Here is a 72089-nt window from a genome sequence, read left to right on the forward strand (position 1 = left end):
CATTAAAATATTCAGGCACTATCCATGTACTTATCTGAACACCCAGACACTACCTGTTCCTCAACCAAAAACACCTAGGGAGCAGCCATGTACTAACCCAATCACTAAAACACTACTCATGCACTCATCCAATCTTCCCAGTGCTATGTATGCACTTAAACAATCATGTATGCACTATGCTTGCACACTATAAATCACCTATATACTAAGCATGCACTCCTGCAATCGTCCAGGCACTAGAGTTGCACTAATGTAATCATCCATCCACAATCTATGCATGTATTGAATTATGGATGCATTACGTGCTTATCTAATCATTCAGTCCCTACTCATGCACTCATCCAATCACCCAAATAGTAGTGATATACTCATGCAAATATGCAGGTAGTAACTATGCAGATATGGGATGACCCATGGAGTTCTCACATACTCAGGGAATCATGCAGGCACTACCTGCATCCGCAGAGAATAATGTAGGCACTACCTATGGACTAATTTAGTCATCCAGGGAGTATTCATGTATTCAACCACAAACATGTATTTACAAGTTTTAGTAAGGACTATGTAGTATTTTAGAATCATGTGTTGAATTATATATGCAAGCTGTCAGACACTGTTTGCATGTACTCAGAATAATCAGTGAGCAATATCCTCTGATAGAGATTAATGTGCAGATTTTTATATGCACTGTTTCCCAGAATTTGAATGAGATACATTTAAGTAGAAAAATACAGACATACTAAATACAGCACTGACACAGTAGTAGAGAGGTACACAAATAGCTCTTATGTGGTCTTTTTGGATTTCCAGTGTTGAGGCACTGTATGTACTGCTACACTTTGGTTGATGTTCATTTTTAAATTTACTACAGAAGGGATAAACTGGTCTTTCACCATGTATAAGTGAGAAATGAGATATGGTACAGCTGTGTTGTAGGAGAGGGTGCTATAATGTTAAAATGTAACTTATTATAACGTTTTGTGTTTTGCTTTGGGTTTGGTATATTGAAGTGTGTGCATGTAGTTATATAGCTAGGTTCATCTGTAGCTTTAAAACTGCAACATAACATAAAAACAGTTTTTAAATTATGTATAAGTCAGTAGGAAAGTGGTTGGTTCATTGGCTAGACCCCACTAGAGTAAATATTAAAATATACTTTTTTTGTTTTACAGAACAATATCTACATATCTACAGACAGTAAGAATGCCTACAACAGTACGGAGGAAAAAACAATGTAAGCAACTTCAGTACCTCTGCATAACTGAGACACAAAAGGGGAAACATGCAGAAAAAGCTGTGGGAGAAAAAAGAGCTACTGGTAAGAGAAGTCACATCTTAAAAATATATGTGGACACCTGCAAAGATTAAAAAATAATGAAAATAAAACAATCTCGAAGAAAAGATTAGTCAACAGAACTTAGTGGAAAATTGATACATACTTTTACTATATAGCCTTTTTAAATGAAAAAAGCTATCTCCAGGATAGCACATTATTTGACACTATTGATAAAAGAGGACAATATTATGAAATGAAAAATGGTACTCCTACAGTGATAGAGGTGACGGTGTCTAGAAATGTCGAACAAGTTATTGCAGAAGAGGTACAGGGAAGGCGTATTCAGGCCCTGTATACAAATGGAATTATAGTAGTGTTTGCAGTATTCAACAGTAATCCATTGATATACTATGAACATTCCAACATTTCTTTCCAAGGTGAAGTTTAAAACACCAAATAAGTACTTTACAAGGATTGGATCTTTGCAAGGTTAGAAAGCATACAGATTTGGAGGAACACTCATTACCTTGATTACCAAAGAAAGTGTGCCAAGCACCTTTCATCATTTCAGGATGTAAGCTGTGCACCTCTCAACAATGTGATGTTTAGTTAGGAGGTTGCACTATGTGAAAATTCCTTTATGTGTGAGAGAAATGAATAGGGCACTTTTGTATGGTACTGTGGCAGAGGTAGAAAAGGTTTGTGATGATGTGCAGTTTTGTTTCTTTTGTCCAGAACTGGACTCTACTTAAAATGAAGAATTGATAACAGGACACAGGTATTATAGTTGATAGCTTTGAAGAAGAGATCACAATATGCTCAATAAAACCAGAGTATGTTTGTATATGTTGTCGACACACACATTACAAGATTCGAACACGGACTGTTGACTTGTATTTTTAAAATGAAAAAGGAAATAATGATAACTCAGAAAAGTGTGCTGTGTACTTATTTGTAGAGGATTGCTTTGTCTTGTCCACAAGTTAAATGTAAATACTGTTATAATAAATTAGATGATAATAAAATGCCTGTTAGAGCTGTGCATAACAAGTTAGTACTGGCTACCATTCCAGAACCACTTCAAGGTTTAAGTGTTTATGAGTTAATTGCTTTGGAGCAGGCTGTCGCTGTCACCCAGGGGTCGCAGGAAGCAACAATAATACATGATAACCTCTTTTTAACTATCAAGTCTCACTTCCAGAAGGCAGGTAGGACTAATAATTGCAGCGCCTCTAACACGACTGCAAAGTGGTATAACGCACAGTGCAGGTCGGCAAGGTTGGCCCTGGGTAGTGCCATTAAGTCTAGGGACCTGGTGTTAATTCGTAGTTCCAGAAGCAACTATAAAAACTGTATAGTTGCAGCAAAAAAGGAGTGGGACGAGAGGCACTGGAGAGACTTGTTGGAAGCCTGTGGCTCCAAGGACTCCAGGCTTTTCTGGAGTATTGTTAGATGGGGGAGAGGTGGTGTCCCCGATTGCCCTGTCAACAATGTCCCGGAGGAGGATTGGGTTAAATACTTTAAACCTCAATATGCAGACCCTAACCCAGGTAGGGAGATGGAAGGGTTTGAGGATGTTTACCCGAATGAGCCGTTTTTTACCCCCAAGGAGGTTTTGTTGGCTCTAAGTGTAGTATCGTCGGGTAGAGCCCCTGGGATGGATGGGGTACCGGCTGATCTCTTTATTCATGACAAGGATAGATGGGGTAAATACATCCTTCTCCTTGCTAATGCAGTTGCCCAAGGAGCACCGGTACCGCTGAGATGGAGGGGTGCTATCATCATTCCCATATTCAAGAAGGGCGACAGGGGATTGCCTGGGAATTATCGGCCTATCAGTTTGATAGCAACAATACAAAAGGTCGTGGGGAGGATGGTTGTAAACAAACTCATGGAATGGGTGGACGAGCATAATGCATTATCACCCTACCAAGCAGGGTTCCGGAGGGCTACTAGCACGATAGACCAAGTGTTCAGATTTACTATGGTCCAATGGCGGACTGTGGCGCTGGGCGGAGGCAGCTTGTACGCTGCTTTTGTAGACTTGCGGGCTGCCTTTGACCTGGTGCCTAGGTCCAAGTTGTGGTTTGAATTAAGTAGCCTGGGTCTGCCTGATGACTTGTTGACCATGGTCATGCGGTTACATGCGGCTAATTTCGCTAAGATACAGTGGGGTACACAGGGCGAGACTACTGATGATTTCCCTGTGGAACGGGGCGTGCGACAGGGTTGTGCGATGGCCCCGTTGCTTTTTTCTTTATTCATTAATGGGGTAGTAGCCAGAATGCTGGCTTCGAGTGTGGACGCTCCTTCGTTGGCGGGCATCAAGATTCCGATCCTGATGTTCGCTGACGATACGTTGATCCTGTCCAAGACCCCTAGTGGCCTGCAAAGTGCTCTCTGTATTTTTGACGACTTCTGTAGGGATTATGGTCTAGAAGTAAATGTGGTAAAGACCAAACTTATGTTTTTTAATCCGCATCGCAGTGTCAGACCCAGGTTGTTTTTGAGTCAACGCCCTCTGGATGTAGTTAGAGCCTTTACCTATCTGGGCATCCATATAACCGATGATCTAAGATGGGCTCAGCATATTGAATTGGCTGCCTTAAAGCATAGGCAAGTGTCTGGAATCCTTGGGCTTGAGCACAGGAAATCACGGTCGAAACCCATTGCACCAGTTTTGAAGGTGTATGAAGCAAAATCTTTGGGGTCTGCACTGTACGGTGCAGAATTGTGGGGATTTGGCAACCTTAACTCGATACAGATCTCTGAGAATAAGTTTTTTAGGTCACTAGTCGGTCTCCCTAAAAGTAAACCTCTGATCCCAATGAGATATGATCTGGGGAGGGAGGCAGTAGGGGATTTGGCAAGATTACGCCCGATCTTGTATTGGAGGCGGCTCTGGACCACACCAGAACTCAAGCATTTTGCCGAGGGCTTCGCAGCAGTGATCAAGGCCGATGTTTACCACAAGATCCAATGGCTGACCAAACTTAGAGTACTGTTATGTTCGCTTGGGTTAAAGATGCTGTGGGAATCCCCACATGAAGCTGTCTTCCCTAGTAAGCATGCAATCAAGGAATTGTATTCGTCCTACGTGTCCGAACAGGCATGGAGAAAATCTGATGCAGGCTCCATGTCTGGCCATTTTTTGGAGGTCAAGTCCGTTCCTTTACTAGAATTATTTTGGGACACTATAACCAACCCAAGGGACAGGAAACTTTTCTTCCAATTGAGGATAGGCGCCCTCCCCCTAAGGTCTTTAACCGGGAGGTGGAGGGGGTCTACTGACACTTCCTGTCCCGCTTGTGGAACAACAAAGGAGTCTATTGGGCACTTCTTGTTTTCCTGCAAGGCCTACACTGCCCCCCGGCGCATTTGGTTAGCACCGGCTTGCAGAAACTTAAGCATTTTCAAGGGTTCCGTAGCTATGAGAATCATTTCCTCTAGTTCCTGTCTCCAAATGACTGTTGCAACTGCTAAATTCTTGGGTTGGGCATGGTCTATTAGACAAAGCACCATTGCCTAGGAATCTACCGCCTAGATGAATGTTACACTGGGTTTGTGCTAACTTTATTTTATTATATACATCTTTTTTATTCCTTTAAACTGATTGTCTTTTTAATGATGTATGATATTAACAATTATTGTATGTACTGCTTTTATGAGAAATCCTCGAATAAAGCTTTTCGATTCGAGTTAATTGTTATCCAAAGTATACTTCCATTTCAAGCTATAGTCCACATGGAGCCAAAGACAGACACGTTTCCACCAACAGAGCTGCAAAAAGGTCTAAAAGGTAGAGGATTACTAGTGTTTTCTCAAAATCTTCAGCAGGATGGTCAAGAATTTTAAATGGTAATGCTAGGGCTACTAGAGGAAGAGGATGTGAATATCAATGAATTATTTGGTTTGTTATAAATGGAATCATAATTGTGAACATTGTGAAGTCACCTCTAGCACTGAAATTAATTTGGAACGATTCCTCGACTTGACGTTACCAGATTGTAAAGCAGTGGCATTTGAAAATGTAACCAAAAAACGCCCATCAAGATATGACCTTTCCTAACTACAGATTAGAACTTAGGTGTGCGTGTCTTAGTACAAATATATGGGAAATGAATCATAGTGATGCTAAAATGATGCTACTAAATTAGAAACAGAAATTACAACTTTTGTAGCTGGACAAATTTCCATTTCAAAAAGAAGTTTCACAACTAATGCAAACATATTTCATGAAGGATTTAACATAACCTCTACACATTACACAATATATTAAAGATGTCAAAGAGGATGAACAGAGTGCAATGACATAGAAATGTAATTCAAATCAAGTCTACATAAAAAGTTAACAATCTTATATCTGCTATTTCTACAACCGAAGTTCTAAGCACAATTTTGGATAACAAAATGTGGTATTGTCTTGAAATGTGTATGAATTATGAGTTTCTGAGACATTATTCAGCCTATCAGGGGTATTGTCTACAGCAAGTTCCTAGAAATGAAAGACTCTTTTTAACTGGAGGAAATTAATTTATGAAAAATTACAGGACTTCATTCTGTTACTACAGATAAAAGCTAAACGGAGGTACTATAATACCAGCAGCCTTAAGTTGCATCTAAGAAGTCTCTTCACCATTGTTGCCTAATGTTCAAAATGAAATCCTAATACATTTTTCTTTGTTTATGTTTTTTCACAGTGCTTGAACTGCTGCAATAAAAAGAATAAAAATTAACAAGTATGGTTTTTCACATTCTGCAAAATTACATCCACAGACTATTGCCACCTGTTACGATGGAGTTATAGTTCATGTAGAAGGTAGCAAAATACTTTAGTTCTGGTGAGATTTCACTGCATCTTCTCTCCACTTCAGCTGGAACTTTGTATTCAGGAGCAGGGGCAGGGGGTCTGGAGTCTGATGATCCCTCTCCTTTTTTTTCTTTGTGGAATTTTAAGTTGCTCCTTTTGGTATGTTTTCAAGTGGTACAACATGCTTGTTGTACCACATGAAAAGTTTTTGTTGTGACATGAGATAGTGTCTTCTCACGTATGCTGCACCTCGCCAATTTAGTTGTGGTCTTTGATTTACCAGATTTAACAGTGAAAAAATCCCAAGACATACTTTGTTTGTTCATTGCGGGTTCTTCATCAGAAGACTGTTCACATGCAGCTGAGTCCTGCTGGTGTTCAACAACTTCAACCAGTCATAGGTCTTCTTTTGGTTCTTCTGATTCTGTTCTATTTTTGTAGAAATAGTGAAAAGAAAACCAGCACAATTTTCAAAATGAGTTTGGGTGACAATGGGTAGTTTGATGGGTATTTGGTTGTTATGCTCTATTCATGATTTCTGATGTTAAATATTATTTTTTGAAACTATTGTTTTTTTTCCAAATGTGTTGTTAAAATAAAGTAAAACCAATATGTTGCTAAACAGTAAGACTCAAATGTTGTGTAAAATATGTCTATATTATCCTTTCAACACTTTGTCATTTCTATTTGTGACTTCTGACGTCATTGTGACCTCAGGTGTTGCGATGAAGAAGGAAAATTGATTTTTTCTTTGTAGTTTTTTTGACAAATGAATAGACAGGCGAAGTTCAATCAGTATCTTACTAAACAGCTACTGAAACTTTATCTAAGATATGTCTATATATGTGTTTTGCAATTTCTCAAACACACGTGGTATTTACGGTCTGTCCTTGGCAATCGCGACATCATTGTAAAAATCTTAAATATCTTGAAAAAAGATGATTAATGTACTTTTTAAATAAATGGATGACAAATGCAACAATAACAGGTGCAAAAACACTGCCACACCCACTAGCCTACCTACACATAACTCACATCTCATGTATACAGTCTCTTATATACCCAGTCACTCTCCTATACAACGCTTACACACCCACTCACTTGCCCATACAGGCACTTGCGTAGCAAGTTACCTTCGTATATATGTTTAACACTCAGTAACTTTTAGAAAACACTTACAATCACTGGATGATGTCATCAGTGATGCCATTTCAGATGTCATGAGTGATGTCATCAGTGATATCACTGACCATGTCATGAAAGATGTAATATGTGATGTCATAAACAGGGCATTTCGGGGTGTGAGCTATAGTTAGCTCAGCTAACTATAACTGCTGAATTTCTCTGGTTTTGTATGAGTGACATGTCAGCCTAAGTATAACATTCCTGTAACCTATGGTTTTTTCAGTGTATATATATATATATAAATATTACCTACTGGCGGTCGCCAGTAGGTAGTTATAGTTAGGACCTATTATCCATAGGAAATCCGCAACATTCTATTTGGCGGCGGTTGACGAATCTTCGCGAAATTTTCAAAACTGGTGGGGTGCTCCAGTCCTCTCCTGTCCTGAAAGTCTCGGGGTGATTCGTCAAGCGGGGGCTGAGAAAAAAGGGGGGTCCCAAAACGTGCTTTCCCCATGCAATTTTCCATAGGAACCTTTAATCGCAGCTACAGCCCGAACTGATGAACGGAATTACACCAAATTTGGCAAAAAGGTAGCCCTTGGTTCAGAGTCGTGCCTTTTGGTTAAATGGTGTAAATCCGTTCAGTAGTTCCTGAGAAAATCAAAAGTAAAATCACATATATATCTGGGCGGAGCCTAACCACACATCTCATCGTGAGATCTGATTGGCTGTCAGCACTTCATCCAAGAACTGTTGCCAGCCATCTTGGGACCAATATACATGATAGCACCTCATTAAAAAGCATTGCAGTTAATAGAAGGTTTTAAGACTTTAGTTACATTAAAAATCATTTGTTGATGGTACCATGCTCATTTTAGGAATTGTGGTGTGTTCTAAGGTGATTTTATCATGTGAAAAAGCCTTCTGCTGGGATATCATGACTCATGTTTGAGAGAAAACTATTTTCTCATGCTTTTCCCACAGAGTTTTGGAAGGTGATCTATAAGCTAAACTGAGAGCATATTTTCTGTAAATTCACATTATCTTTTTCAGTCATGTGAGAATGAAGTCTGACATTCTCAGTAAAACATGTACATCCAACAAGGGCAGAGACTGTTAGTTGATTCCTTTGTGTTCTACTGCAGCTTCCCAGTGTGTTCTACAGAACAACTAGAGCACTAACAGTCCTACTTATGACAAATGTATTGCACACCTGAAGCCATCTTGATTGGAATAAAGTGGTAACTCTTAAAACATTTAATTTAAAAAGGAACAAAATGAGGGGGTTCATTTTGCCATAGAAAGTATGATTAGTGCTTCAGAAAGAAAAATGAGGGCACATTTTGAGTGACTTCTCAAATCCTCTTCTATTTCATTAAAAAAGTCTGACATGCAGACTGAAACATGCACTTTCAATACCAGCAGCAGACTTCCCTGGCAAGCAGTTGCTTTACTACAGTGATCTAATGAGCAACTAGAGTGCTAACATTCTGAATTTATGGCAAATGTGTGACACATCTGAATGCCTTCTTGATGGAATCAAAGTAAAAAACTGAAAGTATTTCCTACTGAGGAGACTGTAGTAAATGAGGAAATTAGGAAACTTCATAACAAATAAGTCTCCCAAGATGGCCACCAGAGACAAGAGAGCCCAAATGTAGCACACATATCACCCAGATGTAGCTCAAGTATAGCCCAATGACAGAATGTCCCAGAGTGTTCTAAAGAACAACTAGAGCGCTAACAGTATTACTTATGACAAAAGCATGGCACACCTGAAGCCATCTTGATTAGGCCTGGGCTAAATTTCCGTTCCGCTCGCGGAAATTGCGATAATTTGACATTTTCGCGTTCCGCGGAGAGCGCGAAAATGTCAAAATTTCCGCATTCCGCAGCTTAGCGATAATTTGTTTCTTGCTCGCGCTGTAAAATAATACATTCTCGCGCGTGCGCGATCGCCTTACCTGAATCCCCGCGTTCGCCGACAAGTTTTCCTGATCCGGTCGCGTTCTCCACGAGATGTTGCATTGTTGGTAGCCATTTGCGCTGTCTCGCAACAGTTCGCGCCCGCAGTAATGTCATTGGTCGCGCGATCACATCTTTCTTCTTGCGATCACGCACCGCGAGAAGAGTGAAAACAAGATGGCCACGCCTGCGAGCAACCGCATGGGTAAGTTGGCGAGCCGCAACCACGCAGAAAATACCGCGAACGGGCGGGAAAAAAAACTTCTGCATCTTCGCGATATTTCCGCGTGTTTGCGGAGATTTTTGACATTTTCGCGATAATTTGGGAAAGTCACTTTTGCAAATTCCGCCCACCCCTAATCTTGATTGGAATAAAGTGGTAACACTTAAAACACGTAATTTGCAAAGGAACAAAATGAGGGGGTTCATTTTGCAATAGAAATTATGATTAGTGCTGCAGAAAGAAAAATTAGGGCACATTTTGACTTCTCAAATCCTCTTCTATTTCATTAACCCCTTCGCTGCCAGGCCTTTTCCCCCTCCTGTGCCAAGCCTTTTTTTGGCTATTTGGGGTAGTGTGCGATGAGGCCCCTGTAACTTTTGAACCACATAAGGTATCCCCACCAAATTTGCGTCCTTTTCTTCTAACATCATGGGGATTCTAAAGGTACTCAGGGTTTGTGGATTCCCCTGGAGGGGTCACAGAAATGAGCCAAAACACAGCAAAATGTAGTTTTTTGGGGGAAAAATTGGAAAAACGGGCTGCAAATCAAAAAAGGGTTTGTGGGGCTGAAATCACCATTTTCCCAGCTTTTAGGGAATGACAGACTTCTGACAGAAAACAAACATTTTTTACACAGTTTTGGCATTTTTCTGGGACATAGCCTATTTTTGCTATTTTTTGTGTTTTCAACCTCCTTCCAGTTAATGGTAGAAATGGGTGTGAATGTAATAATGGATCCTGGAAAGCTATACATTTTAGAAAAGTAGACAAAATTCTGAATTCAGCAAGGGGTCATTCGTGTAGATCCATCCAGGTTTCTTTATAGAAAGTAACGGTTAAATATAGGAAAAATTGAAAATTAGTTGAAAAAAACAGCCTTTTGTGTCAACGTTTTCACCTGTAACTTCTTCTAATTATGACAGCTGTTTGAAAGCAATATACCGTTACATCTGCTGGACCTTACTGGTTGTAGGGATATATAGGACTTGTAGGTTCACCAAGAAACCGAAGAACCCAGAGTCAAACACTGAGCAGCAATTTGCAATGGTTTTTTATTATGTTCCGGGTATATAGCAATTATTGTGGGAAAATGTATAAATGGAAAAATCGGTATGAGAGACACCTATGTATTTCTAAAATGGGAACAAATTATAGAGTTTAGAAACAGTACATATTTGCACATTTTCCACATTGGGAATACTCATATTATCAGTCATTTTTCAAAATGACTTCTTTTTTACACAAAGTCTTTCATTTGGAAGGCAGAAATGTATCAAAATCAATAGGTAATAACAGGTGCTTTACAAATCTGAATTACCCCAAGTCTCCCAATAAAAATGGTACCTCACTTGTGTGGGTAGGCATAGTGCCCACGACAGGAAATGGCTCAAAACCCAACGTGAACACACCACATTTTCACAAGGAAAATGTACCCTTTTTTTGCGAAGTGTCTAGCTGTAGTTTTTGAACACTAGCTCTGCCGGCACCTAGTGAAATGTTGCAAACCTATACATTTTTGAAAACTAGACACCCAGGGGAATCCAGGATGGGGTGACTTGACTGCCTCCCACCAAGTTCTGTTACCCAAAATCCCTTGCAAACCTAAAGAACTGTAAAAAAACACACATTTTCCCCATATTTCTGTGGTGGAAAGTTCTGGAATCTGCGTGGATCTACAAATTTCCACCCACCCCGCGTTCCCCAAAGTCTTTCAAGAAAAATGGTACCTCACTTGTGTGGGTCGGCCTAGTGCCCGCGACAGGAAATGGCACAAAATGCAACATGGTCACACCTCAATTTCGCAGTGAAAAATTACCCTTTTTTGGCAAAGTGCCTAGCTCTAGTTTTTGAACTCTAGCTCTGCGGCCACCTTGGGAAACCTAGCAAACCTATACATTTTTTAAAACTAGACACCCAGGGGAATCCAGGATGGGGTAACATGACTGCCTCCCACCAGGGTCTGTTACACAGAATCCCTTGCAAACCTAAAAAATTGTCAAAAAAACATATTTTCTCCACATTTCTGTGGTGGAAAATTCCGGAATCTGCGTGGAGCCACAAATTTCCATCCACCCCGCGTTCCCCAAAGTCTTACGAGAAAACTGGTATCTCACTTGTGCAGGTCGGCATAGTGCCCGCGACAGGAAACGGCGCAAAACGCAACGTGGTCACACCTCAATATCGCATTGAAAAATGACCCTTTTTTGGCAAAGTGCCTAGCTCTAGTTTTTGAACCCTTGTTCTGCGGGCACCTTGGGAAACCTAGCAAACCTATACATTTTTGAAAACTAGACACCCGGGGGAATCCAGGATGGGCTGACTTGACTGTCTGCCACCTGGGTCTGTTACCCAGAATCCCTTGCAAACCTAAGAAATTGTAAAAAAAAACACATTTTCCCCACATTTCTGTGGTGGAAAGTTCCAGACTCTGCGTGGATCCACAAATTTCCACCCACCCCGCGTTCCCCAAAGTCTTACGAGAAAAACGGTACCTCACTTGTGCGGGTCGGCCTAGTGCCCGCGACAGGAAACGGCGCAAAACGCAACGTGGTCACACCTCAATTTCGCAGTGAAAAATGACCCCAGAATCCCGTGCAAACCTAAAAAATCTGCGTGGATCCACAAATTTCCACCCACCCCGCGTTCCCCAATGTCTTACGAGAAAAATGGTACCTCACTTGTGGGGGTCGGCCTAGTGCCCGTGGCAGGAAACGGCGCAAAGCGCAAGGTGGTCACACCTCAATTTCGCAGTGAAAAATGACCCTTTTTTGGCAAAATGTCTAGCTGTAGTTTTTGAACCCTAGCTCTGCGGGCACCTTGGGAAACCTAGCAAACCTATACATTTTTTAAAACTAGACACCCAGGGGAATCCAGGATGGGGTGACTTGACTGCCTCCCACCAGGGTCTGTTACCCAGAATCCCGTGCAAACCTAAAAAATTGTCAAAAAAAACATATTTTCCAAACATTTCTGTGGTGGAAAGTTCCGGAATCTGCATGGATCCACAAATTTCCACCAACCCCGCGTTCCCCAAAGTCTTACAAGAAAAACAGTACCTCACTTGTGCGGGTTGGCCTAGTGCCCGCGACAGGAAACGGCGCAAAACGCAACGTGGTCACACCTCAATATTGCAGTGAAAAATGACCCTTGTTTGGCAAAGTGCCTAGCTCTAGTTTTTGAACCCTAGCTCGGATGGGGTGACTTGACTGCCTCCCACCAGGGTCTGTTACCCAGAATCCCTTGCAAATCTAAAAAATTGTCCAAAAAAACACATTTCCCCCACATTTCTGTGGTGGAATGTTCCGGAATCTGCGTGGATCCACAAATTTCCACCCACCCCGCGTTCCCCAAAGTCCTACAAGAAAAACGGTACCTCATTTGTGCGGGTCGGCCTAGTGCCCGCGACAGGAAATGGCGCAAAACGCAACTTGGTCACACCTCAATTTTGCAGTGAAAAATGACCCTTTTTTGGCCCAGTGCCTAGCTCTAGTTTTTGAACCCTAGCTCTGCGGGCACCTTGGGAAACCTAGCAAACCTATACATTTTTGAAAACTAGACACCCAGGGGAATCCAGGATGGGGTGACTTGACTGCCTCCCACCAGGGTCTGTTACCCAGAATCCCTTGCAAATCTAAAAAATTGTCCAAAAAAACACATTTCCCCCACATTTCTGTGGTGGAAAGTTCCGGAATCTGCGTGGATCCACAAATTTCTACCCACCCCGCGTTCCCCAAAGTCTTATGAGAAAAACAGTACCTCACTTGTGCGGGTCGGCCTAGTGCCCATGACAGGAAACGCCGCAAAACGCAACGTGGTAACACCTCAATTTCGCAGTGAAAAATTACCCTTTTTTGGCAAAGTGCCTAGCTCTAGTTTTTGAACCCTAGCTCTGCGGGCACCTCGGGAAACCTAGCAAACCTATACATTTTTGAACAATAGACACCCAGGGGAATCCAGGATGGGGTGACTTGACTGCCTGCCACCAGGGTCTGTTACTCAGAATTCCATGCAAACCTAAAACATTTCCCAAAAAAACACATTTTCCCCACATTTCTGTGGTGGAAAGTTCCGGAATCTGTGTGGATCCACAAACTTCCACACACCCCGCGTTCCCCAGAGTCTTAAGAGAAAAATGGTATCTCACTTTTGTGGGTCGGCCTAGTGCCCGTGACAGGAAATGGCGCAAAACGCAACGTGGTCACACATCAATATCGCCGTGAAAAATGACCCTTTTCGGCAAAGTACCTAGCTCTAGTTTTTGAACCCTTGTTCTGTGGGCAGCTTGGGAAACCTAACAAACCTATACATTTTTGAAAACTAGACTCCCGGGGGAATCCAGGATGGGGTGACTTGACTGTCTCCCACCAGGGTCTGTTACCCAGAATCCCTTGCAAACCTAAAAAATTGTCAAAAAAAATACATTTTCGCCACATTTCTGTGGTGGAAAGTTCCGGATTCTGCGTGGATACACAGATTTCCACCCACCCCGCGTTCCCCGAAGTCTTACGAGAAAAACGTTACCTCACTTGTGCGGGTTGGCCTAGTGCCCGCGACAGGAAACGGCACAAAACGCAACGTGGTCACACCTCAATTTTGCAGTGAAAAATGACCCTTTTTTGGTAAAGTGCCTAGCTCTAGTTTTTGAACCCTAGCTCTGCGGGCACCTTGGGAAACCTAGCAAACCTATACATTTTTGAACAATAGACACCCAGGGGAATCCAGGATGGGGTGACTTGACTGCCTGCCACCAGGGTCTGTTACTCAGAATTCCATGCAAACCTGAAACATTTCCCAAAAAAACACATTTTCCCCACATTTCTGTGGTGGAAAGTTCCGGAATCTGTGTGGATCCACAAACGTCCACACACCCCGTGTTCCCCAAAGTCTTACGAGAAAAATGGTATCTCACTTTTGTGGGTCGGCCTAGTGCCCGTGACAGGAAATGGCGCAAAACGCAACGTGGTCACACATCAATATCGCTGTGAAAAATGACCCTTTTCGGCAAAGTACCTAGCTCTAGTTTTTGAACCCTTGTTCTGTGGGCAGCTTGGGAAACCTAACAAACCTATACATTTTTGAAAACTAGACTCCCGGGGGAATCCAGGATGGTGTGACTTGACTGTCTCCCACCAGGGTCTGTTACCCAGAATCCCTTGCAAACCTAAAAAATTGTCAAAAAAACCACATTTTCGCCACATTTCTGTGGTGGAAAGTTCCGGATTCTGCGTGGATACACAGATTTCCACCCACCCCGCGTTCCCCGAAGTCTTACGAGAAAAACGTTACCTCACTTGTGCGGGTTGGCCTAGTGCCCGCGACAGGAAACGGCACAAAACGCAACGTGGTCACACCTCAATTTTGCAGTGAAAAATGACCCTTTTTTGGTAAAGTGCCTAGCTCTAGTTTTTGAACCCTAGCTCTGCGGGCACCTTGGGAAACCTAGCAAACCTATACATTTTTGAACAATAGACACCCAGGGGAATCCAGGATGGGGTGACTTGACTGCCTGCCACCAGGGTCTGTTACTCAGAATTCCATGCAAACCTGAAACATTTCCCAAAAAAACACATTTTCCCCACATTTCTGTGGTGGAAAGTTCCGGAATCTGTGTGGATCCACAAACGTCCACACACCCCGTGTTCCCCAAAGTCTTACGAGAAAAATGGTATCTCACTTTTGTGGGTCGGCCTAGTGCCCGTGACAGGAAATGGCGCAAAACGCAACGTGGTCACACATCAATATCGCCGTGAAAAATGACCCTTTTCGGCAAAGTACCTAGCTCTAGTTTTTGAACCCTTGTTCTGTGGGCAGCTTGGGAAACCTAACAAACCTATACATTTTTGAAAACTAGACACCCGGGGGAATCCAGGATGGGGTGACTTGACTGTCTCCCACCAGGGTCTGTTACCCAGAATCCCTTGCAAACCTAAAAAATTGTCAAAAAAAACACATTTTCGCCACATTTCTGTGGTGGAAAGTTCCGGAATCTGCGTGGATACACAGATTTCCACCCACCCCGCGTTCCCCGAAGTCTTACGAGAAAAACGTTACCTCACTTGTGCGGGTCGGCCTAGTGCCCGCGACAGGAAACGGCACAAAACGCAACGTGGTCACACCTCAATTTTGCAGTGAAAAATGACCCTTTTTTGGCAAAGTGCCTAGCTCTAGTTTTTGAACCCTAGCTCTGCGGGCACCTTGGGAAACCTAGCAAACCTATACATTTTTGAACAATAGACACCCAGGGGAATCCAGGATGGGGTGACTTGACTGCCTGCCACCAGGGTCTGTTACTCAGAATTCCATGCAAACCTGAAACATTTCCCAAAAAAACACATTTTCCCCACATTTCTGTGGTGGAAAGTTCCGGAATCTGTGTGGATCCACAAACGTCCACACACCCCGTGTTCCCCAAAGTCTTACGAGAAAAATGGTACCTCACTTGTGGGGGTCGGACTAGTGCCCGCGGCAGGAAACGGCGCAAAACGCAAGGTGGTCACACCTCAATTCCGCAGTGAAAAATGACCCTTTTTTGGCAAAATGTCCAGCTGTAGTTTTTGAACCCTAGGTCTGCGGGCACCTTGGGAAACTTAGCAAACCTATACATTTTTTAAAACCAGACACCCAGGGGAATCCAGGATGGGGGGACTTGACTGCCTCCCACCAGGGTCTGTTACCCAGAATCCCGTGCAAACCAAAAAATTGTCCAAAAAAACACATTTTCCCCACATTTCTGTGGTGGAAAGTTCTGGAATCTGCATGGATCCACAAATTTCCACCCACCCCGCGTTCCCCAAAGTCTTACGAGAAAAACAGTACCTCACTTGTGCAGGTTGGCCTTGTGCCCGCGACAGGAAACGGCACAAAACGCAACGTGGTCACACCTCAATTTTGCAGTGAAAGATGACCCTTGTTTGCGAAAGTGCCTAGCTCTAGTTTTTGAACCCTAGCTCGGATGGGGTGACTTGACTGCCTCCCACCAGGGTGTGTTACCCAGAATCCCTTGCAAACCTAAAAAATTGTCAAAAAAAACACATTTCCCCCTCATTTCTGTGGTGGAAAGTTCCGGAATCTGCGTGGATCCACAAATTTCCACCCACCCCGAGTTCCCCAAAGTCTTACGAGAAAAACGTTACCTCATTTGTGTGGGTCGGCCTAGTGCCCGCGACAGGAAACGGCGCAAAATGCAACGTGGTCACACCTCAATTTCGCAGTGAAAAACGACCCTTTTTTGGCAAAGTGCCTAGCTCTAGTTTTTGAACCCTAGCTCTGCGGGCACCTTGGGAAACCTAGCAAACCTATACATTTTTGAAAACTAGACACCCAGGGGAATCCAGGATGGGGTGACTTGACTGCCTCCCACCAGGGTCTGTTACCCAGAATCCCTTGCAAACCTAAAAAATTGTCAAACAAAAAACACATTTTCCCCACATTTGTGTGCTGGAAGGTTCCCGAAATCTGCGTGGATCCACAAATTTCAACCCACCCCGCATTCCCCAAAGTCTTACGAGAAAAACAGTACCTCACTTTTGCGGGTTGGCCTAGTGCCCGCGACAGGAAACGGCGCAAAACGCAACATGGTCACACCTCAATATTGCAGTGAAAAATGACCCTTGTTTGGCAAAGTGCCTAGCTCTAGTTTTTGAACCCTAGCTCGGATGGCGTGACTTGACTGCCTCCCACCAGGGTCTGTTACCCAGAATCCCTTGCAAATCTAAAAAATTGTCAAAAAAAACAAATTTCCCCCACATTTCTGTGGTGGAATGTTCCGGAATCTGCGTGGATCCACAAATTTCCACCCACCCCGCATTCCCAAAAGTATTACGAGAAAAACGGTACCTCATTTGTGCGGGTCGGCCTATTGCCCGCGACAGGAAACGGCGCAAAACGCAACTTGGTCACACCTCAATTCCGCAGTGAAAAATGACCCTTTTTTGGCAAAATGTCCAGCTGTAGTTTTTGAACCCTAGGTCTGCGGGCACCTTGGGAAACTTAGCAAACCTATACATTTTTTAAAACCAGACACCCAGGGGAATCCAGGATGGGGGGACTTGACTGCCTCCCACCAGGGTCTGTTACCCAGAATCCCGTGCAAACCAAAAAATTGTCCAAAAAACACATTTTCCCAACATTTCTGTGGTGGAAAGTTCTGGAATCTGCATGGATCCACAAATTTCCACCCACCCCGCGTTCCCCAAAGTCTTACGAGAAAAACAGTACCTCACTTGTGCAGGTTGGCCTTGTGCCCGCGACAGGAAACGGCACAAAACGCAACGTGGTCACACCTCAATTTTGCAGTGAAAAATTACCCTTGTTTGGCAAAGTGCCTAGCTCTAGTTTTTGAACCCTAGCTCGGATGGCGTGACTTGACTGCCTCCCACCAGGGTCTGTTACCCAGAATCCCTTGCAAATCTAAAAAATTGTCAAAAAAAACAAATTTCCCCCACATTTCTGTGGTGGAATGTTCCGGAATCTGCGTGGATCCACAAATTTCCACCCACCCCGCGTTCCCAAAAGTATTACGAGAAAAACGGTACCTCATTTGTGCGGGTCGGCCTATTGCCCGCGACAGGAAACGGCGCAAAACGCAACTTGGTCACACCTCAATTTCGCAGTGAAAAATGACCCTTTTTTGGCAAAGTGCCTAGCTCTAGTTTTTGAACCCTAGCTCTGCGAGCACCTTGGGAAACCTAGCAAACCTATACATTTTTGAAAACTAGACACCCAGGGGAATCCAGGATGGGGTGACTTGACTGCCTCCCACCAGGGTCTGTTGCCCAGAATCCCTTGCAAACCTAAAAAATTGTAAAACAAAAAACATTTTCACCACATTTCTGTGGTGGAAAGTTCCGGAATCTGCGTGGATCCACAAATTTCTACCCACCCCGCGTTCACCAAAGTCTTATGAGAAAAACGGTACCTCACTTGTGCGGGTCGGCCTAGTGCCCGTGACAGGAAACGCCGCAAAACGCAACGTCGTCACACCTCAATTTCGCAGTGAAAAATGACCCTTTTTTGGCAAAGTGCCTAGCTCTAGTTTTTGAACCCTAGCTCTGCGGGCACCTTGGGAAACCTAGCAAACCTATACATTTTTGAAAACTAGACACCCAGGGGAATCCAGGATGGGGTGACTTGACTGCCTGCCACCAGGGTCTGTTACTCAGAATTCCATGCAAACCTAAAACATTTCCCAAAAAAACACATTTTCCCCACATTTCTGTGGTGGAAAGTTCCGGAATCTGTGTGGATCCACAAATTTCCACCCACCCCGCGTTCCCCAAAGTATTAAGAGAAAAATGGTACCTCACTTTTGTGGGTCGGCCTAGTGCCCGCGAGAGGAAACGGCGCAAAACGCAACGTGGTCACACCTCAATATCACAGTGAAAAATGACCCTTTTTCGGCAAAGTACCTAGCTCTAGTTTGTGAACCCTTGTTCTGCGGGCATCTTGGGAAACCTAGCAAACCTATACATTTTTGAAAACTAGACACCCGGGGGAATCCAGGATGGGGTGACTTGACTGTCTCCCACCAGGGTCTGTTACCCAGAATCCCTTGCAAACCTAAAAAATTGTCAAAAAAAACACATTTTCGCCACATTTCTGTGGTGGAAAGTTCCGGAATCTGCGTGGATACACAAATTTCCACCCACCCCGCGTTCCCCAAAGTCTTACGAGAAAAACGCTACCTCACTTGTGCGGGTCGGCTTAGTGCCCGCGACAGGAAACGGCACAAAACGCAACGTGGTCACACCTCAATTTTGCTGTGAAAAATGACCCTTTTTTGGCAAAGTGCCTAGCTCTAGTTTTTGAACCCTAGCTCTGCGGGCACCTTTGGAAACCTTTCAAACCTATACATTTTTTAAAACTAGACACCCAGGGGAATCCAGGATGGGGTGACTTGACTGCCTCCCACCAGGGTCTGTTGCCCAGAATCCCTTGCAAACCTAAAGAATTGTCCCAAAAAACATTTTTTCCCCACATTTCTGTGGTGGAAGGTTCCGGAATCTGCGTGGATCCACAAATTTCCACCCACCCCACGTTCCCCAAAGTCTTACGAGAAAAATGATACCTCACTTGTGGAGGTCGGACTAGTGCCCGCGGCAGGAAACGGCGCAAAACGCAAGGTGGTCACACCTCAATTTTGCAGAGAAAAATGACCCTTTTTTGGCAAAATGTCAAGCTGTAGTTTTTGAACCCTAGGTCTGCGGGCACCTTGGGAAACCTAGCAAACCTATACATTTTTTAAAACTAGACACCCAGGGGAATCCAGGATGGGGTGACTTGACTGCCTCCCACCAGGGTCTGTTACCCAGAATCCCGTGCAAACCTAAAAAATTGTCAAAAAAACCACATTTTCCCCACATTTCTGTGGTGGAAAGTTCTGGAATCTGCATGGATCCACAAATTTCCACCCACCCCGCGTTCCCCAAAGTCTTACGAGAAAAACAGTACCTCACTTGTGCGGGTTGGCCTAGTGCCCGCGACAGGAAACGGCACAAAACGCAACGTGGTCACACCTCAATTTTGCAGAGAAAAATGACCCTTGTTTGGCAAAGTGCCTAGCTCTAGTTTTTTAACCCTAGCTCGGATGGGGTGACTTGACTGCCTCCTACCAGGGTGTGTTACCCAGAATCCCTTGCAAACCTAAAAAATTGTCAAAAAAAACACATTTCCCCCACATTTCTGTGGTGGAAAGTTCCGGAATCTGCGTGGATCCACAAATTTCCACCCAGCCCGCGTTCCCCAAAGTCTTACGAGAAAAACATTACCTCATTTGTGTGGGTCAGCCTAGTGCCCGCGACAGGAAACGGCGCAAAACGCAACGTGGTCACACCTCAATTTCGCAGTGAAAAATGAACCTTTTTTGGCAAAGTGCCTAGCTCTAGTTTTTTAACCCTAGCTCGGCGGGCACCTTGGGAAACCTAGCACACCTATACATTTTTGAAAACTAGACACCCAGGGGAATCCAGGATGGGGTGACTTGACTGCCTCCCACCAGGGTCTGTTACCCAGAATCCCTTGCAAACCTAAAAAATTGTCAAACAAAAAACACATTTTCCCCACATTTGTGTGGTGGAAAGTTCCGGAATCTGCGTCTATCCACAAATTTCTACCCACCCCGCGTTCCCCAAAGTCGTATGAGAAAAACAGTACCCCACTTGTGTGGGTTGGCCTAGTGCCCGCGACAGGAAACGGCGCAAAACGCAACGTGGTCACACCTCAATATTGCAGTGAAAAATGACCCTTGTTTGGCAAAGTGCCTAGCTCTAGTTTTTGAACCCAAGCTCTGCGGGCACCTTGGGAAACCTAGCAAACCTATACATTTTTGAAAACTAGACACACAGGGGAATCCAGGATGGGGTGACTTGACTGCCGCCCACCAGGGTCTGTTGCCCAGAATCCCTTGCAAACCTAAAAAATTGTTAAACAAAAAACATTTTCACCACATTTCTGTGGTGGAAAGTTCCGGAATCTCCGTGGATCCACAAATTTCTACCCACCCCGCATTCCCCAAAGTCTTATGAGAAAAACGGTACCTCACTTGTGCGGGTCGGCCTAGTGCCCGTGACAGGAAACGCTGCAAAACGCAACGTGGTCACACCTCAATTTCGCAGTGAAAAATGACCCTTTTTTGGCAAAGTGCCTAGCTCTAGTTTTTGAACCCTAGCTCTGTGGGCACCTTGGGAAACCTAGCAAACCTATACATTTTTGAAAACTAGACACCCAGGGGAATCCAGGATGGGGTGACTTGACTGCCTGCCACCAGGGTCTGTTACTCAGAATTCCATGCAAACCTAAAACATTTCCCAAAAAAACACATTTTCGCCACATTTCTGTGGTGGAAAGTTCCTGAATCTGCGTGGATACACAAATTTCCACCCACCCCACGTTCCCCAAAGTCGTACGAGAAAAATGTTACCTCACTTGTGCGGGTCGGCCTAGTGCCCGCGACAGGAAACGGCACAAAACGCAACGTGGTTACACCTCAATATTGCAATGAAAAATGACCCTTGTTTGGCAAAGTGCCTAGCTCTAGTTTTTGAACCCTAGCTCGGATGGGGTGACTTGACTGCCTCCCACCAGGGTCTGTTACCCAGAATCCCTTGCAAATCTAAAAAAGTGTCAAAAAAAACAAATTTCCCCCACATTCCTGTGGTGGAATGTTCCGGAATCTGCGTGGATCCACAAATTTCCACCCACCCCGCGTTCCCCAAAGTCTTACGAGAAAAACGGTACCTCATTTGTGCGGGTCGGCCTATTGCCCGCGACAGGAAACGGCGCAAAACGCAACTTGGTCACACCTCAATTTCGCAGTAAAAAATGACCCTTTTTTGGCAAAGTGCCTAGCTCTAGTTTTTGAACCCTAGCTCTGCGGGCACCTTGGGAAACCTAGCAAACCTATACATTTTTGAAAACTAGACACCCAGGGGAATCCAGGATGGGGTGACTTGACTGCCTCCCACCAGGGTCTAATGCCCAGAATCCCTTGCAAACCTAAAAAATTGTAAAACAAAAAACATGTTCACCACATTTCTGTGGTGGAAAGTTCCGGAATCTGCGTGGATCCACAAATTTCTACCCACCCCGCGTTCCCCAAAGTCTTATGAGAAAAACGGTACCTCAGTTGTGCGGGTCGGCCTAGTGCCCGTGACAGGAAACGCCGCAAAACGCAACGTGGTCACACCTCAATTTCGCAGTGAAAAATGACCCTTTTTTGGCAAAGTGCCTAGCTCTAGTTTTTGAACCCTAGCTCTGTGGGCACCTTGGGAAACCTAGCAAACCTATACATTTTTGAAAACTAGACACCCAGGGGAATCCAGGATGGGGTGACTTGACTGCCTGCCACCAGGGTCTGTTACTCAGAATTCCATGCAAACCTAAAACATTTCCCAAAAAAACACATTTTCCCCACATATCTGTGGTGGAAAGTTCCGGAATCTGTGTGGATCCACAAATTTCCACCCACCCCGCGTTCCCCAAAGTATTAAGAGAAAAATGGTACCTCACTTTTGTGGGTCGGCCTAGTGCCCGCGAGAGGAAACGGCGCAAAACGCAACGTGGTCACACATCAATATCACAGTGAAAAATGACCCTTTTTCGGCAAAGTACCTAGCTCTAGTTTTTGAACCCTTGTTCTGCGGGCATCTTGGGAAACCTAGCAAACCTATACATTTTTGAAAACTAGACACCCAGGGGAATCCAGGATGGGGTGACTTGACTGCCTCCCACCAGGGTCTGTTACTCAGAATCCCTTGCAAACCTAAAGAATTGTCAAAAAAAACACATTTTCGCCACATTTCTGTGGTGGAAAGTTCCTGAATCTGCGTGGATACACAAATTTCCACCCACCCCACGTTCCCCAAAGTCGTACGAGAAAAATGTTACCTCACTTGTGCGGGTCGGCCTAGTGCCCGCGACAGGAAACGGCACAAAACGCAACGTGGTCACACCTCAATTTTGCAGTGAAAAATGACCCTTTTTTGGCAAAATGTCAAGCTCTAGTTTTTGAACCCTAGGTCTGCGGGCACCTTGGGAAACCTAGCAAACCTATACATTTTTTAAAACTAGACACCCAGGGGAATCCAGGATGGGGTGACTTGACTGCCTCCCACCAGGGTCTGTTACCCAGAATCCCGTGCAAACCTAAAAAATTGTCAAACAAAAAACACATTTTCCCCACATTTCTGTGGTGGAAAGTTCTGGAATCTGCATGGATCCACAAATTTCCACCCACCCCGCGCTCCCCAAAGTCTTACGAGAAAAACAGTACCTCACTTGTGCGGGTTGGCCTAGTGCCCACGACAGGAAACGGCGCAAAACGCAACGTGGTCACACCTCAATTTTGCAGAGAAAAATGACCCTTGTTTGGCAAAGTGCCTAGCTCTAGTTTTTTAACCCTAGCTCGGATGGGGTGACTTGACTGCCTCCCACCAGGGTGTGTTACCCAGAATCCCTTGCAAACCTAAAAAATTGTCAAAAAAAACACATTTCCCCCACATTTCTGTTGTGGAAAGTTCCGGAATCTGCGTGGATCCACAAATTTCCACCCAGCCCGGGTTTCCCAAAGTCTTACGAGAAAAACATTACCTCATTTGTGTGGGTCAGCCTAGTGCCCGCGACAGGAAACGGCGCAAAACGCAACGTGGTCACACCTCAATTTCGCAGTGAAAAATGACCCTTTTTTGGCAAAGTGCCTAGCTCTAGTTTTTGAACCCTAGCTCTGCGGGCACCTTGGGAAACCTAGCAAACCTATACATTTTTGAAAACTAGACACCCAGGGGAATCCAGGATGGGGTGACTTGACTGCCTCCCACCAGGGTCTGTTACCCAGAATCCCTTGCAAACCTAAAAAATTGTAAAAAAAAACACATTTTCGCCACATTTCTGTGGTGGAAAGTTCCGGAATCTCTGTGGATCCACAAATTTCCACCCACCCCGCGTTCCCCAAAGTCTTACGAGAAAAACGTTACCTCACTTGTGCGGGTCGGCCTTGTGCCCGCGACAGGAAACGGCACAAAACGCAACGTGGTCCCACCTCAATTTTGCCGTGAAAAATGAACATTTTTGGCAAAGTGCCTAGCTCTAGTTTTTGAACCCTAGCTCTGCGGACACCTTGGGAAACCTAGCAAACCTATACATTTTTGAAAACTAGACACCCAGGGGAATCCAGGATGGGATGACTTGACTGCCTCCCACCAGGGTCTGTTACTCAGAGTCCCTTGCAAACCTAAAAAATTGTACAAAAAAACATTTTTTCCCCACATTTCTGTGGTGGAAGGTTCCGGAATCTGCATGGATCCACAAATTTCCACCCATCCCGCATTCCCCAAAGTCTTACGAGAAAAATAGTACCTCACTTGTGGGGGTCGGACTAGTGCCCGCGGCAGGAAACGGCGCAAAACGCAAGGTGGTCACACCTCAATTTCGCAGTGAAAAATGACCCTTTTTTGGCAAAATGTCCAGCTGTAGTTTTTGAACCCTAGGTCTGCGGGCACCTTGGGAAACCTAGCAAACCTATACATTTTTTAAAACTAGACACCTAGGGGAATCCAGGATGGGGTGACTTGACTGCCTCCCACCAAGGTCTGTTACCCAGAATCCCGTGCAAACCTAAAAAATTGTCAAAAAAAACACATTTTCCCCACATTTCTGTGGTGGAAAGCTCCGGAATCTGCATGGATCCACAAATTTCCACCCACCCGCGTTCCCCAAAGTCTTACGAGAAAAACAGTACCTCACTTGTGCGGGTTGGCCTAGTGCCCGCGACAGGAAACGGATCAAAACGCAATGTGGTCACACCTCAATTTTGCAGTGAAAAATGACCCTTGTTTGGCAAAGTGCCTAGCTCTAGTTTTTGAACCCTAGCTCGGATGGGGTGACTTGACTGCCTCCCACCAGGGTGTGTTACCCAGAATCCCTTGCAAACCTAAAAAATTGTCAAAAAAAACACATTTCCCCCACATTTCTGTGGTGGAAAGTTCCGGAATCTGCGTGGATCCACAAATTTCTACCCACCCCGCATTCCCCAAAGTCTTACGAGAAAAACAGTACCTCACTTGTGTGGGTCGGCCTAGTGCCCGCGACAGGAAACGGCGCAAAACGCAACGTCGTCACACCTCAATTTCGCAGTGAAAAATGACCCTTTTTTGGCAAAGTGCCTACCTCTAGTTTTTGAACCCTACCTCTGCGGGCACCTTGGGAAACCTAGCAAACCTATACATTTTTGAAAACTAGACACCCAGGGGAATCCAGGATGGGGTGACTTGACTGCCTCCCACTAGGGTCTGTTACCCAGAATCCCTTGCAAACCTAAAAAATTGTCAAACAAAAAACACATTTTCCCCACATTTGTGTGGTGGAAAGTTCCGGAATCTGCGTGGATCCACAAATTTCCACCCACCCCGCGCTCCCCAAAGTCTTACGAGAAAAACAGTACCTCACTTGTGCGGGTTGGCCTAGTGCCCGCGAAAGGAAACGGCGCAAAACGAAACGTGGTCACACCTCAATTTTGCAGAGAAAAATGACCCTTGTTTGGCAAAGTGCCTAGCTCTAGTTTTTTAACCCTAGCTCGGATGGGGTGACTTGACTGCCTCCCACCAGGGTGTGTTACCCAGAATCCCTTGCAAACCTAAAAAATTGTCCAAAAAAACACATTTCCCCCACATTTCTGTTGTGGAAAGTTCCGGAATCTGCGTGGATCCACAAATTTCCACCCAGCCCGGGTTCCCCAAAGTCTTACGAGAAAAACATTACCTCATTTGTGTGGGTCAGCCTAGTGCCCGCGACAGGAAACGGCGCAAAACGCAACGTGGTCACACCTCAATTTCGCAGTGAAAATGAGTTTTTTGGCAAAGTGCCTAGCTCTAGTTTTTGAACCCTAGCTCTGCGGGCACCTTGGGAAACCTAGCAAACCTATACATTTTTGAAAACTAGACACCCAGGGGAATCCAGGATGGGGTGACTTGACTGCCTCCCACCAGGGTCTGTTACCCAGAATCCCTTGCAAACCTAAAAAATTGTAAAAAAAAACACATTTTCGCCACATTTCTGTGGTGGAAAGTTCCGGAATCTGTGTGGATCCACAAATTTCCACCCACCCCGCGTTCCCCAAAGTCTTACGAGAAAAACGTTACCTCACTTGTGCGGGTCGGCCTTGTGCCCGCGACAGGAAACGGCACAAAACGCAACGTGGTCCCACCTCAATTTTGCCGTGAAAAATGACCATTTTTGGCAAAGTGCCTAGCTCTAGTTTTTGAACCCTAGCTCTGCGGACACCTTGGGAAACCTAGCAAACCTATACATTTTTGAAAACTAGACACCCAGGGGAATCCAGGATGGGATGACTTGACTGCCTCCCACCAGGGTCTGTTACTCAGAGTCCCTTGCAAACCTAAAAAATTGTACAAAAAAACATTTTTTCCCCACATTTCTGTGGTGGAAGGTTCCGGAATCTGCATGGATCCACAAATTTCCACCCATCCCGCATTCCCCAAAGTCTTACGAGAAAAATAGTACCTCACTTGTGGGGGTCGGACTAGTGCCCGCGGCAGGAAACGGCGCAAAACGCAAGGTGGTCATACCTCAATTTCGCAGTGAAAAATGACCCTTTTTTGGCAAAATGTCCAGCTGTAGTTTTTGAACCCTAGGTCTGCGGGCACCTTGGGAAACCTAGCAAACCTATACATTTTTTAAAACTAGACACCTAGGGGAATCCAGGATGGGGTGACTTGACTGCCTCCCACCAGGGTGTGTTACCCAGAATCCCTTGCAAACCTAAAAAATTGTCAAAAAAAACACATTTCCCCTCATTTCTGTGGTGGAAAGTTCCGGAATCTGCGTGGATCCACAAATTTCAACCCACCCCGCATTCCCCAAAGTCTTACGAGAAAAACAGTACCTCACTTGTGTGGGTCGGCCTAGTGCCCGCGACAGGAAACGGCGCAAAACGCAACGTCGTCACACCTCAATTTCGCAGTGAAAAATGACCCTTTTTTGGCAAAGTGCCTAGCTCTAGTTTTTGAACCCTAGCTCTGCGGGCACCTTGGGAAACCTAGCAAACCTATACATTTTTGAAAACTAGACACCCAGGGGAATCCAGGATGGGGTGACTTGACTGCCTCCAACTAGGGTCTGTTACCCAGAATCCCTTGCAAACCTAAAAAATTGTCAAACAAAAAACACATTTTCCCCACATTTGTGTGGTGGAAAGTTCCGGAATCTGCGTGGATCCACACATTTCTACCCACCCCGCGTTCCCCAAAGTCTTACGAGAAAAACAGTACCTCACTTGTGTGGGTCGGCCTAGTGCCCGCGACAGGAAACGGCACAAAACACAACGTGGTCACACCTCAATTTCGCAGTGAAAAATGACCCTTTTTTGGCAAAGTGCCTAGCTCTAGTTTTGGAACCCTAGCTCTGCGGGCACCTTGGGAAACCTAGCAAACCTATACATTTTTGAAAACTAGACACCCAGGGGAATCCAGGATGGGGTGACTTGACTGCCTCCCACTAGGGTCTGTTACCCAGAATCCCTTGCAAACCTAAAAAATTGTCAAACAAAAAACACATTTTCCCCACATTTGTGTGGTGGAAAGTTCCGGAATCTGCGTGGATCCACAAATTTCTACCCACCCCGCGTTCCCCAAAGTCTTACGAGAAAAACAGTACCTCACTTGTGTGGGTCGGCCTAGTGCCCGCGACAGGAAACGGCACAAAACACAACGTGGTCACACCTCAATTTCGCAGTGAAAAATTACCCTTTTTTGGCAAAGTGCCTAGCTCTAGTTTTTGAACCCTAGCTCTGCGGGCACCTTGTGAAACCTAGCAAACCTATACATTTTTGAAAACTAGACACCCAGGGGAATCCAGGATGGGGTGACTTGACTGCCTCCCACCAGGGTCTGTTACCCAGAATCCCTTGCAAACCTAAAAAATTGTAAGAAAAAACACATTTTCGCCACATTTCTGTGGTGGAAAGTTCCGGAATCTGTGTGGATCCACAAATTTCCACCCACCCCGCATTCCCCAAAGTCTTACGAGAAAAACGTTACCTCACTTGTGCGGGTCGGCCTTGTGCCCGCGACAGGAAACGGCACAAAACGCAACATGGTTACACCTCAATTTTGCCGTGAAAAATGACCATTTTTGGCAAAGTGCCTAGCTCTAGTTTTTGAACCCTAGCTCTGCGGGCATCTTGGGAAACCTAGCAAACCTATACATTTTTGAAAACTAGACACCCAGGGGAATCCAGGATGGGGTGACTTGACTGCCTCCCACCAGGGTCTGTTACTCAGAGTCCCTTGCAAACCTAAAAAATTGTACAAAAAAACATTTTTTCCCCACATTTCTGTGGTGGAAGGTTCCGGAATCTGCATGGATCCACAAATTTCCACCCATCCCGCATTCCCCAAAGTCTTACGAGAAAAATAGTACCTCACTTGTGGGGGTCGGACTAGTGCCCGCGGCAGGAAACGGCGCAAAACGCAAGGTGGTCACACCTCAATTTCGCAGTGAAAAATGACCCTTTTTTGGCAAAATGTCCAGCTGTAGTTTTTGAACCCTAGGTCTGCGGGCACCTTGGGAAACCTAGCAAACCTATAAATTTTTTAAAACTAGACACCCAGGGGAATCCAGGATGGGGTGACTTGACTGCCTCCCACCAGGGTCTGTTACCCAGAATCCTGTGCACACCTAAAAAATTGTCAAAAAAACACATTTTCCCCACATTTCTGTGGTGGAAAGCTCCGGAATCTGCATGGATCCACAAATTTCCACCCACCCCGCGTTCCCCAAAGTCTTACGAGAAAAATAGTACCTCACTTGTGCGGGTTGGCCTAGTGCCCGCGACAGGAAACGGATCAAAACGCAACGTGGTCACACCTCAATTTTGCAGTGAAAAATGACCCTTGTTTGGCAAAGTGCTTAGCTCTAGTTTTTGAACCCTAGCTCGGATGGGGTGACTTGACTGCCTCCCACCAGGGTGTGTTACCCAGAATCCCTTGCAAACCTAAAAAATTGTCAAAAAAAACACATTTCCCCCACATTTCTGTGGTGGAAAGTTCCGGAATCTGCGTGGATCCACAAATTTCTACCAACCCCGCATTCCCCAAAGTCTTACGAGAAAAACAGTAACTCACTTGTGTGGGTCGGCCTAGTGCCCGCGACAGGAAATGGCGCAAAACGCAATGTGGTCACACCTCAATTTCGCAGTGAAAAATGACCCTTTTTTGGAAAAGTACCTAGCTCTAGTTTTTGAACCCTAGCTCTGCGGGCACCTTGGGAAACCTAGCAAATCTATACATTTTTGAAAACTAGACACCCAGGGGAATCCAGGATGGTGTGGCTTGACTGCCTCCCACCAGGGTCTGTTACCCAGAATCCCTTGCAAACCTAAAAAATTGTCAAAATAAACACATTTTCCCCACATTTCTGTGGTGGAAAGTTCCGGAATCTGCGTGGATTGACAAATTTCTACCCACCCCGTGTTTCCCAAAGTCTTATGAGAAAAACGGTACCTCACTTGTGTGGGTCGGCCTAGTGCCCGCGACAGGAAACGACGCAAAACACAACGTGGTCATACCTCAATTTCGCAGTGAAAAATGACCCTTTTTTGGCAAAGTGCCTAGCTCTAGTTTTTTAACTCTAGCTCTGCGGGCACCTTGGGAAACCTAGCAAACCTATACATTTTTGAAAACTAGACACCCAGGGGAATACCAGGATGGTGTGACTTGACTGCCTCCCACCAGGGTCTGTTACCCAGAATCGCTTGCAAACCTAAAAAATTGTCAAAATAAACACATTTTCCCCACATTTCTGTGGTGGAAAGTTCCGGAATCTGCGTGGATTCACAAATTTCCACCCACCCCGCGTTCCCCAAAGTCTTACGAGAAAAATGGTACCTCACTTGTGCGGGTCGGCCTAGTGCCCGTGGCAGGAAACGGTGCAAAACGCAATGTGGTCACACCTCAATTTCGCAGTGAAAAATGACCCCTTTGGTGAACACCCTAAATATCGATTCAGAAATATCGACTGCCCAGAATATCGAAGTCAAAATATAGAGTGGACAGAATATCGAATTATCAAAATACAGATAGGTCAGAATATCGAAATTGGGGTACGAAATACCGATTTCCATAATATAGAATTTAAAAATATAGAATTCCATAATATCGAATTTTAAAATGTAGATTACCATAATATCGAATTTAAAAATATAGATATCTATAATATCGATTTTTTTTCAGTGTTATGTATGGTAGTATATGTGTTAAAATTATGTATTATTTTTGTAATGTATGTTTAATTTATTTAAACTAATGAATGTTATGTAATTTAATTTTTGCGTAATTTAATTCCGTAGCGGGTTGTGGGCTTATAGGGGAATAGGGTGGGAAGTAATTTAATTATGGTTAATTAAATATTAATTATATTTATATGTTCTGATAATTAATTGATTGATAATTAATTTTTAATTGGTAATTAATTTTTATTAATTGGTAATGAATTTATATTAATTGATTAATTGATAATTATGTGAATTGTATTTTTTATTATTAGGAGCGGGTTGTGGGTCTGTAGGGGAATTGGGTGGGAAGTAATTTAATTGTAATAAAGTAAATAATTATTTTTTTATTTATGTGTATTGATAATTAATTATTAATTGGTAATTAATTAGTATTAATGGGTAAATAATTTGTATGACTTGCTAATTAATTTTTATTAATTGCAAAATTATTTTTATTAATTGATAATAATGTTAATTGTATTTTTTATTATTGGGCGTGGGTTGTGGGTTTATAGGGGAATTGGGTGGGAAGTAAATTAATTGTAATAAAGTAAATATTATTTTTTTATTTATGTGTATTGATAATTGATAATTACTTATTAATTGGTAATTAATTTGTATTAATTGGTAATTAATTTTTATTAATTGTTAATTATTTTTTTTCAATGGTAATTATTGTTATTAATTTGTAATTATTTTTAATTAACTTTTCATGGGTCTTGATAATTAATGTAATCTTATTTTAAAATTAAATCATTACTTTCCCTAGTTTTGCACTCTCAGGAGTGGGAATAGTATTTTTTACCCTCCCGCTATCCAACTCTTTCCCTACTGTTGCACTCACTGGAGTGGGAATAGTAATTTTTACCCTCCTTCTATCCAACGCTTTCCCTACTGTTACACTCTTTGGAGTGGGAATAGTAATTTTCACCCCTACACTATCCAGCGTTTTCCCTACTGTTGCATTCACTGGAGTGGGAATAGTAATTTGTACCCCTACGCTATCCAACGCTTTCCCTACTGTTGCACTCACTGGAGTGGGAATAGTAATTTTTCCCTTCCCGCTCTCCAACGCTTTCCCTACTGTTGCACTCTCTGGAGTGGGAGTAGTAAATTGTATCCTCCCGCTATCCAACGCTTACCCACTGTTGCACTCACTGGAGTGGGAATAGTAATTTTTACAGCTACGCTATCCAACGCTTTCCCTACTGTTGCACTTATTGGAGTGGGAATAGTAATTTTTCTCTTCCTGCTATCCAATGCTTTCTGTACTGTTGCAATCTGTAGTGGGAATAGTAATTTTTACCCCTACGCTATCCAACGATTTCCCTACTGTTGCACTCTCTGGAGTGGGAATAGTAATTTTAACTCTCCCGCTATCCAATGCTTTCCCTACTGTTGCACTCTTTGGAGTGGGAATAGCAATTTTTACCCCTACGCTATCCAACGTTTTCCCTACTGTTGCACTCTCTGGAGTGGGAATAGTACGTTTTTACCCCTACGCTATCCAACGCTTTCCCTACTGTTGCACTCACTGGAGTGGGAATAGTAATTTTTCCATTCCCGCTATCCAATGCTTTCCCTACTTTTACTCTCTCTGGAGTGGGAATAGTAATTTTTACCCTCCCGCTATCCAACGCTTTCCCTACTGTTGCACTCTCTGGAGTGGGAATAGTAATTTTTACCCCTACGCTATCCAACGCTTTCCCTACTGTTGCACTCACTGGAGTGGGAATAGTAATTTTTAACCCCTACGCTATCCAACGTTTTCCCTACTGTTGCACTCACTGGAGTGGGAATAGTAATGTTTACGCTCTCACTATCCAACAAAAGCTCTACTTTTTTTACATTACTTTTATTATGTTTACATTTTAAGCTTTTTTATATTATATTATGTATGTTTTATTTAATTGTTTTTAATATTTAATTACTTTTATAATATTTTTAATACATTAAAAAATTCGATATTTTAGCTAACTATATTTTAATATTCTATAATTTGGAATCGATATTTTAGTACTTACCTGTTTGTAAATAGGGAGTCGATATTCTGTCCTTCTATATTTTTGCGTCGATATTTTGGGCATTCTATATTATGTCCCTCGATATTTAGTCACTGAACCGACCCCTTTTTTGGCAAAGTGCCTAGCTGTAGTTTAGGAACCCTACCTCTGCTGGCACCTTGGGAAAGCTAGTAAACTTATACATTTCTGAAAACTAGACACCCGGGGGCTTCCAGCGAGGTATGGCTTGCATAGATCCCCCAACGTTTCCTTACCCAGAATCCCCGCAAACCTCAATTTTAGCTGAAAAATCACTTTTTTCTCACATTTTTGTGTGGGAAAGTTGTGGCATCACCGGGCTCACTCAAATTTCCCACCACCCAGCGTTCCCCCGCGTCTCCTGGTAAAAATGATGCCTCACTTGTGTGGGAGGCCCAAGTACCCGCGACAGGCAAGGGCCCAAAACGTAGTGAGGCGACATCAAAATTGCCTATCTCAAAACCACCTGGTTTTGCAAGGGGGGTCACTTGGGTTTTTGGCCCGGTGCTCGGCGGCCATCTATGGAAACCTACCAAACCCATACAAACCCATACATTTCTGAGAACTAGACACCCAGGGGCTTCCAGGGAGGTGAGGTTTACGTGGATCCCCCAACGTTTCCTTACCTTGTGTGGGAGGCCCAAGTACCCGCGACAGGCAAGGGCCCAAAACATTTTTTGATAGGCAATGTTGATGTCGCATCACTACGTTTTGGGCCCTTGCCTGTCGTGGGTACTTGGGCCTCCCACACAAGTGAGGCACCAATTTTATCGGCAGACCCACTGGAACGCTGGGTGGTTGGAAATTTGAGTGAGCCCGGTGATGCCACAACTTTCCCCCACAAAAATGTGTGAAAAAAGTGATTTTTTCAGCTAAAATTGAGGTTTGCATGGGATTCTGGGTAAGGAAACATTGGGGGATCCACGCAAACCTCACCTCCCTGGAAGCCCCCGGGTGTCTAGTTTACAGAAATGTGTGGGTTTGGTAGACATTTTGAGGTTTGTAGGACATTGTGAATAAAATAACTTTTTGGAATTCACAAGAGAGACATCACCATGAACTCCCATGGGTTTACGACAATATCTACAGTTGGTGGGTTATTCTTACATGGAACATACACCTTGGCAGAGAAACTAAAAAGACAAAGATTCCTGCACAGCCATCTATTCCTCAAACACACCCACATACTGGTTGGATTTGGCACGAGGGCGAGTGATGGTTCAGTATATAAAATTTTATTAACAAGAGATTCCACAAAAATGAAATGCACTGTCAATAATTGAATGAACCAATGACTCGCAGCTCATGAGCTGTAAAGCCATGACAAGGCACCAACCGCTTTACAGGCCATTCACACACCATTCATACGAGATACACACAAGACCATTCACACCACCAGGCACAAGACCAACACATCACAACATTCACAAAAAGGGACAAGGTACACCCTGCTTCAGAAAGACAAAAAAGACAAATATTGCTGCACAGCCATCTAATCCTAAAGCACACACACATACTGGTTGGATTTGGCACGAGGGTGAGTAATGGTTCAGTATATACAATTGTATTAGCAAGTGATTTCACAAAAATGAAATGCACTATTAATAATTGAAAGGACGAGAAACTGAACCATTGACTCACAGCTCGTGAGCTGTAAAGCCACGACAAGGCACCAACCTCTTTACAGGCCATTCATACACCTTTCATACGTGTGACACATATAAAACATTCACGCCGCCAGCCGTGGGCCCATCACTTACAACACTCACACCAGCAGACAGCGCCATTCAGGGGCCCATCCCTTCCACATGCCCACATTCCTGACACAGCAACTACACAAACTGATGAATTGCATGGAGTGGCACTCAGTTAGCAGTGTGTGTAGTGACCAGCACTAAGTCACTTCTCACACACCGCCAGCCAAGCGCCAGTCCACACACACCGCCAGTCAAGCGCCAGAACACACACACCGCCAGCCAAGCGCCAGTCCACGCACACCTCCAGCCAAGCACCAACCTACACACACTACCATCACATTTAGGATTTTATCTACAAAAAAACAGAAACAAATTGCAAATAGATACAAATCTACTAACACAAAATCTGAAACTAAATACATTGCACTAATGCCAACCTTGAAACAGAATAATTTTTTTAAACAATACAGACCAGGCAGTTCACGTTACCACTCATGGAAGCTCCCAAAATTTCTTATGCGTGTGGTACGCTCTAAAACAAGCAGGCATACACAGCCCAGGGTTAGAAGGACACCCGGGACAAAAATAACGAGACTCCTTCCGCGTACCTCTTCGCCAACAGACTCTACATCTCCTAGTGGGAAAATCTTTTGAAGATGTGGGAGGAATGTAATCAGGAAAGTGGCGATCTTTCAATCGAGCCACATCCTCCACCACTCCAAATCTAGGAACACTTGCCTGTTCCACAACAACAAGGCTAGCCATCACAGAGTGCTGAAACTGAAGAAATGTCAACTTTGACGCAGGAGAACACTCCTTGAACACATTAAAAGCATTGAAACTTGCTAATTCGAAGAAATGGATGGCCAACTTCTTATACCAAACATAAGCCTTACGAATAGCAGTGTAAGGTTCCAACATCTGATCTACTCTGTCAACACCACCCATGTGCTTATTGTAGTCTAGAATGCACGCAGGTTTGCACACTTCAGCAACCTGACCCCAAACAGCCACAGGTGAAGTACTCTCATCATGGATGGTAGTCAGCATGTACACATCCCTCCTGTCCACTAATTCTACAGCTAATAGTTCATCACTACGCAAGGAACTGCACTGCCCCCTCTGAAGTTTTTTGCAAACAAGCTCTTTCGGATAACCTTTACGGTTAGAGCGGATTGTGCCACATGCAAAAGTGTCCACTTTATACAATACCTTAAATAATTGCACAGCAGTATAGAAGTTATCAAGGTACAAATGGTGGCCTCCGTTAAACAGTCTTCTAGCAAGATCCCACACAATTTTCTCTGAAACTCCAAAAGTGGACGGACAACCTGGGGGGTCAATAGTAGAATCTCTACCAGTGTACACACGAAAATTTAAAACATATCCTGTCCTACTCTCAGACAACATATACAGCTTAATTCCATAGCGTGCCCTCTTTCTAGGGATGTACTGCCTAAAAACCAAACGGCCCTTGAACAAGACCAAAGACTCATCAATAGATATTTCTTTCCCTGGAGTATAGATCTCAGAAAATCGATCTACAAAATGATAAAGAACGGGTCACACTCAGGGTGATCTTGTGGCAACGCCATAGAATTATCAACAAAATGCAGCATACGTAGCAAAAGTAAATACCGATTACGAGTCATAACTGCAGGAAATATGGCAGTTGCCAACAAGGGGCTAGTAGACCAATATGAAGCCAAATTTGGCTTCCTTACCACACCCATCAATAAAGTCAAACCCAAAAACTTCTTAATCTCTTACAGATTTGTGGGAGTCCACCGGGTAGCTCTAGACTGGGGCCTAAGTTTGTCACTGTTGTCCCTCAAAAACTGTTCAGCATACAAATTCGTCTGCTCAACAATCTCACCCAAAAATACATCATCCATAAACAACTGAAAAAACTGTATAGGCAAAAAATGTTCACAATCCACTCTACACCCTGCATCACCGCTAACGGCAGGCAACACCGGCTGCACCGTGTTTGGATCAACCCAAAGTCCAGCACTTCCAGTGGGAAGCCTAGCAGCCTCAGACTGCAATCGAGATGCCTCTTGCACCATCGGCACAGCAGTTTCCTCCTCTAAAACAGGCACTTCATCCGCACTGAGAGTTGCTTCATCCACACCAAGAGTACCTTCATCTGCACTGAGAGTACCTTCATCATCCGATGATTCAATGTAGAGAGAAAACTCACTGCCAGAATCTTCCCCTCCCTCCTCTCCCTCAGACGCACTGTCAGTCTCATAATCATGCTCAGAGGAAGATTCAAGAAGCATACCAACCATTTGTTGAGCAGTCATTCTACGGCTAGCCATAATGCCTGCTAATAAAGGTAACTTGTCAACAACAACAAACACTTTGTAAAATAAGTAATAAACAAAAAGCACCTTTATCAAAAACATTTATATACTCCAAAACAATACCACTCACTTGCCAGGGGCAGCTAAACTACTCACCACCACCTACTCTGCACAGACACAGTATGGATCAACAATATCCCACTAAAATAGAAAGAGAAAAGAAATTACACATAAGACCATGCAAAACACATCGCAAAGAATTTCATGCTCAAAACACTAACTAAATATGCTGCCATTATGACATCAGTTACAAAAAAATTCATTCAAACATTACATTATTACTCATTTGGAGTAGATACAACAACAAAAAATGTCTTACCAAAAAAATGCAACTACACAAAACTGCAGAACAACCACTGTCGAAACCGGAAACAGGAATCAAAAGCTTTAGACTAGAATAATAAGGAGATAAAAACATTAATGTCACATATGCATATAATGCACCAATCCACACACAATCCACCAACAAAGATAAGGGGTAGGTGGACCTAAGAGTATAAATTAAATATTCACTCCCGAAAAAGGTGAGCAACCCTTGCGGCCACTCCCCAACACAAAAAATTAAAAAACACAGGTGTCTAGTGGCTTCTGTCCCCCTTGGGGGCAGATGGGCCTAAAACATACTGCTATCCTTCCTCCCAAAGAGTGCAGAAATGGCCACAATCATCCTCCCATAAAGGGGAGCGACCCTTGTCCAAGGGGCTGCTCCCCCAAACAACAAATACAATAGCAAATTAAAAATCTGCCCCCCCAACGGGGGGCAGATACATCCACTCACGATCTCTCCATCCTAAACTCTACTCTCGAATACATTCAAAACTGGATGTTAACTCATCAACTGATTCGGAATCCCTCCAAAACTGAATTCCTCCTCCTGTCCTCCTCACTTTCTCTATCATGGATGGATCAGAAGAATCTACTTAACAAAAAATCCATCATTGTTGACAGCGCACAATCCCTTAGTGTCATACTCGTCAAAAAACTCAATCTCCTCTCCCACATCAATTCCTGCGCCTTCTTTGGGGGATTTGGCGCTTCTTCCCGGAGCAAGGCCTTCAAGCCCTGGTCCAATCGCTGGTTCTCTCCAGATTGGACTACTGCAATTATCTTCTTACTGGCCTGCACAAATCCCACCTATCCCCCCGTAAATATGTTCTTCATTCAGCGGCTCGTTTCATATATGGGGCCAAAAGAAGCGACCACATCACACCCATTTTATCCACCCTCCGTTGGCTTCCCATCGAGGCAAGATCTATCTGCAAGAATGCCTGTATTACCCACAAAGCCTTGCACTCCTACTCTCCTCGCTACCTGGCGAATAAACTGAAAGTCTCTGGAGGCTCTAGACCATCACATACTGCGCAAAATGTATTGCTTGAACCTCCCACTTTCAAGAAGGAAAGATCGATGGCCCAATCCTTTACAGGCAACGCGGCGAGAATCTGGAACTCAGCCTCAGCTCGGGGCCACTCCCTCTTCCCAGTCCTACAAAACTGACCTCAAAGTTCTCCTCCTGCAAAGACACTTCCAAACTTAATTCACGCCCTCTCTGTTATCTGAAAGAAGTATTTACATTATAGGAAATTCTATTCTCCATGCCTATAGAAGTGCCTTCCCAGTGTGTTCCTGTGTTTTGAGTGTCTGCCATTTATTGCACTTTTATACCTCTACTTGTACTTTGTACTCTTTTGTAACTTGCACACATGACACTTTCCTCTTGTAACGTATTGTTTGCTACCTCTTGTATTTTGTTTGCTTTTGATACATGCACAATTACCACCATTGCCTCATGTAACGTAACGTTTGCTCTTGTTTTCTGAGTGTCTGCCATTTATTGCAAGTATTTTACCTCTACTTGTATTTTGTACTCTTTTGTAACATGCACACATCACTTTTTCCTCTTTACGTATCGTCTGATACCTCTTTGATTTTGTCTGCACTTTAAAATATTAAAATAATAATGTGGCCATAAGGGGAGCGACCCTTGCCTAAGGGGCCGCTCCCCCAAACAACCCCAAACCTAAAAAAAGAAAAAAATCCCTGGCGCTAGTGGCCATTCCTGCTGCACGATCGCACGATCGTGCAGCAGGAATGCATAAAAGAGACATCGGGGGCAGAGGCGTAGCTAGAGCTTGTGGCGCCCGGGGCTATCTCTCAGATTGCCGTCCCTGGGGAGGGGGGGTTGCTGGGGAAAAAGGACGGCGACCACTTGAAAGAGGTCCGAGAGACACGTAGTATCGCCGCTAATATTTACCTAGATCATGCAAGTTACATGCACATACATGACACGGTCCAAGGCTACAGAGTTGAATACACCGTTGACTGGCAGTACAAAAGAGAACACACAGACTGCATGACCTATCTGGGGACTCAGAAAAACCGCATGTGACATCCATCAGAGAGCTGCGTGAATAATTACCGGGTAATCCCCTCAGCACAATGCAAACATGCACATACATGACACTGTTCAGGGATCCATCATCTACAGCTGACATTAAATGACCATTCATCATGGTCCCCCCATTAAAGCAGTGCACTTTGTGATCTGCATGGTACATGTGCTTTGCAGCAGGCACATTAACCCTCTGTGCTACCTTTTCAGGAGTCAACCCTTCCACTAGACAAAACTCCATCTCTCTCTAGGAAGAACATTAATCACCAAAGTTATCATGACATTTTTATTGTTTCTGAAAATTGCTGGAGGCCAGGAAGGAGGCAGCAAGTTTTTTTCAAACCATAATATACTTGCAATCACTACACACCCACCCGAAATAGGTACCCAGTGAGGTCACACCGTTCACATCGCCCTAACCTGCTCAAGGTTCATGTGACCTCAGTGACAGAGTCACAGCGACTGGATCACTGTTGCTCTAGGGTGTGCTGCTTCGTAGGCCTGCCCGCAAGACTGGAGATGAACTTCAGTATGGATTGTGGTGGACAGGCCTTCAAGGCTAACCCACAATTGACACCACTAGAGTACACCTGCTTGTGCTAAGATATCAAGCCTTCTAAGGTCTAGTGGGGCCTTCTAAGGTCTAGCATGGGAATGTGCTCCCTCAGTAGAGTGGTCTGGTGGACTGGTCATGAAGGCTGAACCCGGTTCCCCAGTTCCAAATTCGACAGCTCTGGCCATAGTGCCACATCCTCTCCCCCACTGAACACCATACTTCCCCACTGAGAGAAACTCGCACTGCCTTCAGCTATAACCTAATTGTGTCCGCTATAAACACTTGGATGTGGCTCAATTCAAATTATGCACTTGATAAGAGTAATATGCTGCCTAAAAAAAAAGTAAAAGCAACCATAGGGAATACAAGATTAAGTAAAGCATGTGAAATGTAAGCAGAAACAACATGGTTACCTTAACGATCTCTCACTCACTATTCAGAAATCAGCGAGTGGTTTTACCTGAAAAGTTAAGGACATTACTAGAGGGCCCTGAAGGGAACCGTTTCAATGTCCATTGCTTATATCCTTACAAAACATAAGCAGTATGGTTTAAAAAGACCACATCCATAAACACAGAGCCATGGTACACATTGTGTTTTCCAATCCACCCATCAACCAGGTATTGCAGTTCCTCCAGGAATGGTACACTTTCCCACCTGGGAACAACAATGCTGTTCAAAGAAAGAAGAGAAAACAAAAGTAGCGCTTCACTGGCAAACTCTGTAAAGTGATGCTGATGTTTTTGGATGCAAATAAAACCAATCTGGCTACTTTGCAACCCCTCTGTCTTGCTTTATTTAGTTATGTATTTATTTTTCATATTTAAAACCTTCTATTTCTCTCCATCTGCTGCACTTTGGAATAGAAAAATGTCAGAAAAAGGGCATTTCTCGGAAGAGTGTTTTTCTTTTTTGGATCCATTTCACAGGGAAGCAACTAAATGAAATAGAGGTTGTGAACCGTTTCTTCAAGTCACGGTTTTCAGTAAGTGCGGAGCAAGACTGAAAGAGAGGGAATAATAGGAAGAGATGGGGGGGGACAGCTGCCAGCACAAAAAGAAGAGGACATTACCCGAGTCCTATTCCTTCTCTGCCCGTCCCCGAACGTCCACGAAAGCAAGCCGAGCCTTATCTGAATGCCCTTGTCCTCCCCCAAAATAGTGCCCCCACTGACCCACCCTAGCTACGCCACTGGTCGCTCGATCCCCCCTCCCCAGCCCCAAAACTCACCTTCTTCTCCGACGCGCAGGAAGCAAATGGCTTCCTGCGCGACGGAGAATGAAGGGGAAACCTCCAATGACATCAGCGCGCGAGCCGAGCTGACGTCATTGATGATGCGGGGTGGAGGGCGGGGGGAGGCAGGGGAAGGTCTTCCCCTGCCTTCCCAGTCAAAAAGGATTGACCAGTCACGGAGGGAGCGCCAGCGCTTCCCCCGTGGGTGGGTGTCATGACGAGCTGGACTCGTCATGGGCACATGGCAACTGTGTTCCATGACGAGTCCAGCTTGTCATAGGCTCAGAAAGGGTTACAAAATTCTGACATGCAGACTGAAACATGCACTTTGAATACCAGCAGTAGACTTCCCTGGTGAGCAGTAGCTTTAAACAGTGATCTAATGAGCAACTAGAGTGCTAACATTCAGAATGTATGGCAAATGTGTGACACATCTGAATGCCTTCTTGATGGAACCAAAGTAAACCACTGAAAGTATTTCCTACTGAGGAGACTCCAGTAAATGAGGAAATTAGGAAACTTCATAGCAAATAAGTCTCCCAAGATTGCCACCAGAGACAAAAGAGCCCAAATGTAGCACAAATATCACCCAGATGTAGCCCACATGTAGCCCAATGACAGAAGTGTGCAAAACACTTTTTATTTTTTGTGTTTTTGCAGTTTTATTTAGTGCAGACTTGTCAGGTATTGGAGTGCTTTATATGAGCATTGGTTACATCACACAAGAACAAATTCATTTTGGTTGTAGACAAGGGGAGATTAACAGGCACATGCATCAAAGGAAAAACCGGTCGCAAACGGGCAGATTTTCAGAATCTGCCCCTTTGCGACCGGTATTTTTGCATTTGGGATGCATCATCCCAAATGCAAAAATCGCAATTTAAGGAATCTCTAAATTGCGAATCCTTAAATTGCGATTGCATTTAAGGAATCCCAAATTGAGATTCCTTAGATGCAATGCATTAAAGTAAAAAAATTTGCGATTTCGCTAATAGGGGGAGCAAATTACCATGAAGTTGAACTTCATGGTAATTTGCAAAAACTTTGAAAAATGCACTTTTGTGCATTTTTCAAAGTTTCATGTTGCGCACACACATGCCCTTAGGGCATGTGTGTGTGCAACATATGTGCACAGATCAATTTCAGGGGTGCAATAGGGTGTCATTTTGACACCCTTGCACCCTTGAAATTGCATGAGCAATTTGCGAGTAGCTACTGGTACTCGCAAATTGCTCATACAATCTCCAATTCATTCCTATGGGCCTGGGGGCCCATAGGAATGAATGGGACGGCATTCCTTAATTGCGACTCGCAATTTGCGAGTCGCAATTAAGGAATGTGTAGGAATCGCTATTTTTATAGCGATTCCTACATGCATAGGCTTTTGCAATTCCTTAATTGCGATTCCTTAATAATCACAATTAAGGAATCGCAAAAGCCTAAGTTGATGCATGTGCCAGTATGTGATTTGACCAGAATCACAGAATGTCAAGCTGAGGCAGAAACTCCATCCTGGTTCCCCAGTTGCAAAGTCTGCAGCTCTGGAAGTAACACCACATCCTCTCCCCTAAATGCAACATTTAATCAAGTGGTCAACTAGATAAAAAAACATAAAGATAACAAATAATTTAAAAGTGCTTTGTCGCTATTTGAAAACTCAGAAAAGATGTTCTCATTTTCGTTTTTTAGAGCACTAACCATAATTTTGATGTAAATAAGACCCTCTCATATATGTAATTTCTAAAGGAAATGCTCTAGGTATTACAGTTTTGATTACATCAAGATGACGTCAGGCGTTCCACACTTTTGTAATAAATATAGAATGTTAGCAATCTAGTTGTTCATTAGGATACCGTTGAGAGGCAGAGGCCAGGGGCACGGACTCTGAAAATTGAAGGCAGGTAGCAGGGTGCAGAGGCAACAATTTGACCACACTGGGCAGGCAGGAAGGGCAGTGGCAGCACAACAGACTATGGAGGGCAGTGGAAAGGGGGGCAGGGGCAACACACCAACAATACAGGACTGGCAAGAGAGGCTGTGGCAATATAATAGACCATTGTGGGCAGAAGGAAGAGGCAGTGGTTGTACAACCATACATGTCAACAGACCCGATTCAGCCAGGAAACGTCCAATGTTTTTAAGCTCAAATGGGCTTTATTTGATCTGTCTCCTGTCTACAATCTCCTCTTTTTCAATTAAACTCAAAGGGGAAAATCAATACCCCAGATTGTTTTCAAAATCTCCCTATTACCAAGTTCAAAATGTTCACAAGTATGGCACATTGGATCATGGAAGGCAGGAGGAATTGGGGAAGGGACATGGACTCGGATAACAGAGGACAGGAGGGACATGGAGAGGTGCACCAAACTGACCCTACAGGGCAGGCATCAGGGTTTGCAGCAGAACAATACACCACACAGGGCATGCAGGATGGAAGTGCAGCACAACAATCCATAGAAAGCAATAGGGAGGGGACAGGACCATGCACATGAACAACAGAGAACAGAGGGGAAAGAGGCAATGGTAGCTAGCTGACCATAATGGACAGACAGGAGAGAAAGCTGCAGCATAACAGACCATAAAGGGCAGGAGGGACGTATCAGGGGCATTACAATGGAACAGACAAGCCAGGAGGGAGGGAATAGGGGTCTGCACATAGAAACAGAGGGCTGGGGGCAAGGGGACAGGGCAGGAGCAACAAGATGACCATGGAGGTCAGGTAGGATGCGCACTAGAAGGAAGACACACCATGGAGAGCAACAGTGAGACTATGATGGCATACACACAGACCATGGAGGGAAGGTGGGAGGGGGTCAGGGGCAGCTAGCTGACCACACAGGGAAGGTGGGAGGGACCGTGGCAGCACAGAAGACCATGCATGGTAAGCGGGAGGGTTAGTGGCAGCACAATGGCTTTGATGGGCAAGAAGGAGGGTGCAGGGGCATGCACAAAGGACCATGGAGGATAGAAGGGAGTGTCAGGACCTGGGCACAGACAAGAGAGTTCAGGGGAAGGGGCCTCACAACAGACCACACGGGGCTGGCAGGAGGAGCAGTTGCAGCACAACAGACCAGGGAGGGCAGAAAGGTGTGGCAGTAAAATGCACCGTGGAGGACAGGAGGAAGGGGATAGGGGCATGGAATGTGGACAGGCAGGGTGGAGGTGGCAGGGACAGGTTACAGTCATCTAACAATGCTAGGCAGGTGGGAGGGGAGTGGCAGCTCAACAGAACACTCAGAGTAGATAGGAATGGCAGGTCCATGGAACATGGTGGGCAAAAAGGATGGAGCAGGGGCATGCACAAAGACATCGGAGGGCAGGGGGAAGGAGAATAGGGGCAGCAAGCTAAGCACAGAGGCTAAGCAGGAGTTCAATGATGGGGCATAGAATTGGGCAATGGAGGACAGGAGGAGTGGACTGGTACATCATGCTAAATGGAGGGCAGTGGCAGCACATCAGACCATGCATGCAGGAGGGAGGAGGCTAGTCCATGGATTCAGACAACAGAGGATAGGGAGGAGGTGGATGGGGCAGCAAGCTAACTGTTCAGAGAAGGGGGGTATTAGGAACTTTATTGTTTGTTTGTCATCAGTGATGTCATTTGAGATGTCATCAGTGATGTCATGAGTGATGTCACTGACCATGTCATGAGTGATGTAATATGTGAAGTCATCAGCAGTGCATTGCGGGCGCGCGAGTTATAGTTAGCTGAACTAACTATAACGGGGGAATTTCAATGGTTTTGTACGAGTGAAAAGTCCAGCTAACTATAACGCCCCTGAAACCTATGTTTTTTCATTGAATTTCTAAGGTTTTTTAAATGCTAATTCCTAACTATAACGTGCCTGAAACCTATGGTTTTTTCAGTGAATATATATATATATATATATATAACTATAACAGCTGAATTTCACTGGATTTGTACAAGAGAAATGTGAGCCTAACTATAACTTCCCTGTATCTGTTGGGTTTTTTCTGTGAATATATATATAACAGGGATGTTATACTTAGGCTCAGATTTCCCGTGTACAAAACCAGTGGAATTCAGCTGTTATAGTTACCTGAGCTAACTATTACTTACGCTCATGCAATGCACTGCTTATGACTTCACATATTACATCACTTAGGACATTGTCAGTGACATCACTGATGACATCTCAAATGCCTTAAAGTTGGTAACCCCTGCATATGTTAATATATATTGTGAAAGGAGCAGTATGGCATAGTGCTTATTATTCTGGGGTAAAATTTATATTTATATGAATGAATTTAAATTGGATTCTGCTAGTGTTCCCCAGTCACATGGAGTTAATAATCGTAAAATTATAATTCCTGTATATGCACTCGCCATTTGATATTTTGTCCCTCCATATATTCTGTCCATGGTATTATTGTGTCTTGATATTCCCAGAATCAATATTCTGTAGTACAATCCATCCTGTTTATAATAGTGAATATGCTACTAATATTCCTGCCCAGAACCACCATGCAAGATCAGGAAGAGAGACTAGAAAATTGACCTGGAAGTGGAAGGGGAAAACTCCCTCTGTATCAGAAGCATTGATTTCATAATGAAGAGGCTCAGCTGTTTGGGAGGCTAGATATATGCTTACTAGGTGTGCATTGCAGAGCTGGAGCTCAACTGTGTTGAATGGAATGACTAGAGATAGACAGGAACAAGAATGTCACGTCATTCTCTGATTTATCTTCTAGATATCTATGCATTTATTACTTGTCACTGCCCTTTAGATAAAGCTTGCTTTGTTTATTTGTATCCTAAATTGCTCTAATGCATGTGGTATTAATGGAGTACATGACATATGTGGAGAGTCATGTGATCATGTGCAGCAGGACCCTTGTGGTCCTCGACGGACTCCTTATAAAGCTACTTATTCAGTTGAGAGGTGTTTGGGTGTGTCTTGGTGTGATCAATAAAGTCCACCATGTATTTTGTTCAGTTAACGGTTGCATGCCAAAGAATAAAAGTGTGTATTACAGAGTTCTGTGTGTGCCGTGGTCATTTGCATGCCCCAGAGCTGGGGTGGATATGACAACTGGCAACGAGTAGGGAGTACCTGCCACGAAGAAACAATATTGCTCTCCATGAGATCTTGCTGAGTTCTTGAAACCTGCTCATAAGTGCCACATGTGCCCCAAGAAGCAGTTTAAGGTTCGCCTTTGTGAACTCAGATCACTGCTTTAGCTCTTGCAGGCCCTTGAACAAGGTGAAGTCCATACAGAGGAGCACAGTCACAAAGCCCAACAGGGGCCTACAGATAAGGCCAAAAATAGAGATACTGAGCCATCATCCATGCATAGCAGAAGTACTAAAAGAAGCAACAGCCAAGTACAAAGAAGTACTAAAGACCGCAGCAGCCGAGTGCGAGAAAGCACTAAAAGCAATGACATCCAGGTGCGAAGTTGAGAGCGGTGACACACATCTGCAAGAGACAAAACCATTTCACACTGGCATGACAACCCAGATGTAAGCACATGGCTGATGCTAATAGAAGGTGAAGGTCCAATTGAGCAACCATCATCGAGACAGTATATACTCAATGTCAGTAATTCCCAACTCAAGTTAGATGCTGCTGCATTCCTGAAACAACCATAGCCATTCAACACTTGCAAAAAGCAGAATATTGGCATCAGATGAACTGCATGGATTGAAACGTTCAATGACTTCATAGATGCTCTAGTAGAAGGAGATAACAAGTAGATAATCAAATACCTAAAGAACTTCGCAGGTAAAGGAGTGAGAGAAGAGATAAAGAAAATGCTACAAACTTATAAAATATTGTACAGTCAAATCAAAAAAACTTTGGAAGCCGAGTTCAATTCAATTTCGAATGTCGTCTATGAAAGGTACATTTTCAACCAGGCAAGACAGCAACCGAGTGAAACTATGGATGAGTTTGTCAAAAGAATTGAAGCCCTCATCAAGCACTACAAGTTCAGTGACTTCAATAATGAAGAAGCCAAGCATCTCAGAGTTATCAATGGGTGCCTCTAAGATTCGTTCAGACGGAGCGTGCTGAGAGAGACACTCACTCTAGAAAAGGTACTCATGGCTGCAAGACCTGAAGTACTTGCAGGTTGACAGGCTGCTGATATGGAAGCTGGAACAGCCCAGAATGAATCAGCGTTCACCATGAAAAGTAAGCCAAAACACAATGTGGAGGTTTATAAGACGATGTCTCAGAAGAAAAAGAAATTGTGTTTCATATGTGGATTCTTGTTTTTACATGAAGGTAAATGTCCTGCTATTAGACAGATATGCAAAGACTGTGGGACGGAAAACCATTCCATAACTGTCTGCAAAGTGAAAGAGAAATTAAGGGCCTCATTACGATGGTGGTGGGACCGCCGATGTCAGGCCGTCGGTGGTGGTGGTTCCACCGCCATCGGACAATGCAAGACCGCCCGCCACATTAGGATAGCGGGCGAATGGTTGGTGGGCAGAGAGACCGTCTGACACAAGTCCAACCGTCAGACCATCTGTAATCCCTACAATGGTGGCGGTGCCTGCTCATGCTCCGTCGCAGGGATTGCAATGAGAGTTTCCGCAGGCCTTTTCATGGTGGTTAACCCACCATGAAAATGCTGGCGGAAAGTGACTTGGGGGCCTCTAGCTGGTCCCCTTTCACCCCTAGCCCTCTGACATGGGCCCTGGGTGGCACCTATTGTGCCCCCTACATATCCCTGCACCATGTGGCAGGCACCACATGGTACCTGCCACATATTGCAGGGATATCTGCAAGGTGTCTATTTTGTACTGCGGCATGTGCTGCAGCCCGCAGCACACGCCACAATACAAAATATACAGATTTCAACCACCTTGAAGGCTGTCAGATCGTAATCCCTATGGCGAGACATCAGACAGCCAGTCGGGAGGTCCCATTTCCGAAAAGATGGTGGTCGGACGAATGTTAGACCGCCATCATTATGAGGCCCTATATGTGTCATGACGAGAAGAGAAAATGAATGCCAGAAAGTTCCAGAAGCATTCAAACCACGCCCACAAGGCAAAACAGCAACATCAATTGAGGTAAGTAGAGACTAAATGAAGTCAATTGTCATCAAATTCATCTTCCAAAGGCTCTTCAACATCATCTTCATCAAGCTACAGTGAAGAAGATGGATGTGCAATGGTGATGTTGACCGCAGAAAGACTTGTACATGTAGGAATTGCAAAGAAGAACACAAGTTAAAGAGAGATCGCCACATGAAATTACCAAACTCATTTTGTAATTCCCCTAAATTCAAGCTGAAGGTGAATGGTTCCCCTATAACTTTTATCATAGACAGTGGTGCATCGATTGACATCATGCAGGCAGAAAAATACAACAAACTGTCTCCGGTACAACGTCAAGTGCCATCAAAAACAAAGGTGTAATACTACAGAACACCTGTGAGTCTATGTTCCATTAAGCTCAGGGATGACGAAAGCTGCTGGCAATGCAGATACACCCCGGCCTCATTTCTGCATGTGGCGTGGGACTGTCCACAGATAGCCGAATTCTGGTCCAAAATGTTTATAGCAGTGAACCAAATCATTGGGAGAACTGATGATCCGTCCCCAGCACTGGGCCTATTGGGGTATGTTAAAGACACTCTGCCTAAGCAGCGTAAACTACATGCTCTACTACTGCTCTTTGCCAAGCGACAAGTTGCACTCCACGGGGGGAGGAAGAGGGTGCCCTCAACCAAGGGTTGGATAAATGATGTAACATATGGCCACACTCAGCTGAGCACGTTTTGGGAACTTATGCCCCTGACCTCAAGACCCCGCGACATATGGGAACCCTTTTTGACCTGGGCTCGGAATCAGCCTGGTTCTTTGACACTTGTGCACATGGAGGCCGATATAGTGGTGGTGTGAACATTTGGTTACCTGTCGCTTTCACTGCCACTTTAATTATTTCTACATCTTAATTGGCCATGGGTAGGGCCTGCTTGTTCCTTTCCTGTTCATGCACCCTCCACAGACTGTCAGATAGCATTGTGTTTTATACTGTAGATATTTGCCTGAAGTTGCTGTCACTGTAACCATTTCGATGCGTGGTACAGGCGGGCCACTCAATGTTATTACTGATCTGATGTAATTTATTGATCATGACTGCTATATTCTTTACGTCACTGTAACACCATGCTGGCTTTGTTTTCTTTGTATTCCTTTTTTGATGAAAAAAAAACACAAAACAAACAAAGGTGTAAACATGGGCTGCTTCTACGCCATTACAATGTCAAAGGTCATTCATAGTGATAATGAGGCACAAGAAAATGGCAGTCCAAGCACCAATTCATGTCTTCCAAGGTATTTCGTCAAGTGCATTTTTACTCGATTTCAGCACTGCTGTTGACCTGGGACTGATATCCACTAACTACAACCTCAATGTACATACTGAAATAGCAAGTCTGTTGTTGTTTCATTGACTAGGGAAACTTCAGACAATGGAGGTGCAACTTCACATCAACAAGGACATTCGTCCTGTTGCTCAGCGACACCATTGGATTGTTTTTGACTTATAGGAGGCAGTTGAGAAAGAACTATAAACATTGGTAAAGCATGACATCATCGAGTGCTCCACTTGTCCAATGCCATGGGTTTCACCCATAGTGGTAGAGCCAAAAAAGGACAGTGAAGGTGCAGTGCACATTTGTGTTGATCTGAGCCAGGCCAAGAAAGCAATTGAGAGAGAAAGAAATCCAGGTCCACACATAGGGGACATGATTATGCAGCTGAATGGCGCCAAAGTCGTCTCCCGTCTTGATTTGAAAAAAGGATACCATCAACTCGATCTGGAAGAGAAGGGTAGGTAGTTTACTACTTTTTCAACTCATGTTGGTTTGTTCAGATACAAAAGACTCAGCTTTGTTGTGTTGTTGGCTGCAGAAATATTTTAGTATGTCATCCACCAAGTAATTCAACCTGTCACACATGCTTTTAACTACAGTGATGATATATTAGTGTTTGGGGGCCACACGAAAGGAGCATGACAAAGCTCTTACACAAGTATGCCACCTGCTCGCTGATGGGGGTCTCACTTTAATTGCAGAAATGTGTGACTTTTTAAAAAAACAAACTCAAATCCTTTGGGCATATTTTCTTTGAAGGGGGAATGACTCCTGGCCCTGAAAAGGTACCCGCATTGTTGACTACTTGTCCCCCTCAGGATGTAACCATGCTGTGATCCTTCTCAGCGTACAACTGTAGAGGGTTTGGACCCTAATCAGTAAGGCTGAGCCCCAATATACCAAAGAACAAACAAGTGCCAGTACTGATCCGTTATTACCTTTTAAAACTGGAACATTGGAAACACAATGTCACCACAGAAAATCAATTTCCATCTGAATTAATCAAAATTTATTTTTTAGCCATAGACAAACTTAGATTCAAATAACACACTATCATATCTTAAAAAGCCTTTTGCATATATTCATCATTGTCATATCACCAATGAACCACTCTTATTCTTACATCACGATATTTACCATATTCACATCACTTCAAGCACCCATTCACACCTGCTTTTTCACCACACTTTACAAACAATACTCAAATTCACACTTCCCAGACATTCAAACAACCCACACCCAGCCCACTTTTCCAGAACAATTGTTTCAATCAAGTTTCATATATCAGATCAAACAACTGGGCCAAAGACCAAACACGTTACAAAGAGTTCTAAACTTTTTGATTCCTTAGATAATACGCACAAAACAATTGGCCACGAAACAAAGGTCGATGCGTTTCGAACCCCTCAAACTACGGGGTTCTCCTCAGGACCAGAAAGCTGTAGAAAGAAAAAACAAATGACACAATTCCTTAATATCTAGTTGATAGCATATATCCCCCTCATCCTCTTGTCCAGCCCCTTCGAGGGTGAACCTCTTACCTTGGTTTATATTGCCACCGGATCAACCGATTCATGCTTCATACTCACAAAATAACTTGTCTGAAAAATAATAATGTGATTTTGTAAGGGCAAACCCTGCGAACAAAAATGTACAGTCCTTAAAATTGAAGCAGCCTGAATGCTTACATTTTGTTTATGGTGATGAAAAGAAAAAACTAATTGTATCAATGTCCCCTCTCCAGTAGTATAAGTTTCCACTCAATTTCTTGACTCTGCTCTGAAAAAATGAAAGAGCGAGTGAGGATGTGGTAGGCTTGGATTGAATTGACTAGTGTTTGTCACAGTGCATAATTCAGAGGAAACCCCTACCTTATAGCGCTGTTGAGCCTGGCGCTGCCGAGCACAGTTATCCGCAGTATCTCCCGCCCTTTGTTTCCTGTTGAGAGGAGACAAGTGTGTTTTTTTTTAAAACAAGTATGTCCATGTATGTAGACGGACTATACAGTTGAATATATGTCACGGCCGTACTCTGTTGTTTAATGTAGAAGTACGGGTGACCCGTATCTATCCCAGAAACTAGCAAATGTTTCCTTAGCGAAGTCGTCTAAGTACATTCCCCAATCCCGCGTACGTGTCTCATCCAGTATTTTTGACATACCTTTATGGCGGGTGACTCAACAGCATCTTCTACAACGAAAAAATCGGAGCGTTTTGCGGTAGCTTCCCAACGGTAGCGGAAGTCGTTTTACTCACTTAATCCCACCTACTCTGAACTCTAGGCCTTCTGGGAGATTTAGTCTTCTGTCTCCATTTGTGTGTTTCTTTTAAATTCTTCCTTGGAGAACATGGGACAAGAGGTTTGTTTGTGATGATAAAGTTTGAGGACCTGTAGCTTCACAAGCTGGTATGGCTTCTAAAACACGCTCAAGCTCCAAGCATTTGTGAGCGTAGGCTGCATCTCCAATGCGGACTTCTTCCTGCAATCTGCAAACAGTTGATGTCTCATGAATTATATATCTCTGACAGTTCATTTAGACCATCCACTGCCGTGTTGAACTTTACAATTAACATCGCCTCCCGTCTTGTTAGTTTTAGCTCCAAGTCTTCTCCACAGTTGTCTAGTTACACCCTAGATATTACAGTCCATTTAAATTCTTGGACAGTATGTGACAGTATGTGAATTCAATCGCCAATGATTTACTAGAGGGGCAGTCTGAACATTTTTGCGTATCCTTGACTTGTGTTGGGTAATCCAGACCCGAATTTCCTGATTTGTTTTGCCTATATAGAGCTTCTTGCAAAAACACCAAATCCCATAAACCACGTTTTTTGATTTAGAATTTGTGAAGGAATCATGTTTCCAATAAATTGAGTTGTGTGTAAACAGTGCACATTCTTGCGTGGAATCACAACAGCCACAGTTCCCACATTTGTGGTGTCCTACTACAGGAGGTAGGCCTACATAATCTCGTATCGTACCTGTCTTCTGTTATGGCATTGCAGCTCTGACAATTTGATTTGAAATGCTTCTGTCTTTTCTGAATGCAAAAAGTGGAACAAGAGTTAGTGACTGGTTCAAGTTCTTTACTAGGTGCCAGTTTTGACTGATGACCTTTTTCAGGAGATTAGAATTTGGGCAAAATATTGATACGCTCACAATTCTTTCCACTGGAGTTTTTACTTTTTGTTCCAGCCATGTTTCACGGGGAGTCCACCAAGCTCTTTTGATTGCTCTCTTTAGCAGTTTTTTAGGGTAGCCTCGATCAAATAGGCAGCCCATCAGATTGTTGGCGTGTAAGATGTATTCACCTTTGAATGAACAGTTGTGCCTAATCCTTAAAAATTGGCCATATGGCAAGTTTTCTTTAAGACTTCTTGGATGGTTGCTTAAGAAGTGCAACACTTTTTTCCTGTCTGTGGGCTTCTTAAATAGCATTGTCACTAAGGCTCCATCTGCTGCATAGACTTCAACATCTAAAAAGGCCATTTTTGTGTTTGAATAATTCAGACTGAATTTGATATCTTTTGTTCTGCTGTTCAACCAGCCATGAAAAATTGCCAGACTTGCCTCATCTCCTTTCCACAGCATGAAGATGTCATCTATAAAGTGTACCCAACTCCCTATATACTGAATGAAGGGATTGTTGTTATAGATAAAAGTCTCCTCATATTTCGCCATATAGAGTACTGCTAGTTCTGGGGCGAAAGGACACCCCATTGCTACTCCTTTTACCTGAAAGTAGAATTCTCCATCAAAGTTGAAATAGTTTTTCTTTAGTGCAAAACTCGCCAGTTTCACTATGAATTCTGTGGGTACTTGGACTGGTCTTGTCCTATGATCTAAAAAGGAGGTCAATACTGCTATACCTTCGTCTTGAGGTATTTGAGTATATAAGGACACTACGTCCAATGGGCCCGATTCACAGAACTAACTTAAGACAAAATCCTAAACTTACTACCATTTTGGTATTCACAGAAGGCACTTACTCATTTTGGTATTCACAGAAGGCACTTACTCATTTCGGTATTCACAGAAGTTAGGAGTCCTAACTTTAGGACTCCTAAATGCCTTCTGTGAATACCGAAAGTCTTAAAATTAGGATTTTTCTCAGTTTAGTAGTAGTATAGTTAGGACTCCTAACTTTAGGACTCCTAAATGCCTTCTGTGAATACCGAAAGTCTTAAAATTAGGATTTTTCTCAATTTAGTAGTCCTAAATTTAGACTTAGGACTACTAAATTGAGAAAAATCCTAATTTTAAGACTTTCGGTATTCACAGAAGGCATTTAGGAGTCCTAAAGTTAGGAGTCCTAACTATACTACTACTAAACTGAGAAAAATCCTAATTTTAAGACTTTCGGTATTCACAGAGGGCATTTAGGAGTCCTAAAGTTAGGACTCCTAACTTCTGTGAATACCGAAATGAGTAAGTGCCTTCTGTGAATACCAAAATGAGTAAGTTCCTTCTGTGAATACCAAAATGGTAGTAAGTTTAGGATTTTGTCTTAAGTTAGTTCTGTGAATCGGGCCCATAGTCACTAAAAGATGTTCCTTTTCCACGAAATGCATTGAGTCCAGTTTATTAATGAAGTCTGTCGTATCTTGAAGAAAGGATGGAACTTCAACCATAAAAGGTTTTTAAAAAAAATCCACAAACTTGGAGACTATAGGTCTCCCCGGTGGGTGGGTTTCATTTTTATTCACCTTTGGCAGTATATAAAACAATGGAATCCTGGGGTGTTTGTTCTGTAAGTATCCATACTCTTTCTTCCCCAAGAAGCCCTTCTCAGGCATGGCCAGCTACTGCTCCAGATACATTTGTGACTTTGCAACTGTCAGTCACCTGTTAGGAGAGTTGACAAAAAGGAATAATCTCTTCCAGTGATCCTCTGAATATGACCAAAATTTTAAGAAAATCAAACATGCAATGTAATTAAAATGCCCTATTTTGATCCAAAGTTGCATACTGAGTTCCCCCACCACGCTCCAGCTGAAGCCAATTAACACTAATTGACCAGCACCAAAAAAACATTTAAAAGCAGCACACATTGAAGGAACAGGTTTGGCCACAGAGAGTTTGTGTTCACAACGCTGACACTGCCAGAGAAAATGGAAGTATTGAGGAGGAAGAAGAATTTCACTGCAGAGGAGACCACCATGCCTGTGGAGTTTATAGTGAGGCACCACAAACGCCTCTATGGACTCCCACCCTACTGCACCAGTGGCACACAGAAGGCAGTCCTATGGCAGCAATTAGCCACTGCTGTCACAGCATTGGGGGAGGAGAGGCACACAGTCGAGGACATCAAGACATGCTTGTGCTCATCCTTTGTGCTAGAAATTTAGTGCATCACATGTGGCTGCAGAAATGTAAAGTTGCAAAACCCACTTATCATTGTAGGTACAACGAGGTCCTCCCAGAATCAAAGACACACACTGACTTCTGCTACAAGGTTGGCTGTGACATCTGTTCAGGGACCACACACTGTTCCGGTGCTGGGCCAAGGGAAGTAAACCCAAGAATAAATCAGGCTGAATGCTCATTAAATGTGCCTTTCACCTCCACCGTATGTTGTATGTGTTGTACAACACTGTTGTCCTGCATCACAATATGCTCACATATGGCATTTGCACCCATGCAAGATCAGACCCTGGTGGCTAATGAAAGGATGACACAAAATGTATGCCAAGTGAGTGCAGAATGGACATACAATAGTACAATGTGTCATATGAAGGGACCAAAACACAACAGGCTTGCAATTCAATGATAGGAAAAAATTCATAGCAAAATATACATGGTTAAATCATAATGAAAATAGCATGGCTGAGGCCAACACTGATACCAGTTGTGTACCTTTGAGATGGATGTAGGGGCTGCTAAGGTGAATCTTCATGCAGTCACACCTGCAAAATAACTTGGCTAAAGAGCAACACGCTGATCCAGTGCAGGCGGAAGGCATCAAAGCTTCTCAGCCTATCCGCAATGTGTGAACATAACCAAATGTTACATTCTGCTTGCCTCCTCTCCTACCGTATTCACATGTATAGGTGAGTGTTTGACATATGAGGTTTGGATGTCTGCTGTGCAAGACACCAATCGGTGTCAGCTAAGTAGTACCATGATGTTGGAAATAGAGTATGCAAAGAGAGGACACTCAAAGGATGTACATAAGAATTCTGTGTTCTCTCATTCAAAAATGAGCTGCGTGACTTCATGCGTAGGGAAGCACAAATAAGCAACATCATGTCCCTGACTATTGCACATCTCACACATGAACCCCTTTCTGACTTGTCAACAGACGACATTACACTCTGGATAAATGTAAGTCTTAATGGCAAAGGTGAAATCAGTGTAGTGTGGAGGAGTCCCGGTCATTTATCCCCTTCCTTGAAATATCAGTAACCTTCTCATACAAGTTTGTCTGTGGATGTGTCATCTTATTGATGTCAGTGCTGCGTGGAGGTAACGGCTGGCAAATGCTGCATGTGAGCAGGTACCCACATGTAAAGTCCATGAGGTAAACATGCTTCACATTGTCCTGGATTACCCGCAAATGGTTATTGAGAATGACATGTTGGCTCAGAGCTCCCATCTGTTGTACAAAAATATAGACATGTATGTCTCATCACAGCTGCTGACAGGATAACACCACAGCAGCGGACACCATCCCAGGAACTGCATGACATCCTGGCTGCAGCAGTGAAACCATTGCGCACCTGTCCTTCAGGTAATTCTGGCATGAGGTGTGTCTGTTGATGTGTCATCTTATTGATGTCAGTGCTGTGTGGAGGAAATGGCTGGCAAATGCTGCATGTGAGCAGGTGCCCACATGTAAAGTCCATGAGGTAAACATGCTGCACATTGACCTGGATTACCCGCAAATGGTTATTATGAATGACATGTTGGCTCAGAGCTACTATCTGTTGTACAAAAATATGGACATGTATGTCTCATCACAGCTGCTGACAGGATGACACCACAGCAGCGGACACCATCCCGGGGACTGCATGACATCCTGGCTGCAGCAGTAAAACCATTGCGCACCTGTCCTTCAGGTAATTCTGGAATGAGGTGTGTCTGTTGATGTGTCATCTTATCGATGTCAGTGCTGTGTGGAGGTAACGGCTGGCAAATGCTGCATGTGAGCAAGTGCCCACATGTAAAGTCCATGAGGTAAACATGCTGCACATTGTCCTGGATTACCCTCAAATGGTTATTGAGAATGACATGTTGGCTCAGAGCTACCATCTGTTGTACAAAAATATGGACATGTATGTCTCATCACAGCTGCTGACAGGATGACACCACAGCAGCGGACACCATCCCGGGGACTGCATGACATCCTGGCTGCAGCAGTGAAACACTCGCGCACCTGTCCTTCAGGTAATTCTGGCATGAGGTGTGTCACTAGCTTAGATTACTAAACCATGACAGAGATCAAGATCCCCTTCTGCATGGAATCAGCAGTTGTTGTTTACAAAGTGAAATAAAAATCAGGAGTGTCATGTGCCTGTCTGTCAATTAGTGATGCAGATGATTGAGAATGTTGTCACTTCCCTCTACAGCTGCTGGATCAGGGACAGCTATGTCTACAACAGCTATGAGGAGAAAGGTTCAGCAGGTGACACTAGGGAGGAACGCGAAGGGACAGAAAGTTGTGGCTGGAGCTGGTGAGTTTGCTTGTATCATGTACATCTCTGTGTAACACCTCAGTGCTATGGTGTGAGCTGTCATTTGTGGTGGTACCCTAAACAGGTCACATAATCCTCATCTGTTGATGCAAAGTACAGTTAATACAACCCTTGTGTTGCACCACATGTAATCCCAGGTCAATCACTAATACGGTTGTAACCTCTGTGTTCCAGGGGATGCTGAGGATGAGGATGACAGACCTATGACCAGTGCGGGCCGACAGGGAATCATAGGGGAGAATCCCCTGATCCTCCAAGCAGTTATGTCGGCAGCAAGTACTGCTCAAGAGGAGGAGGATGAATTTCCTGAGTACGTTGACTTGGTGGATGATGAGGACAACATGTCTATCCACTCCGGGGATGACAATACTGATGCCAATGAGAGCTTTCGTGCCAGATTGCCAAAATATGTCAGGGCATCACATCCTCTGCCAAGCAACGTTCGTCAGCCTCCTCCCAAGCAAAGTATGTCCTGTCCCCAGCATCGAGCAAACCAGCCACAGCTCCCATGCATCCCAACACAGACATCACTCCCTCACAGCCCTTACGTCCAGGACCGACGTGGTGGTTACCCTACCCGCTCTTCCCTATACAGTGTATCCATGCCATCCTCTCCACCATCTGGGGGAAGTACCAGCCCTGTTGTGGTGCAGGTATCCCCTGGGCAACATTCTCCTGCCCACAGGCTCCCACCTGCCACCCCCTCCCCTGCTGTTGGACCTGCTCGTCCCATCCATGGCAGACACCTGCAGAGAGGGCCTGCACCTGGCTATGATGGCCAGTGGGAGCAGGACTTCTTCCAACAGCAGACAGATGTGAGGCAGGACATTCGTGCTATAGGGGCTACCCTGTCCGACATGTCTGAGTCCCTGCAGGACATGGTGCAATTCCCTCAGGTGGTGGACAGGCTGATCCAAGTTTTGGATAGGATGGATAGAACTTGGCAGGACATGTCCAGAAATATGAGAGACATGATATCCATCCAAACGGAAGAGAGTGCAAGACACCATGCCTTGGTCATGAAGATGATGGAGGGCATGCTAAAAGTGATCCAAAGTCTCTCTTCACGGTCAACGCAGGGAGGGGAGCCATCATATCTGCCTACAGGACAGCACATCCCCACACCTGTACCACCAACTGCACAGCACCACAGCAAAGGTACACATCCACACTGGAGGCCTGAACAGGCACTCCCACCACCAACCCCTGTACAGGCACTCCCGCCACCTGCACAACCACCACCAATCCCTGTACAGGCACTGCCACCACCTGCACAACCACCACCAACCCCTGTACAGGCACTCCCGCCACCTGCACAACCACCACCAATTCCTGTACAGGCACTGCCACCACCTGCACAACCACTAACAACCCCTGTACAGGCACTGCCACCACCAGCACAACCACCACCAACCCCTGTACAGGCACTGCCACCACCTGCACAACCACCACCAACCCCTGTACAGGCACTGCCACCTCCTGCAAAACCATCACCAACCCCTGTACAGGCACTCCCACCATGTGCACAACCAGCCCTTGCCCAGGCACACACATCAAATGTGCATACACCATCCGCCCCAGCACATGTAGATCACCCTGGACAGTCCCAAGGACAATACCCACCTGCACGTAGGCGACGAGCCAGACCTGAACCCTCCGAGCGGTCATCGCCCCCAAAATTGCGATGCCGCAAGCACGATCGCCAGTGACAAGAACCCCAAGACAAATTAACCATTCGAATATGTGTGTTGAAAAATAAAGACCTACAAAACTAAGATTCTGTTGTGAATCATGTCCTGTGTAACGATGTAGGTGGCCTAGAGATGTGAGGAGGTATGTGTGTGACACAGTTACAAGTGTAACCCATCATTGCAACAAGCCATTATGTGCATAGCAGATGACTCACCAAATATGTGTCCATATTCTGAACCATACATTCAAAATGAAGTCAAGCAAGTTAAAGTAATTAGAATTCCTCATTGATATTTATGAAGGAACAGAAGAACAACCGTCCGTTTGGAAGGGAGAAAGAAAAACAAATGATGATCTTAATGCAGATGGAGAAGGGAACTAGGATTGGAGGGGGGCAACAAAAATATAACACGTCAGGTAGCGTCTGGGAAAACAGTCTATTTATAAGAGGAAAATGAAATAATTGTTCAGGACAACATCTCCGTCAAAAGTCAAGTGTCCTTCTGGTCATCCTCTAGTACCACAATGTCCAGATCCTCTGAGTCCGATGCACGCACATGGCTGGTGGGTGCAGGAACAGGCACCACATGTGTTCGTGACACACGAGGAGTACGGGGGGGAAACAGTGTGGGGCAACGGACAGGGGGAGACATTGACAGTGGTATGGGAAGGGATTTGGGAGACAAGAGACGACATGACTGTGGCCATTGAATTGATGCTGGTGGTGAGGGTGGCCAGAGATCGGACAATGTCCTCTTGCATCATGAGTACCTCCATACATACTTTTAGCATGATGCGAGCGGACATGTTTGGCTGACCCTCACACATCCACCTCAAGTCCCCTGGCACAGCCGCAGGAGGAACAACACCGAGAAGGGCCTGGGGGGACAGGAGGGATGTGGTGCCTCAGGTCCGGAGCCAATGTTGTTGTCGAGCTGGCAGCTACGATGAGGGGGACTGGTTGCAGGGGATGCAGCTGGAGCCCCCGATGGAATGGGGGACTCTAGAGGTAGGGAGGGGCTGATGGCAGGCCCAGATTGTGTATTGGCCTGCCCCTGGCACACCTCTTCAGGACCCACAGGTGAAGAGTCTGGGGGAGAGTAGCTCTCCACTACATCATGGGCAGAGGTGTCAGGTTCTCCCCCACTTCAATGTCCGCAGCCTCCACCCGGGAGGTAGCACCAGCATCAGGGTATCCCTTGTCTGTCCGGGTGGGTGCAATCCCCTTGCCTCTTGATGTTGAGGGTCCCTCCTCATCCTCTTCTTCCTCGCTGGTGAAAAGAGGGTGTAGCTGCCGCTGCACTGATGGCCTCGCGCTCCGGACCTGGTCCTGCTGCCCTTCCATTTCACCAGCTGTGCCTGCTGAAATGTAAGCAAAATCCTAATGTGGTGGTTGTTTCATGCAGGACAAGACACATACATAGATGAGCCAAGGTCAGACTTTATTTTCCTCTGATCACACTCTACAGTTGTCAGTGTCTATGAACTCACATTACGTGTATGTTCACTGTCATTTACTGAATTGAGTCTGACATCGACATCTCACGTGAATGTTTGTGGCTTACACAACTGTATTGGCCAACCATCAACCTTGGCATTCTTGTGATCTGTGTGTCCTGTCACTGCTACATGTGCAGGTTCCAAAAGCAGTCTACCAAAGGAGAACATGAAGAGTCCAGATTTCTTTGAATTTGGCCAATGATATGGAGTCGCAGCTATTTAACGTCTGGACAAGTGTCATCTGCTTTGTAGCATTGTATGGGACAAGACAAGTGCCGAATGTGGGTCACACATCCACATAGGGTCTGGGCTGTTTCTTTAGCTACATTGTGAGTCTAGCCTTTTGCTGTCCCCACACATAATCTGACAATCCAGTGGCACATATTGGCTTTGGTGACTGATAAGGTAGTGCAGTACACCGCTGAACAGTGGGTGATTGTTGTGACAGCTACCTGTACATGTGAAATGTCATACAGGCCACTGAGGGTGAGACGTCTGTCAGTGGACACACCTTGCAAATTTAGAAGCACTTAAGAGTGATGCAAGGATATCAAAGTCTGTCTTCACTCCATGGCACATGATGATCTGTCTCAATTGGAACCCAAACTCTAGAAATGCAATGCAAGTCACAGCATCCAATACCCTTTGGCCTGCTATGCGCACACTGGACAGTGTCTGTACCATTGCTCATCCAATGCACACATCAATTATGATTTCCTTGTTCCAATTGTAGTGGTGCTGGCAGAGCAGATTTCAGTATGAATGCACAATTGTGGCTCATTTAGCCAGTTGTCATGAAGAAACTACAACTCCCAAAATGCACTCTGCCCTGTACAGTCCATATGCCACAGTGTGCCTTTTTAATCTTTGTGACTGCTGCATGGACACGGAATCGGTGAATGGAGGCATGGGACACACAATGGTACAGCACAGTTTCCTTCACATCATACTCCCAGACACATATTGCATATGATGCACTTACCAGGTCCCTGCTGCTCATGCTCCTCCAGCTGAGCATGGAGGGTCGGCCAAGCTGCTCGCAGGACCCTCCTGTACAGTGGGGAGAGGCAAGGATGATGCACATGGTGCTGGGAAGACAGGCTCACCAGCTCCTCAGCCTTGTGCCGGGATCAGCGTTTTAGGTCCTCCCAGTGCTTGCGGCATGCCCTAGCACTCCTGGTGTGGACTCCCACTGAACTGCAGTGCTCCCCGATGTTGGCCCATAGCCTGGCCCGGGCTGCATTGCTCAGCTGGTGTTCTGGGTCCCCATATATCTGAGGATATTTTGCCAGCACCCCCTCAGCCAAGATGTCTAATTCCCTTTCAGTGAAAGGGGGTGCTTTCTCTTCGTAACCCTCAGCCATTTTGGGGCAAATTAAGAATGATGAGAGCAGCAGGATGTCAGAGGATCTGATCTGTGATAGAGGATGACTCAGAATGAACACAAAATGGCTGCCAACTATTTCCTGTGATGTATTTCCTGCCTCCCATTTCCTGTAAAACATTTCCTGTATGAAATAATGTGTTCTGGAGTTTACGGCCTGTAAACGCAGTTTCCGGTTCCGGAGCGGCAGGTCCGCACACGCGCATTACGCTCCGGAATCGGAACTTCCGATTTCAGGCCGTAAACTCCGAAAATGACCCGGAACACATTATTTCATACAGGAAATGTTTTACAGGAAGTGGGAGGCAGGAAATACATCACAGGAAATAGTTGGCAGGCATTTTGTATTCATCCTGATCCATCCTCAATCAGAAATCAAATCCACAGCCATCCTGCTGTTCTGTTATGAATATGTAACAAAAGGGGGAAGAGACCATTTAATGACATTTCTGCACGGACGGGGGGGCTGACACAACATCAAACCCCAGTTTCAGTGTCTCCTACTTTGCATTATGGTACATGTAGTCCATATTGGGTGCTCATTACCAGAGTTGTGTGATGTGTTACGTAACATTGGGGTGGAGCAGTGTGGATATATCACAGACACATGGTGCCTGATTCACCCATGACATCATCACTCACGTTGTGGGCCCATCATTTGTGGGTGAATCAAATCTGTTGAGGGCACAGGCCCGACAATGCAATGGTTATGGCCTTTTGTGATTAAGTGACCCATCCTCATGAGGTCCAGCTAGGTCTCTCAGAACATGTGTCGTTTGTCATCTGCGTCAATAGATTCTTTAGGGACATCCACTACACTGATCGGCACGCTCAACCTTTTGACTACTGTCAACAGCTGTGATTTACATGCAGTTAGTGTGGCTTGCAAAGTCGTCTCAGGAAGGAATTTATTGACACAGTTGTGTATATCCAAGTTTCATCATTGGCAACAGACAGCAAACCACATTTTGTCCATGACACTACAGGTTGCTCATGTGAAAAACATGGCAACGAGCTGATCACGGACTTGCATGCCCTGACCTCGGTTATGTGCAATGGCCCGGTTTCCCAGATTCAGAGCTAGCCGAGGTTCCAGCGGTATGTGTAAGCCATGCGTTAAGGCAATGTTGTGTAAAACACAACAGGCTAATAAGATCTTGCACACGACTTCTGGGGAGTACAGCAGCAGACCCCCTGTACGGTCGAGACATCTGAATCGCGACTTCAACAGACCGAAAGTGCGCTCTATGATGGCTCGAGTCCGTATGTGTGTCCTATTTAGGGGTGGGCGGAATTTGCGTAATCGCGGTACGCAAATCTCCGCGAAACGGTAAAAAATCTCCGCGAACACGCAGAAATTCCGCGAACACGCGGAATTGCTTGTTCGCGATACTTTTTTCCTGTTCGTGATCGCTGTTTGCGTGCTCGGGTTGAAATATCTCGCGAACACGCATATTGAGGACGCGAACAAGCAAAAAATTTCGCGAAGTCGCGGAACGAGGATTTTTGGGCAATTTCGCGTTCTCCGCGGAACGCGAAATTACCCAAATTCCGCAAATTCCGCGAACGGAACGGAATTTACCGCCCAGGCCTAGCCCTATTGTACCTACGCTGTGGTACAGTGTTTGCACACCTGTAAGGTGTGAGGAGATGTGGGGAGAGTGCATACCCAGTGTCACCTGAGGAGTGGAGAAAGGGCAGTTGGTTACATTTCCCTCTTTGATTTGCACAGGACATGATCTATACCTTATTACATGCAGTATCTGTTGGCCAATGTATGTAGCTTTATGATTCTTAGTGTACAGTGGTTAATGTTGGGAGGCACTCAGACATTTCAACAACACATTTCCCTCATTTTTAATGCTTGGTACTTACCCAGTAGCCACATGTTGCCAAATTCTCCCGCAGCCATCCGCCAGGCAAGAGGTAAAATGCTGAATATGAAGCTGTCATGGTTACTGCCTGGGAACACCACATGCACATTAATGAACCTCCCACTGGCATCACAGACAGCTTGCACGTTGATGGAATACCATTGGTGTCTGCTGCAGAAGATGTGTGCAATGCGGCGGGGTGGCTGAAGGGCCACATGGATACAATCAATTGCACCGAGCACACGTGGGAATTGTGCAAAGAGATAGAAATCTCATGCTGCCCTTTGTCTCAGGGGCAGTGTATGTGGCATTTGTATGTGGTTGTGGACTCTAGCAGTGATGCATCTCAGTACCTGATGCAGGCACCGCGACTGGCTCGCCTGGGATATGCCCACATGGTCACTGGAGACCCTTTGGAAAGACCCAGTGGCAAAGAAATGGAGCACAGAAAGGATCTTGAGATATGCTGGTATTGCATGTGAGCAGCAGGTCACAGAGTCATGTTCCTGCTCCCACTCACATACCATATCCAAGATGACTTCTGGAGGGAAACGGTACCTGGCCCTTACATCTTGGCTGGAAATTCCAAATAGGTTGATCCTTTGTCTGAAGATACTCTCTGCTCTCCTCCTCCTCCTCCTCAAGTAGTTTTGCCGCATGGCAAGGGGTAGTGCAACAAACACATTAAGTGACATGTTGAAAGGGTTTGTGTGTGTCTGCTCTGCAGTTATACATGCTACAGAGCTAAGATTGGCTGCAGTGTGTCAGCTGATGCATGGTGGGGGATGGTAGGTACTTGGACAGGTGTTTACCCTTGTCTAAAATGATCAATGGCCACAGTTCGTGTATTCTGGCCCGGAATCGGAGCTTCCGGCCCGGGAGCGGACTTGCCGCTCTGGATGCGGAATTTCCGCTTCGGGGGCGGAAATTCCGGACCGAGTGCGGATGTAAAGTTAGTAGTCGTAAGTCCATTCTGTGAATAGCAAAAGTAGTAAGTTCATTCTGTGAATGCCAAAAGTAGTAAGTGCATTCTGTGAATACCAGAAGTTGTAAGGGCATTCTGTGAATACCAAAATGGTAGAAAGTTTAGGATTTGGTCTTAATTTATTTCTGTGAATCGGGGCCTATTGGTGCAGGTAAATTTGACACAAAGCAGCTTTCGCGCAAGTGCAAGAAAACAACTATTGGATATCATAAAAGTTGGCTTTGTGCTCTCAAAATAGGGTATGCTTTTTTTTTTTAAGGTGTAAATCCCCATTCCTGTGCTGGAAAATGTTGCAGATTTATGCCTGCTAGATTGGAACGGGACTGTTGGGCAGTCTGTCTCTCTGGCGCTGCCAGATGAGCGGGTTTGAATAGGCCAGTGTCACTGCCCATGGGAATAGAAGAACCTATCTATACACTGGCCGCTTCAAACCGGCTTATCTGGAGGTGACGGAGTGCCTGTTAGGCCAGTTCAACACTGACTCCTGCAATGAAGAAGGGCAAATCATTTCCCAGATGGGAGGAAGACACTCTTGAAATTGTTTTTTTTCCCGCTGCAATAATATTTTCCATACGGAGAAAAATAGAAATGCCATTGCACAACTGTAATTACATTTCCCCATTTGCAATTGTGTATTCTGCGCAATATGCATGTGTGATTTCCCCACATTACAAGTTGAGCAGTTTTCTGTCTCTGTTCCAACCCTCCCTTCCCCAATGGACTTTGAGTTGCTAATACCAGGGTATTCTTCAGTAACTTGGAAGGATGGACGTACGCCTAGTTACGGAATCGAGAGAAATAACATATAGGAAATGAAGTTTCTCAGCTAATTGCTGCAAGCTTTTACCTAGTATTTCATTACAAGATGTAACCTGTTTTCAGCAGCCAAGTCTCTGGCTGAGATACTCCTGAATTAGTAAATTATAGCAGATTTCGTAATCTAAATGAGCATGGTAGCTAACATTACAGACACACTTGAGATTAGTGGGGCAGTTGGACTAAGGACCACAATCACAACTGCAAACTCAGGAGAGAATGCCTGGAAACATGGACCTGTTGCAGGTTTCTGGGCATAAACCGGGAAACTGTTGCAAATTGGTACAATGATGAATTCTACATCCATGCAGTGGCGTTGTAAGGGTGCCAGACATGGACACACAAGGAATATGGGCCTTCCTGACCTCTGGGTAGTAACTGTCAGCCATAATTCATAAGTAGTGGGTCCCAAAAAATTCTGGGCCTGGTGTCACTGCAGCTGCTGTACTAATGAGATCTACGGTTTTCAGTGCCAGACTGGGAACCCAAAGCAACATTGACAAATATTGTCAGAGCAGCCTGTTAGATTTGGGGGTCTCTAGTTGGCAGAGGTAGGTACCTTTGACCAAATAGGGACCCTTGCGTCTAGTCAGGGTAAGGGGGTACACTCCTAAAATAACCCCTGCTCACCCCCTTGGTAGCTTGGCACGAGCAGACAGGCTTATCTCAGAGGCAGTGTGTAAAGCATTTCTGAACACATACAGTAACCCAATGACAACATTACAGATGGACACCACACAAGTTGTATATTAAAAATAAGTATTCTTTATATAGACTTAACACAAGACCACAAATGACAAAAATCCACATTACTGGACTTTAAAATGGTAGAATTAGCTTAGTTCTCTTTAGATGTTAAAATGCGTCACTTCGAGTTCAATGTACCTTAGGATGCGTACCACTATACAACAAAAGTGTTGCAGGGAAGGTGATGCGTCGATTTCTTACTGCGCTTCTGTGGCGATGCGGCCCGCAACGCCGTGATGCGATGAAGATCCGGTACAATGCGTCAAAGATGGCATCTTCTTCTTGATGCGACACGATACATGCACGCCTGATGGCCGTGCGGTGACTCAACAATACTTCTGAGCCGCGACAGGCCCTGCGACACGCTTCCCGGTGATGCGGCGGCATCAGATGCGACGTCGATCCTTCTTCTCCGGCGAAGCAAGACACTTTGGCAATGATGTGACGGCCCTGAGGTGACTCAATGATGCTTCTGAGCTGCGACAGGCTCTGCGACATGCCTACCGGTGATGCAGCGGCATCTGATGCAACGTCGATCCTCTTCTCCGGCGATGCCAGGCGCTTCGGCGGCCCTGTGATGGCTCAATGATTCTTCTGAGCCATGACAGGCCCTACGACACGCTTCCCGGTGATGCGGCGGCATCTGATGCGACGTCAATCCTCTTCTTCAGTGATGCGAGGCGCTTTCACGTTGTGAAGCGACAGTGGCAGTTCGGCGTCACGCTTCTTGCTCGTGAGTCGCGCTTCCAGCTCCTTGCGACACGCAGTCCCTCAGAAAACCCAACGCAACTGCAGGCACTTTCAAAGAACTCTTGGGGAGCTGGTTGGTGAAGTCTGTTGTCCCTGAGACTTCAGCAGGAGGCAAGCTCTTTTCTCAAGCCCTGGGAGATCCTTCACAAGTTCCTTTCTCCTCTCTTTGGCAGTCAGGCAACCACTGCAGGCCAATCCCTCATGCTTAGGGATAGTCTCTCTGGTTCCTCCACTCAGCAAAGGTTTCTTCTTGTTTCCCAAAATTGATCTAAAGTTCTGGGGTCTTGGTCCCCCTTTTTATACACAGTTTATCTTTGTTCTCTGAAGGCAGAGGGGCCTTTGCCTAGTCCAAACCAATTCTGGTCAGTCCTGGAGCAAACTGTTTACATGACTCCTTCTTTCCTTTCACAGTGCATGGCAGGGACATCAGACGCACCAGAGGAGGTGGAGCCACCATTGTGGAGGGAAGGCACAGCCATATTCAGGTCCCAGGTGCAACTCCTCCCACCCATCTGCATGCAGATCTCTCTATTCAGCCCTGTGCTTACTCACTCTGTCTCCTGGAATCCCCCAGCCCCAGACCCGGTCACTCAAACTCCAGACAAGGAATACACAACCTAGCAGAGGCAGGCTTTCTAAAAGTGGTATTTTCAAACACTTAGGTGCCGATTCCGATCCTGTAAAACCCAGGTACAAATGGTCGTACAGAGCCTTTTCTCTGTAGAAAAGATAGATGTATATTCTTGAAGCGATGGTGTAAAATGTGTTGTTGTTGTACAGGATTACTAATGCTTCTGTGGAGTGTACTAGCTCTGATGATCTCATTTAAGGTTACCATAGACATAATAGAAGGACATAGTGAAAACAAAACTAATATAGAAAAGATTCAAAAGGTAGTTCCGACTAAAATAGATAGAAATTATTTGCATAAAGACAGGTCTATAACTGACTTTTCTAACAATGTATTTTCGAAATTACTGTATGAATATGTAAAGACAAGGACGTAAGAGACTGCTACGTTTGTATGCAGTTACCTGCATCTGTATTGGAGGGAGTGACTTATCACCCCTTTCCAGTAACTTATGGAATAACATGTAGTGTAATAGCTAGTTTGTTTTACCAAACAGGGAAGTTAGAATATTATTTCTCAGATGTAGATAACATATTTTCACAAGTACCTTCAATTAACAAGCTAAATAAGGTAAAACCTGCAAAGGTATTAGGGGAATTTTTCTTAGAGACTAAAGAACTAACATTAGAGTATATATTTAGAAATAATTTGACTTGCAGTTTAAAGAAAGAAGAAAAGACGTTTTTGGATATGGTTGAAGAAAGGAGATTGAAAATGCAAAGGAAAGCATCTGAGGGAAAATTGGAAAAGACAGTTTGGGATGTTGAAATGGAAAAACACTTGAAGGGAGAAGATAGTCCAACTATGGCTTTAGTTTGGCCTCAGAAAGGAAAATTGTGTATTAGAAGAAATCAAACTGCATATGATAATTACTTTGTAGGTAACAGTGAGTGCCATGATACATACCGAATCATGGGTGGATGGGGATTTAAAGGAGGAAATGATCCAGTTTTTCCTGGGTTATATTTTATCTGTGGGAGCAGGGCATATTATCGTTTGCCAGACCATTGGTATGGAACATGTTATGTAGGCCTGGTTTTCCCAAAGATTTTTCACATGGGAAGAGGAGAAGATGGTGTACATAAGTTAGATAGTTATTGAGCACGTAGAAAGAGAGAATCTTGGTCAGAAATTATAGGTGACATCTTTGGAGAATTGATACCAGCAGTGGGAATATCTCTGAATGCAAACAAAATTAGAAGACTATCAACAGTAGTGGATCGCTTGTCAACAAGCACCGCTGGAGGATTTTTATTGGTAAATACTGAAATGGTTGCCATGCGTGCCATGGTAATGCAAAATCGACTTGCCCTTGATATATTATTGGCAAAAGAGGGTTGAGTCTGTGAAATGCTGAAAGTTCAACATTGTTGTACTTACATTACAGACGAAAGTAAAGATTTGAAAATTTATATTAAGAATATAACTGATCTGCATGAGGAAATTGCACCACTGGAGGTTGAAAGTGTTTGGGAAAAGATTGGAAAGAAAATATCTTCTATTAAAGATTTCTTAGTAAACCTAGGTCGTACCTTTTTAGGTAAAATCTAATTTCCATTAACGTGTGTGATTTTTGTAGTATTAATATTAAGATTAGGATGTCTATATCGTAAAAGAAAGAAAATCCAGAAAAAGTTTAAAAAGAGAAAATTTAAGAAGACAGGATAAGAGACAAGAGAGGGAATTTGAAGAAGTAGAATTAGAAGAGATGAAAGAGAACATGTATAAGACAGCCAGAAGAGAAGAAATTGGGGAAACAGAGATGTAAATTAAAGCAAGAATTCATTTCAACTCCATGTAAAATGATACAAAATTTGAATGGTGTGGTGATAAAATCACCAAAGGGGGGATTGATGGAGCGGGTAGTACAAAATTTTGTATACCCCCCCCTATTCTGCATGAATATACTAATTAAATAATCTATTAATTGTACTATTATTAAATGAGTTTTGCATGTTTCTAATCAACATTATTAATATATGAATTATACGTGGGATTTGCATTTCGCATGGCTAATTAACTTCTATGACTAAAATATGTACGCATACTAACAGTAGTACATGTAGTAAATAGAATACTGCATGATATATGTTGCTTTTGTGACGTTTTCGTTATGTTGCGCAAGATTACATCAAATGGGTGAATATGAACGCTTTAAATGTCGCTATACGCTAGATAATTACAAGCACATAGTTCGATTAGTAAGGGATTAACATTTTATTCACTATTTCTATGTATTAATTACTTCTTTGTGTTTGTTTCGCTTAAGTTGTCCTTTGGGCCTAAAATCAAAATGCCCGCTGACGCGACACGACGTGATGGCCACCATTCCACGAGGTTTCGGGTGAAGTGCGCCTGCGCAACAGTTTGTTCCTGTGGCCTCGTCATGACCCTTGCCTTACTGTACCCGAACAAGGCCACGGTGGGAAATCAGCCAAGTGACAGCACAATGAACATTTACAAGAAACCGGAATAAACCAAACTATGACATACCCCCTCAAACTGTGCTAAACCTCACCGGACGATCTCAACCGACCAATCAGAAATGTCAAAATTTTGTAAATTGTTGCTTCTTGACCTTACTTTTATTATAAAAATGGTGGTAGAATAGAGAGAAATGCGCATACTTTCCCATTTCCTTTTGCTGACGAAGACGACGGTGACGCTACGCGACGCTACTATCTAGGGTGACTGCTGCGTTCTTGAATCTTTGACAATCTGAATGCTGCCCATTTTCCATAATGAACTGCGAACTTTATAACATTTATGGGCACTGATAGATGCTTGCACGTCTCTGGTCCTTGCCCATTCTTTGGGACTGTAGCGTGCTGCATGAAGAACTTTTGAATTCCGACTGATAGACAGCTAATTTGATGACTTAGAGGACGTCTGATATCCAGATTAGGTAAATATGGTGTTCTGTGCTTTACATAAAAATTAATAAAACTTACTAGACGTAAACTAAACTTTTGCGATAAAATAGATAAACAAATATTGATTAACAAGCAAATGCGTTTGTGATTTATTAAGGGAGGGAAGATCAAAATCTTAAAAATGTGTTTTAGCTGGTTCTAAATCACCATCAACTAATCCAACTAAATGATCCATTGATCACGTGGGAGGAGTACCTTGATGTTTAGGATTGAGATCTGTAGGTGTAAGGATATTAATGTATAGATATGTAATATAACTTTTCTTCCTATAGGTTATAAAGTATTCCTTTCATGTCAGCGCTTGAACCACTCATCTCTCCTGTAAGTGCAGACCAGTGTGAAGTGACGTGTGAATGTTGCTGTTATTGGCCCCACCAATGACTGCATGTGTGAAAGTGTTAATGTGATATCTGGTCTGTGACGAAGGGAGGATATTTGGTACGGGTCTTGTCCTGTCCCCCGTTACCCAGGTTTCCGCGCTGCAACAGCTGCATTCTACAAAACATTTTTCATTACATATTCAATTGTATTAGCTTTTAAAGTATAGCAAATGATTACCTAACAGTCTGCTAGAATATTACAGTCTTTGATGGGGATCTTCAATGATTTGATCACTTTATCCCTCCAACAGTTCCTGCCATCTCTCCATAGCTCCTCTCTCACATGTATTTCATTTGTTTTATAGCACCTCTCATACCAGTGTAGGGTATCGGAGCACTTTACTTTGCACATACATAGACAAAATTATTACTACTTGTGTAAATCAGTGTATACAAAACATTACAGAAGACAAAGGCGACCATGAGGTGTAGGATTTACATGTTATCCATATTGGTAGGCATTTTTTAAGAGTGCCTGGTCTGGAGAAGCATAAACTCAGGATTCAGAATGTAACACAGTGGTTAGGGTTGGCTTTACTGATAAGAATTTGTTTCTACACAAACAAGCCCTTTTTAGCAACATTCGAATAATGAAAGACTGGGAAAGAACATAACTTTCTAACCTGTACCGTGCAGTTTGAATGCAGATCCTTGACTGCAGCTCATAACTCACTGTGCTAGACTACAATTGTAACTTATGAACTGCACAGCAACAAAAGGATCTCTGTGATAAAAGCAGTAACCCACTGAGCTATGCACATAAAATATGGATCTGTGATCATATGGCACATGTCTTTTGTAGCTTGCATATTAACCCTCTACACTCCCTTAGATGAGTCAAAACTTGTACTAGATAAAACCCAGATCTCTCTCCAGTAGGAACATTAATCATCAGGGTAATCGACACTTTTGTTGCTGCCTGAAAACTGCTGGATACACAAGGCACTCTGCAGCGGGTGGCTTTAAAACTGGTTTTAAAACTGCTTCAATGCTACAAAACCGTCCCCAGTAACAAAATCGTCCCCTCATCCTTTGATCCTCCTGGGAAAACTTCTGATGCCTGATAGGGCAGGTCTAGCCTTGACGGCTCTGTAGTAATTAGAGGCTGTAAATGTTGGAGGGTTTTGTTAAAAATCAGGCATAAAAGGTTTGTTTTCATTGACAATTACACTCAAAGCTGATAGATGAAGTTGAGGCTGATGAGATCATTTGTCAATCATGGCACATGTTATAGGGAGCATACTCCTCACCCACCACACCAGTCGCACGCTCCCAATTACCACCTGCTCATAGCAAGTGTAACACTGAAGCATTAATGTGAACAGAATAGGGGATACCGAGTGTGTGTGTTATTCCGTATTCTGTGGGGATAACTAAGAATATTCACCTTTAGGTGTGCGGATACTGACTTGAAAAGTAGTTTTAGGTCACATGGTACCCCTCTAGCTAAATCTGGTCTACTTAGAATTGGGGACGATGGTGTTAGCAAAGTTAAGGGACCCACGTGCTTGTTCCATCACAGAGAATGTTGTGGGTGCATGTTTGTGGTTACATGCCAGTCTGGTTCTATTGTTGATCATTGTGGTGACGTGTTAGGAAGGGATGATAAAAGAAATGAAAAGTGTGGGACACACAAAGATTTTATTTTATTTTATTTTATTTAATGCAATGCTATATAACGCGAACATTACCCGAAGGTGTCAGAGCGCTTTACAAAAGAACTAGTTGCGTTACATAAGGACTTTGGATTACATGAGTTACATAAGAGATACAAACAGAAAAAAATTGCAAATGTACAAGTTGTAAAGTCACTCAAGGAAGAGATACAAACGGATAAACTCTAAAATCACATAGGAACGGTAGTAAGTACAA

Source organism: Triturus cristatus, chromosome 5_1 (assembly GCF_964204655.1).
Source record: "Triturus cristatus chromosome 5_1, aTriCri1.1, whole genome shotgun sequence".
Taxonomy (NCBI): Eukaryota; Metazoa; Chordata; class Amphibia; order Caudata; family Salamandridae; genus Triturus; species Triturus cristatus.